A 72,089-nucleotide genomic window follows, 5' to 3' on the forward strand; every position below is an offset into this window, starting at 1 on the left:
TCAAGTTTTTTTGGCTGGAATTGGACTAGGAACATTACCCTAAGCAGTTTTTGAACCTATAAACCTGTTTTTGATGTGGTAATGTTCATTCTAATCCAATTCAAAAGATAATTGTTAATAGATTCATGTTTTGTATTACTTTAATGATTAGGCTAATTACATGAAAAAGTGTTTGATTTGAATTATCTTGTTCTTATGAGTTGATTTAGTTTAATAGAAAAGTTATGTGATAATATGTTTTCAATCCAAATTAATCTAAAAGTTGTTCATAATATGTGATTTTGTAACTTTTCCTCAAGTTATATGAAAAGTCACATTTATGATTATTAAAACTCATAAGATTTCCATAAGTTATGAAAAATGGAGAGTCTCATTTTTAAATGTTTTAAAGTCTTCCATAATTTGTCATCAAGTTATGGAACTTGAAGAGTTTTTTCATTAAAACTACTTTAAACACATAAGTTATGCAATTGAAAAGTTTTGAATAATTCAAAACTTGCCCTCAAGTTTTGGAATTTGTAAAGTTTCCCTCATGAATACTTTAATTCCAAGTTAAGCCCTTAGAATTTTAAAAGTTAAAATTCAACCCTTATACTTTATAGTATTATAAGTTAATAATATATATATATATATATATATATATATATATATATATATATATAAGAGCAAGTCAGTCTTACCGTTACTAGGCCTCATTCACGAAGCCGGTCTATAAGGGGGGGGGGTATAAGGTTACTGCCTATAAAATGGCAGTTTAATGGGTGTCCACTCTCACCCACCGCTTCCTTGACTGGTGGAGGGTCGTTAGCCGAACGGGTAGGACAAGGACTAGAATTCTCCCTTCATTAAAAGTATTAATGATAAATATAAAGTAACTAAACCTTTTATAAATTCCCAATCTTAGTTACTTTAGGAAAATGTGAATTTGGTGCTAACCCATGAAATTACACTTTGCACTTTGCTTAAGTCGGTTAGTGGAGAGCGTGTGGTTAACCGGCACACTAGCTTGATTTAACAAGGTAGGCAAAGGGTGACTTAATGTTTATCATAGTATCGATGGAACGCGTGTGGTTAATCGGCACATCGATTGAGGGGTAAATATTAAGGGTACCAAGTATATTTGCATGGTTGTTCACACCTTGTTTTGTGATCCTCGGCATCCCACTCACAAAACCTGAGAGGGCACAATCAAGATTGAAACATGCCATTGAAAAGTTCAATGAATCTCAAAAGATCTAGGAGTTTCAAATCCAATTAAAACCTAATAAATTATTTCATTTTTCATGGTGGAAATTGGTGAATCGTCATTCGCCTACCTTCAAATATTATGTAGCTTGAATTACGACATCCCTCTTCCAAGTTATAAAATATTGTGTTGGGTCCTAGCCTTAATATTTCATATTGGGTGTTATATTAAAGACTTTAAATCAACTATCTTGAATATCCCCCAAAAGATGTCTGGTTCAGACATCTATGATCTTCCTAAAAACTGTTGGAACAAGCTTTCCTAATGAAGATGATGTCCCAGAAATCATTCTTCACTCCCTCCGCCTCCTCCAATTATTCTCCCTAACCCACAAGTTTAAGGTCACTCAAGCCCTGTTGGCAAGCAAAGTCTATGTGTGCTCACATCTTGGAGATAAAGTCACATATTGACAAGCCGGGAGAGTTTGGTGTCAAAGTCTTGAGAAAGTTGGTTGTTGAATCACTTTCTAAGTCTCATAGTGAGTGTCATTTGGGACTACTATGTAAAAGACTATGACATACCCTTAATGATCTTATCTATTTGCTTTGTGCTGCTGAATCACCAATGATTTGGAGCACTGGTAAAGCAAATTTGATTAGTAGATCAACTTCCCAAATTACCATGGACATTGACAATGGTAACATTGAATATCCAGAAGAGCTTTCTCTTCCCAACGGAAAGGGATCGGCCATAGTCAACTCGGTTGACCAAATGGTAAAGAGAATGGCTAAGTCTGAGATAGTCCCATGTACCATTCCCAAAGGGTCCATATGTGTCTATTGCCAAAGGAAGGGGCATTGGTTGCAAAGCTACCCTAACTACCTGAAAGATTTGAGAGAAGGTCTAGTCAAAAGTTTGACTCTGCTTCAGGTAAGTCCACTATCTAACTCTCTTAAGTTCCTATTTGAAGATTCTTAATACATTTTGATGTATGGTAGGATTAAGCAAAGGGAAGGGAACTTAAAGAAAGAGTATGATGAATCTGATCGCGGAGATGGATTTCAATCGCATGGTTCGAAGATCGGATTCTTGAGCTACTACTTAGAGAGTTATGATAGATTGCTAGGAAATATGTAATAGCATAGTTTCCATTTAAAGTTGCATTGTAAGGAAAGTTTTTTCCGCATTTGATAAATAAATAAAAATTCATTTTATTTTATATGTCCTTGCAATGGCACTTATGGAAAATTGATGTTTGTATATTTCTAGCAATAACAGAAATATGAATTTGATTCTTTTATTTGTGGTAGTGTCTAAATTTACCAAATAAGGAAAGATTCTCATCACCCAAGGTTTCAGTTGGATAGAAACTTGGAAATTATGCAAGTTGTATAGTATGATGAATGAGAATTTTCATCTTTGAAAATTTAAGATTAATTCCTTATTTACATGTATATGTGAGTCAAGTGAAGGACTAAGGGATCGAGTACACATTCTGGTGCACTGATCAAGTCTACCACAAAAGATCGATAAGACTATTCGTCATAATTTACTAAAGCGTAGTAAATATGGTTATACTTACAAGTTTAAGTATAATTCTGAAACATTGGAAAAGTTTCGATGTATGGTAGAACGAATGAGAAGAATCAAATTAGGCAGAAGGATAAAAGTTTCTCAAATCTGAAAGATGGGAGAGTACTTTAGTATCATGTTTTGTGATCATCTTAATGATTTAGAAATCATGTCACAATTAGTCCTCTAAGGACATCTTAGTGCATTCTTATGACTAAGAAGAGGAATCTTGAATTGTTGGAATGGTTAAATCAAGAAGATGAGTCATACTTCGTTCCAAAAAAAGTCTTAGAGTCATACCCCAAGACTGTAAGTTGAGTGACATATCTTAAAGAAAAGTTTATAATACTTGTCAAATGTAAGAGTAAAAGTGTCCTACTCTTGTACATTTGAAATTGGTAAGTTGTGATGTTTTAGATAAAACAAAGACCAACTAAGGCCAATTGTGTGAAGTGTTTGTCTTGATAAAGAATCTGCACTATCTCTTGAATATTTGGCAAGAGAGTCTTATATGTCAAGAGGACAGTGGGAGTCTTAAAGATCCTGAAAGAATTTCAAGATCTAATCAAGAATAAAACCTGTAGTTTATCACTAGTACACGACTTGAGGTTTATAACCTATTGTGTTTGTTAGAACTAAGTTCTCTTAGGATCGTATGATTCTATGCAAGCTAATGATTAAGAATGTAATAAAGAACACAAGAATGGCACTGAATATGTCGTATTATTAACACTTCAACACCTCAGAAGAGCTCGATGAAGAACTTCGACTGTAGAGGTGTTTAGGGTTACAATAATAAACGTAATGATCGACTATTTAGTACGCATACATGCATGCATATTTATAGTAAAACCCTATTAACTAATCTAGATAATCACGGATGGACAGGCCCAATCCGGATACAAAACTTAAGATCCAAGACGCAACACAAATGGACTCAACAATCTCCCCCTTTGCGTCTTTGGAACCGAGACCTCAATCCTGTTTAATAACAGAAGCCTTCTTCACAGTTCTAAACACCTTCGGTATAACGGCTAAAAGATGGTAACGAAACGTAATATACCACCGAAGCATGTCTGTAAAATTCTTCTTATCAACCTCTGAATTCTGCTTGCATCTATGAATGATGTTGATGATATGCTCCAAGCAGTCTGTTGAAAATAGATGTTTATCAACCAGAGCAAACAAAAACCTGTGAGCTTCACCTTTCGTGAACATGACAGTAAGATTTGTTGAATCTATCTGTCCCATTTTCATCTTGTTCACATCCCCTGGTTTCGGTGTAGGCTTGACAGTCGGCTTCTTGTTCATAACTCTTGCTATCTCCTGATCCATAGTAGCAACTTCATGGATGTAGGAGGCCAACATTCTCTTCAAATGTTCTAAAATAGGCTCATATTCCTTAGGATTAGTGAGCAGAATGTTGAACAGCAAAATCCAGTCATGGGGATTGAGATTAGGAAGATCTGCTAGAGATATAGTTGACACCGTGTTCGCTGAACCACGAGTGATCTTGAAATTAACGTTAACAAATCTCCCAGCAGGTGAGGGTTTGAGTACCTTGACTGTAATGATCTTCTGTGCGCTCCAAGTCAGGTACTGTGCTTGCCCATACTTCAAGTAGAAGTCTATCAACTCTCGGTCAACCTTAGGATGGGGAAAAGGAACCTCAGCAGTTGCATCAAAGCAATGAAACGTGAAAGCTTTTCTGGTAATCGGCATGTCGAACTGCGAGTCCTTGGAGTTATCACAATCAAACGAAGCAACCGGTTCCAACCAATAGACAGAAGGAAACTCAATCGCCTGATTGATAAGTGTCTCTTTTGTCCACAAGGGAAACAAAGCCTTCTTGCAGTTCAAGGCATCTTCTTCTTCTTTGTTTCTCCTTTCCCTCTCCTCTGCTTCTTTAGCAATTTTCAGAGTTTCATCCAGCTCTCTGTCTCTTTTCTTTCGTTGGAGAGTTTCAGCAATGGTTTCTTCTATATCACTATCACTTTTATCAATGGTCTCCTTTGGCTTTGCTCGTGAACCAGAACCTGAAGCTACATTATCCTTCAGTTCGGTTGTTACTTTCGGTTGAGCACCTTCTGTTTTCACAATGACTCTCGGTTGAACAACACGAGCACTACTTTCTCCCCCTTGTTTTGGAGGTACGAATCCCTCCGAAACACCCTTCATTTCATGTAGTATTCCAAGGGCAGGAAGGAGTTTGAATGTGAGATGATTGCGAATTGTAAGAGTAAGAATAGGATCATGAGCACCAAGCAAATTTGTCAACATGTCCTTCACCTCACCTGCACAACTCTTATACACAGCCCGTTGTGTCTTCAATACAGAGATTTCTTTCTCAGCATGGGCTAGCTGCACCTTCTGGACTTCAATGGTGGCTTTGTGTTTGGCCAGATCCTCCTTCAAGGCACTTTCGGTTGCCAGATTAGCATGAAGAGCATCAAAACGAGAATCCACTGATTGTAAAAAAGAAGTGGTCTCGGATTGGAGCGAGGAGCGTACAGCTTCAAACTTAGTGCTTTTTTCTTGAAGGGGCTTAGCATAAGAGTCCACAGAGGATTGTACCTTTGCTGCATTGGTGTCAGCATGAGCTTTCAAAGAGTCAAGAAAGATCTGAGTTGTATAAACAACCTCAGTAACCTCTGTTGTTGCCTTTTTACAGGAAGAGGTGAACGCATCAACTGCCTTAGTAGATTTCTCAATGGCATTTGTGTATTGGTCGATGGCAGTTTCTAAAAAGGCTTTAAGAACCACACCACCATAAGCTTTGCTATCTTCAAGCAATCGGTCCAGCTTGTCATGAATGCTCTATAAATCTTGACTTGTGACTGGAGCATCATTATCATCATCAGTCGGAAGCCTGTAAGGACTGAAGTAGGTAGAGTCAAATTCCTCATTCTCTCCTCCAAGAGTAGCACCAGAATCAGTTGAGTGTGTTGGTGAAAGAGGTTTAGTGATGATAGGAGTTTCTGTTGCAGTAGTAGCCCCCGTATCAGATACGTTGACGCCTAATGTGGGGTTAGGAATGGTAGTGGTTGTGGATTCTGTAATGATTGGAGATGATAAAGGAAGGGTGGAAATAGGAACATATTTAATGGGAGGTGGTGGTGGTAAAGTCGTTTCGTGAGATGTGACTGGTGGAGTAACAATAGGAACAAAGAGAGAAATGGTCTGTTTTGGTGATTGAGGTAGTGCGGGAATTCTGTTGTGATTAGGAGATTCTGTTGGAGTAGGGGAACGGGGAGGAGTGTTCCCTCTCGGTGAGTCATGGTGAATCTCTTCTTCCTCATTTTCCTCATCGGTATGATCTGTGCTTGGAGGAGTAGGACTCTTAGACCTTCGAGCCATCTTCTTTATCTTCTTCTTCTTTTGTTGAGAAGAATCCCCTTCAGTAGACTTTCGTTTTGAAGACTTGGAGGACTTAGACTTTCTTTCCTCAGTGGGTTCTTTCTTTGAGATCCTCTTCCCTCGGTTGGTAGGTTTGTCCAAGGCATCCAGGACAGCCTGCTGTTCTGGAGAAAGTACCCTCGGTCCAGAGGGAGGGAGTTTCCGATAGTCAGCCATAACATTGCTCTTTTCTACAACACTTCGATACATAGATTCAGGAATAGATCCATTATGAGGAAACTTGATTGGATCCGAGATGATGATCTTCTTTGTGTGGAAAGTAGCGATAGATGCAAGTAGAGCATCCTTCATCACCGGAATCTCCAAAGAATTAATCGCTTTCCTCGTAATCAGAGTCCAAAATCTTCCACAAGAGATTTCAGAATGCCTCGTTGACGTGTTGAGGCTCTGCACCACCTGAGACCAGATTATTGACCCATAATCAAGATTGATCCCGTTGTAAAGGCCATAAAGAAGGGTAAGGAAACCCTTGCTGGTACCGTCTGAACCACCACATCGTTCTGCTAATCCCTTAATCAGTAGAGTGAGCAGACCATTCCATTGAGACGGTAAACATGACTTCTTCACTTTGGTAATCGTGGTGAGCACATCAGTATACCCCATCTCATAGAGCATTGAAAATAACTGTGTCGTCGTTATAAAGTCTGACGAGATGACAGAAGAATCGACAGCAAGATTCAAAATCGAACAAAACTTCACCTTCGAAATAGATGCCTTCTTATCGTGGATGTCAAAGTAAATACGTTCTTTGTTTTTGTCATAAGACGCTGTAGAATAGACCTGCGATAATAACGACATTGGAACAGCTTCAACCTGGGTTAGGGCTAAAACCAGGGGTGAATACTTCAAACATTCCACCATGTGCAGCATATATGCATCATACAAGAACGGGTTAAGTTCGATGATCATATTTTGGTTTGGCTTAATGGTGAGTAAAGATGATGATGCCGTCTGATCATGAATTGATGAAGAAGTCGCCATTGTTAATCGAAGAAGGAAGAAGATGAACAGTTTGCGCTGCGTTGGTTTTTCAGAGAAAAAATGTTGCCAGTAAAAGACAAATAAAATTGGAAACCCTTTATATACCATTGCCAGGAGAGAGAAAAATCATGATGATAATGACGTGATCACTAAAACGTCACCTGAAAAAACGCGAAGTGACAGTGTGGTTACTCCCAGGTATACGTCAGCACGCATGGGTAAAGAGACCGTTCAAATTCACGCGCCTAAATCTTATCTTCAATCGTCGTTTGAAATTCCATGATAACCCCCTGTTTGGCTCCAATAGATAGAACAAAATTCAAACCAATCAGTAACCAGAATGTGGGAAAACTGAAAATTTTCGTGCATTAGTGTGACAAAGATAAAGAAATAAAGCAAATGTGTATGGGATGTGAGTGATGTCTCATTACTAGACAGAAAGCAGAGGATTCCGGGCAAGAATCGCTTCCTTCAAAGTCAAGAGAGACTTGAAGTGCTTGTGTGGTTTCCCGAATGATACGATCAACTGTTTGTTAATAAACATTGAAAGGCTTCTTTTATAGATTAGGCTTAGGGTAGCTTATCTTCAACCGAACTTCGAGTCTTAACATAAAACCGAACGTTGGAAGAAGTACCTGTGAGACCGATGTGGTCTGTTGAACAGGTAGGTTGGATATATTATATGGTGACTAAAGAAGTAGCAGAAATCTCAAAAAATAAACTGGATCTCTTTGGGAAGAAACGTCTTGGTAGTAGACAATTTCATAAAAGACCACGCAAAAATAAAAAGAGATTTCATTAGGTAACCAGTAAGTTCTTGAATAATTAATTCACCGTCAATTCATTATTGGTGTGGGATATTGGGTTTCACTCAGTACGTGAAATACGTATCTAAGATCACAAACACAGATGTTGTGTAACCATAAACCTCAGTGGTAAGGACCGAGAGTCTCAAGGGTTACAATGGTGAATTGAAAGGAGATGGAGAATATAAGGGAGGTGGCTAAAGAACCGAAAGTACCTTCTGCTATATAGACGTGACAAAGCAGAGAAACTCTTAACTCATATAAGAAGAGTAAGGTAGCTCTAGACTGAGTTGCAGTTAATGGCCTAATTGGGAAGAAACGATAGGTATAGATCGAATTATTAAGGCCTGCTCAAAGTCGTAGAGGCTTTGGTCAACATGCAGCAGCATGCTTCTAGGGACCCTTAACTAGTTCGTACTGAAATTAAATATACCTGCCTTAGATTCACATTCTGTTGTACTGGTACTCTTGTCACCTAATAAAAATAAGAAACACACCACACATACCAACCAAACAGACAAACGAAACAAACAAAGAAAATATTTTTGAATTTTTTTTTTAGAATTTTCTGAAAAGGCATAAAAACAGAAAGATAAAATATTTTTGGATTTTTGAAATTTTCTGAAAAAGAATAAAGACAGAAAGATAAAATATTTTTGGATTTTTGAAATTTTCTGAAAAAGAATAAAAACAGAAAGATAAAATACGAGAGAAAAGAGTGTACAAGATATACAACCGAAACCTTATCTTAAATGAGTGAAGCGAAATAGACCGAACGATTGGTTCATTTCGGTTCCTTAAAATTCTAGAGCCGAAATAGACCGAGCGATTGGTTCATTTCGGTTCCCGAAAATTACGGAGCCGAGATAGACCGAGCGGTCGGTTCATTTCAGTTCCCTAAAATTCCAGAGCCGAAATAGACCGAGCGGTCGGTTCATTTCGGTTCCTGAAAATTATGGAGCCGAAATAGACCGAGCGGTCGGTTCATTTCGGTTCCTGAAAATTATGGAGCCGAAATAGACCGAGCGTTCGCTCCATTTCGCTTGTCTAATTTTTAGTGAGAGATTTGAGGATTCGGTACTGACTCTCCTTCCATCATGCCCAAGCCTTGTAAAATTTTGTTAAAGGTAGCTTCAGGTACGGCTTTAGTGAAGATTTCAGCCAGTTGATCAGTAGATCGAACAAAGTGTACTTCCACGTTCCCATCTTCTACATGATCCTTGATGAAATGATATCTAAGAGCAATGTGCTTAGTTTTTGAGTGTTGCACTGGATTGTGACAAATCCTTATTGCACTTTCTGAGTCACAATAGAGAGGTATCTTCTTCATACTTAGCCCATAGTCTCTCAGTTGACTTTGAATCCATACCACTTGAGAAGTGCAAGATGCTGCAGCAATATACTCAGTTTCGGCTGTGGATAGTGAAACACAAGTTTGCTTTTTGGACTGCCAGCTAACAAGTTTCCCGTCAAGAAATTGGCATCCACCAGTAGTGCTCTTTCTGTCCAGTCCACATCCTCCTAGATCAGCATCAGAAAAGGCTTGAATGAAGAATCCAGATCTAGCAGGATACCAGAGACCGAGAGATGAGGTTCGCCTCAGATAACGAAAAATGTTCTTAACTGCCACCATGTGAGGTTCTCTTGGATTGGCTTGAAACCTGGCACAATAACAAACAGAAAACATAATATACGGTCTACTAGCTGTTAGATACATAAGGGACCCTATCATTTGACGATTTAATGTTATGTCCACAGCAGGTTTTTCCAGAGATGGAGTTAACTTAGTGCCAAATGCCATAGGAACCTTCACTTTTGAATCACCCTGCATTCCGAATTTCGTCAGTAAGTTCTTTGTATAGGCCTCCTGGTTGATAAATATGCCTTCTGGTCCCTGTCTAATATTCAAACCAAGAAAAAAATTAATTGGACCCATTGCGCTCATTTCAAATTTAGTCTCCATCAACTTCCTGAATTCAGCTGTTAAGCTAGGATTCGTGGAGCCGAAGATGATATCATCAACATAAATCTGAACAATCATTAGATGTTCGCCTTCCATCTTACGAAAGAAGGTTGGGTCAACCGAACCTTGTTTAAATTTTGACATTTTCAAGAAGCGAGTTAGTGTTTCATACCAGGCCCTCGGTGCTTGCTTTAATCCATAGACAGCTTTATCCAGCACATAGCAATGATCAGGGTATTTTTCGTTCACAAAACCCGGCGGTTGCTCAACATAGACTGTTTCTTCTAATTCTCCATTCAAGAAAGCGCATTTGACGTCCATTTGGAAAACTTCGAAGTTTTTATGAGCAGCATATGCTAAAAAGATTCTAACTGATTCCAACCTAGCTACTGGAGCGAAGGTTTCCTCATAATCTATCCCTTCCTCTTGACAATAGCCTTTCACCACCAACCGAGCCTTGTTGCGAATGACATTCCCCTCTTTATCTAACTTGTTTCTGAAGACCCATTTCAAGCCAACCACAGAAGCATCCTTTGGGGTGGGAATCAGCCTCCAAACTCGGTTACGTTCGAACTCATGAAGCTCATCCTGCATTGCCTGGACCCAATCGGAATGATCAAGTGCAGTATTTACGGTTTTCGGTTCAACCTTTGAAATGAACGAATTAAACATGCAAAATTCAACTTTTGAGAATAATGCAGTTTGTTTCGCTTTCAGTTGAGAACGAGTAAGAACTTTCTCAGAAGTTTCACCAATGATCCGTGCTTTGGGATGGTCTTTGGTCTATTTTGCTAACGATGGATAGTTTGGATCATATGCTGGATTCAGTTCAGCCTCCACTTCTACTTCAAATTCTGATTGATCATCATCACCTTCGACATGTGTATCTTCTTTCTCCCCCTCGACTGGCGAAGTGTAACCTGAGGCAGCATCAGAGTTTGTATTTCCTGTGGAAGTTGGTTTCTCCCCCTCAATTGAACTACTACTTGTTGATTTTGGATCCGTACTTTCCCCTTCACCCGAACCTTTATGTGTTGGGGAGGGAATTGGATTCTCCCCCTCAACCGAGACTTGGGTTGTCTTTGGTGCTGTCGAGCTCTCCCCCTTGAACATTGAATTATTGTTTGGAGAGTCAGTCGATGACGTAGCACCCTTAGGGTCACTTTCCATCTCTTTAGCAGCTTCGTCTATGACCCTTTTGAGATTATCAATTTTGTTATTTGCTGCTTTCGCCTCAGAGTGAATTGCTTTCTCCGGTTCATCAAATAGCCGAATGTATTCCTCGAACAAGTTGGATATTGGAACCGAGACTTGGCCAGATTCTGGGAATATGTCACCTAGGTCACTTTCAGTCCTCTGAACCTTCTTCATATAATTATCATCAAAGGTGACATAATAAGTCTCTTCAATCCTTTTGCAGCGTTTATTCAGCACTCTGTATGCTTTTGATGACAAAGAATAACCCAGAAATATTCCTTCATCGGCTTTGACATCGAACTTGTTTCGGTTCTCCTTTGAATTGAAAATAAAGCATCTTGAACCGAAAATGTGGAAAAATTTAACATTCGGTTTCCTATTGTTTAAGATCTCATATGGAGTTAATGAGAATCTCTTATTGAGCAAGGACCGATTCTGAGTGTAACAGGCAGTGGCAATTGCATCGGCCCAGAAGTATAATGGTAGGGAAGCGAAACTGAGCAAGGTTCTGGCTGCCTCGCATAACGAACGGTTTCGTCTTTCAACAATCCCGTTCTGCTGTGGTGTATAAGGGGCCGAAAAATTGTGAGTTATCCCCTTATCAGCCAGAAAGTCCTCAAAATCCTTGTTCTTGAATTCCAGACCATTGTCACTTCTGATGTTCCTCACCGTCTTCCTCAGCTGTACTTCCACTTGCTTGATGAATGTCTTCAACTTGGGAGTTGCATCTGATTTCTGCTTAAGAAAAAAAACCCAAGTGAAGCGTGAAAAATCATCTACAATAACTAGAATGTACTTACTACCACCAATGCTCTCAATAGCCGAAGGTCCACACAAGTCAATGTGCAATAGTTCAAGAGCTTCAACTATCTTCGTATTTATGCGTGTGGGGTGGCTCTTTCTACTCTGTTTGCCCATTTCACATGCAACACATAAATGCTCTTTATCGAATTTAAGAAGGGGAAGGCCTCGAACGTGATCACCAAGCACCAATTTGTTGATGTCTTTGAAGTTTAGATGCGAGAGGCGTCGATGCCATAACCAACTTTCATCGGTATTTGCCTTCGACAGCAGACAAATAGCTGGTGTACCTCGAATGGGGTTTAGAGTCAGAGGGTACATTTCTCCTTTGCGTTCAGATTTCAGCAGAACCTTCTTGGATTGTTTTTCAATTATCTCAGACCCCTCATCATCAAATGATACCTTCAAACCTGTGCCCAGAACTAATTGTGACACGCTGATGAGGTTGTGCTGCAATCCTTCTACATACGCTACTTTCCTAATTGAGAATTCGCCATTGGTTATCATGCCATACCCTTTGATTGTTCCATAGGAATTGTTTCCATACTTTACACACCCACCATCTTTCAGGGACCGAAACTCCCTCAGCTCTTCCTTTCTCCCTGTCATGTGACGCGAGCAGCCACTATCTATGTACCATTCATCATCGAACTACTCGTCACTGATTACCTGCAGATTCAAGCGGATTTAGGAACCCAAAGTTTCTTGGGTCCTGGTGAGTCTTTCACAGAAAAAGGAATTACAGCAGAAATATCAACCAAATATGTTCTTTTTACTAAAGTGGTTTGATCTTTTCTTTTAATTGTATACACCTTGATTTTAGTTTTATCTTCTTTAATGTTCGGTGCATTGGATGGTGTGTTGTTAGATGGTTTATGATTTTTCTTTTGACTTCTAGGGTTAGCTGATGATTTCTTATTACCCAACTCAGAGTTTGGTACTAGCTTTCCCTTTCCTTTCATGTCCGTCAATGAATTTGTTTTGCTTTGGGACTTGGAGGGACCGAAACTAGGTTTATGACCGAAACTTGGTTTAGGACCGAAACTGGGTTTAGGACCGAAACAAGACTTAGAATAGTAGGAGTTTGGACTGAAATTTTCCTTTAATTTCTCCTTTCCTTTTTCCATTGATCCTTTCTTGGGAGGCTCATAGTTGGAGTTTTGAGAATTCCAGTGCCTTTTTCGTTCATTTAGATTCTTAGCATATCTTTGATTTCTCAAGCGTTTCTGCTCAGCATGCTCCCTCTGAGATTTGTGGATATTGAAGTTGGCCTTTGGCTTCTCCTTTTGAGTTTCGGTTGTCTTGTCAGACATTTTTGATTCTTCACCTTTCTTGGTTAGAACTTTCGGTTCTTCAACCCTCTTGGGTAGAACTTTTGGTTCTTCCATTGTTTTGATTGGAGCTTTCGGTTCTTCCATTGGTTCCTCGGGGATTTCTTTGGTTCCACTTGTGCTTGGTTTGTCGAAATTTGAGGGTGTCTTGATGGGTTCAGCAATGTATCTTCCTCTAACCCTCCATGTAGTCTTCTCAGATAGACCCACGGTTTCGTCTGCGTTGTCAATGGGGGCAGACCAGAAGTAGTCTTCGCACCCTTCAGCATTATCTTTATCGACCAAGATCCTTAACTCTGCAGTTTGCTTTGGAGTGACACCTGTAACTGCGTATACCTGATTTGGCACAGTCTGAACCTTTTGATAGACCAGGGCCTTTTCCTTGAGTTTCTGTTTCTGATCTTTTGACAGACGAGCGAATTCAACCGAGTTTTCTGATATTAATGGTTTTTCATTCTCGGTTTCATTCCTCATAAACTCAGAGCAGTCAACTTCGTCCTCTACTGAGATTACACTCATCTCGCTTTCCTCATCAAATTCAGACGTATTACCTAAGTCTATTTTATTTTCATCGACAAGTTTGGCGTTTGAACGATCAAATGTTTGAATAGTTTCAGATTTAATTTTTAGCCTATCATTTTCATCTAAGATATCTTTTAGCATACTTTTGTGTTCCTTAGAATCAATGAAGGATTCTATTTTGTCCAGACCAAGCCTATAAGACATGGATGTCTCTTCGGAGGACACTTCTGATTCACATTCTGCTATGATCTCATCTTCCTTAAATTCAAGAAAGGGAAATATCATCTTATGAATTTTCTTTCCAATTTCACAACTTAAATGTAATTGAGCAATATTAGTATATAAACGCTTAGCTATTAAACAAAAAATATTTCTTTGTTTTAAAAACTTTAAATTGTCTCTTTGCAAATAAATACTTTCATCCCTAGCTCTAACTAACTCTGCTTCCTTCAGCTCAATCCATATTCTTCTTTCCTCACTTTTTGAAGACACCCTGCTGAGTTGGTCAGTTAGGTTAGAATTCGCTAAGCGAGTTTGCATGAGGCTGCTACTTAGGTTAGAAAATTTAAAGTTTAATTCATTTAATTCTTCTACATAATCTGTTTTTGGAATTTTAAGAGATTCAAGAATAAATTGTACCTTTTTGATCAGCCAATCGCAGTCGTTGATCTTCTCACTCACTGGTTTGGCTGCAAAACACTTGTTCTCGGTCAGGTTCGGTTCCTTATCTGCACTTTCGGTTGATGGCCCAGTAGTGACAATTAAACACCTTCCAGCTGAACCTTCTTCTTTTGCCACAAAAGCCTTTCCATGAGTGGGCCTTCTAACCTCTTCATCTTCAGAGTTGGTTGACCACACTTCTACGCCACCGAACTCATCTTCCCCAGCATTCTCCTGTACAATCAAGGCATTCATTGAGCTGTTAGTCGCCTTCTTCTTCTTGACTTCTTCTAACTTGCGCATATAGTACGCCTCATCATCTTCACCCTCTCTCTTCTCAGCCATTTTTCTTAACATGCAATCTTTGGCAAAATGGTTCTTGCCGTGACAGTAATTGCAGTCGTATCCAGAGTTTCCTGCAAGCTTACTCTCCTTCTTTTCATCATCCTTTTGAGAGGAGTTCTTTGCTTCATCTTTCACCTTCTCAGAGCTGTAACTTCCCTGCCAGTTTCGGTTCTTGTTGACAGGGAATTTTCTTCTTGCAAACTTCTTCGGATTGGATATCATCAAAGCATATTCCTCACTAGTCAGATCACACTCAGACATATCAGTTTCTTCTTCATCTTCTGGGATACTTTTGCCTTTTGAGACAAGAGCCAGAGATCCCATGCCAGAAACAACTTTCGCTTCTTTGGTTACCACACTTTCATGGGACTTGAGTATTCCCACCAGTTTCGCCAGAGAGTAGGATTTGAACTGTTCATGAGCTTTCACAGTTGATACAACAGCCATCCATTCTGGTCTCAGCCCGTTCATAAAAGTTACTTTCTGCTCAATTAACTTCCTCTCTATACCATGCTTGATCATCTTACTCAGAAGATGATTGAACCGATCAAAAGTCTGTATGAGCTTCTCTTCAGGTTTCTGTTCAAAGACTCCAAATTCTGACAGCAGCAGAGTTTGAATGGAGTGTTCCAAATCTTCATCAGTCGAATAGAGTTCTTTCAACCTATCCCAGATTTCTTTGGCCGTTGTGCATGAACCAACCAACCGAAAGGTGTCAGATTGCAAGGCGAATCTGATCATCCTCATAGCCTTCACATTACATAGCAGCTTATCTTTCTCATCTTGTGGCATCTTCTCTACATCCGTCACCAGCTTGTTATTGTCCTTTTGGGACTTGACAGTTATGTTTTTGCTGAATGAACAAATGGCCCAAGTGTGATTGCTTCCCAGATAAGATAGCCATTATCTTCAGATCCAACCACGTAGTCTTCAAAGTGATGAGCCCATACTTCGTAGTCTTGAGTGTAAAGAATGGGTATTCTAGTCGTGGATCCAATGCTGTTTGAGATGTTGATTGGGTTCGTTTGTGAATCTTCGTGAGACATGGTGGGCTGCTAGAATCAAACCTGTAAACTAGAGATTAGGGTTTTATCTAAAACAGAGAGCGCCCTCGATATGAAGAAGACGACTTCTATTTGTACGATAAAAGCGGAAACCCTAAAGTATTCTGAATACAGAAGGAATGTGTATTGATCACACAGTCTCCTGCTCTGATACCAATTGTTAGAACTAAGTTCTCTTAGGATCGTATGATTCTATGCAAGCTAATGATTAAGAATGTAATAAAGAACACAAGAATGACACTGAATATGTCGTATGATTAACACTTCAACACCTCAGAAGAGCTCGATGAAGAACTTCGACTGTAGAGGTGTTTAGGGTTACAATAATAAACGTAATGATCGACTATTTAGTACGCATACATGCATGCATATTTATAGTAAAACCCTATTAACTAATCTAGATAATCACGGATGGACAGGCCCAATCCGGATACAAAACTTAAGATCCAAGACGCAACACAAATGGACTCAACAGTGTTGACATATTCCTATTTCTGTGCCTATTCCAGTTAAAGTTGGCTTTGCATATGAGTTCTAAGAGTTCTAAATTGGTTGCATAACAACTTGGAAGCAATGACAGGCCCTTGTGCTGCCAGGTGGCAAGATGTTAAGGCTGCACAAGTTCAATCCATATGAGTTTGGATTTGTCACTAACCTTGTCTTATGATTATGGTTTTGACAAATTCACATGGATAGGAACACATACACCATAAAATCTAAGTGTCATAAGGTTTCTCTCCGATTCATGAAAATGATGGTGAGGAAACGCTTTCACTAAGTAGATTTTAGGTAGACAGCAAGTGTGATATTTGCATTCTCAAAGTCGTTAGTGGAGTGTGTGTGGTTAACCGGCACACTAACATGGACTTGTGAGGAATGGCAAAGGTCTAAACAATTGAGACTATGATTACGACATCCCTTTTCATAGTTCTGAAATTGTTTAGACACACATGTGTACTATCTAAGGAAAGTGTATGATTTTGATAAAGTTTTATCAAAGCATTTCGTATCAGAAGTCTGAACTTTGGTAAGAAAGTCAATAAAGTATTGATTTCTAGAAGTCCAGCTGATTTCTGAGTACATGTCAAAGCTAGTGGGAGCATAAGTGTTATGCTAATAATCATCATGTTAGTAGGAGCATGATAATTATGATAAGTGTTGCAAGTTAGCAATGTTAATTATAGAAAACAAAAGTTTCAATTGGGAAAAAGTTGTTTTGCTATAATTAAGGGAGAGGAAATTATACTTCATTTCAATTCTAAAAGCTTAGATTCAGGTTTTAATCATCTTTAGTCAAGGATATATATATGAATTTCATGTTGGAATGGCTCAACATAAGGAAATTCTATATATATGGGTCCATTATTTGCGTTCTAAAATACAATTATGATTACGGCATCCCTTTTCATAATCTGAATTTTGAGAACATGGCAAATAGAAATAGAAATATTATAGTAAAAGACTGGTTTAGTCTTTATGTGAGACATCATGAATCGTGTTCCATATGCTTCGGATATAGGATCGATTGCATGTGCTTTAATATTCATCCTTTCTAAATTTTCCAAATGCTTAGGGCATTAAGAGGGGAAAAATCTAGAATTGGATATGACTAAAATGATTAAGCAATTGTCGAGGACAATCTAAGGTTTACCAAAGATTGGTTGCTTAGGGACAGTTGGAAGTATAGTGTTAATTGTGGAAGGACCATATTGACATATTCTGAAAAGAGGCAACTCTTGTTCAGAAGTGATAGTCAAAATGAGAATATGGAAATATTCCCATAAGTGGAAGTTATTCATCAAATCTGTGTAAGATTAGGAAACTTAATGCAAGAAGGATGTTCAAAGGAATGTACTTTGAATTTGAGACTTCGTTCCATGGAGTTGATCTCCATTGGAATACTCTGTAATGTCTGCTGACAAGTCTTTGTGACTTTGTGCATAATCATTACAAGAGGACCAATGCATATAAGTTTAGAATCTAACAGATTTAGGTAAATGGCAGGAATTTGGAATTCTTGCATTTGCGGTAAGGATTTGGGATTGTGAAATGAGAATCATTGGAATTATGTTCAATCGATCTATTTCACAAAGTAAAGATCATAGACAAACTTAGTGTGCATACTTGGTGTATGGCATAACTAATGTTTGGAAAAACATAGTGTGCATACTTGGGTATGTCATGACTAGTGTTTAGAAAACATAGTGTACATGCTCGGAGCATGGGACAGCTATTGTTTTAATTCAAGTATAAAGTTGATAGTTTGAAACAGTATGCAATGAATGATGGGTAATCAATATGGTGATAAATAAAAGGTGTTTTATTTATATTCATAAGTTCTGAGACCATATTGGATTCGATTATTCTTGCGTTTCACTTTGCATGTTTTGACTTCCAGAATAACTAGGTCGTTCTTCCTGAATGACTAAGTTATTCAAACCATCCACAGTCGGTCATATGTTGGAAGTAGATATGAATCAAGACTGTCATGAAGCTGGTTTGTAGATGTCTAAGGTAGTGGACATAGCAAGAGTTGCTGCAACATTCATGAGTGCTCATAAGTTATGAGTATTGGATTCAACCCACGCTCATTTGACTCACTTCATGGATTTTATCACGAGTGATCATGAGACGATAATATCTTATATTCTTCAAACCTAGAGATATGACTTGTTGCCTATGAGTTGGTTATGCATTGATTGTACGAAAATGCATTGGTAACTCGATGTTATAAAACGTGTCTTTGTGTATGATTTAATAAGTAGTAGAACAAGCATATGAGTCGAAATTTATCCATTCCTTTTACCCTAAAGGGATAAAAGCAATATCTGTGGGGCCCTTGATGATTTAGTGATGACACCCCGAAGTGCTTGGCCAAGCCAGGACTGATTTGATTTGTTCAATTAGTCGGTCGTCATAAATCAAAAATCGGGAAACAACAAATGGATAGAGAGAATGATTGTAATCCATGTCTCAGTCCATATGATATCTAGAATGGAGGAATATATGATCCCTTATCTAATGGACAAGTCATTGACTAAGGTCAGAGTTCGACAGCGCCTTTAAGAGCTATAATTGCTAGTCAGGTTTTGAAGTCATACGCAATAATAGTTTTAGACTTATCCAAGTGGGAGACTATTGGATTAGTGTCTAAGCCCATAACTATAATTGGTATGTACTTGACCCGATTTGGCATGGTCCATTTGGGTTGCACTTCACCGGAACAATTTATATGGATAGTCTTTTGAGAATAGTATGTTTATGATTTATATTAATATATTATAAGTTCTAATATATTAATATGGAATCATATTATTTAATTAGTAGTGATCAAGAATTAATTTAGTGATCAAAAGGAACTAATCAAATATGGACTCTTATATATATAGTATGGGCCAAGTTCATTTAGGTTGGGCTAAGCTTGCATGGATAGTCCATGGAGTTTTTAACCCATGGATCCTATGGAAATGGAAGGGCATGGGTATTAGGGTTTACATGGATGAAACCCTAATCCTCCATACTATATAAAGAGGTCTTTGGCACAAGAAGTGGCACTAGTCTGTGAGGATACAAGAGTAGGTCATTTCTAGTGTGCTTACTTTTCTCTCAAGGTTCCAAGGTGTTTTTTGGTGATTTGTGATTCCACTTGAGGCTTCCACACTATTGGGGCTAAGCTCTTAAAGTTCAAGACTTCAAGCTTCATTAAAAGGTATGTCTTCTATCTTGTTTATATTACCCAAGTATCAAAGATTGTATGCTAGTTAGGGTAATACCTTGGAAAGTTCAAGTTTGCATGTATAATAGAGAAAACATAGATCCAAGGTATTTAGGGTTGCATGTACACCATAGGAGTGTTAGAATGCTCAAAACCCTACAGTGGTATCAGAGACAAGGCTTGTTTTCTTTTATACTTGATGCAACTTGCTGAAATAGCTGAAAAAAATCGATTTTCTGGCTGTCTGGGCACTGGACTCGCCGAGTCCATGAAGAAAATCATCCTACTCGTCGAGTAGGTTCATACACTCGACGAGTAGGAGCCCCAGACAGCATATTTTCGAGTTTTTTTTGGCTGGAATTGGACTAGGAACATTACCCCAAGCTGTTTTTGAACCTATAAACCTGTTTTTGATGTGGTAATGTTCATTCTAATCCAATTAAAAAGATAATTGTCAATAGATTCATGTTTTGTATTAGTTTAATGATTAGGCTAATTACATGAAAAAGTGTTTGATTTGAATTATCTTGTTCTTATGAGTTCATATATGGCAAACATATAGCATTTATCACATAAAAGCATTTTAGGCATCTTTCCTAAAATATACTAGTGCTCGTGTCCAAAATATAGTAGACACTCATCTCACAATCATCACTTAGCATCCTAAGTTTAAGTCTAGAAATCCTACAAATTCCCAGTTCGCTTAAACTAATGCTCTGATACCAACTGTGACATCCCAAATTTCACGGCCCGAAAAGAACGATTTGTTTATGCTTTATTTTAAAAATCAGAGTATCTTTTTAAAGAAAAGTGTTGTGGAATTTGTTCCCAGAAAAACATGATAAATATATTATCAAAGCATTTCCGAAGAAATGTATTTTGTTCATATTAAAACTTTGAGATGTCATCGTCAATACTGAAACATAAGCATAAAAAGACCTTACATTTATTTACACTAGTGATCTGCATTTCCTTTAAATCTCTCAGTGTAAAGTAGCTTCGTATCGACACCTGTGATACAAATAGACTGAGTGGGTCAGGTTGGGAAACCTGGTGAGTACATAGGGTTTTCAACCCACAATAATATAATTATTATATTTAATCATCAAACAATCAATCCAATTACCCATCCTCATTATCTTCTTTATTCTTAAGGATCTACCCTAAGAATCATCTATCCTTCATTCCTAAGGATTGACCTAAGGAATAGGCACGAAGTCCATCGTTGTCCGAGGTTTATACAACAAGCACTAAATCCATAGCTGCCAAGGTACTAAGTCTGTAGCTACCAATGTTCATGTATACGGTACTAAATCCATAGCTACCAACGTACATATATAAGGCACTGAGTCCATAGCTGCCAGGGTTCTTAAATTACAACTGGTGAACACATAGTTCAAAACATCTGGTAAACACGTAGTTCAAATATACCTAGTAAACACATAGTTCAAAACATCTAGTGAACACACAGTTCAAAATTACTTAATGAACACCTAGTTCAAAAACACCTAGTGAACACTTAGTTCAAAAATACCTAATCCATACTTCCGGATCTAAAACTAACCTCTTTACCTGATCCATACTCCCGGATCTGGTATGTCTGATCCATACTCCCGGATCAATAACTGTGCCCATTCCATACTCTCGGACTAGGGACAATTAACTATGTCTTAATCCATACTCCCGGATTAATAACAAATAACTATGTCTATACTCTGCTAGATGACTAGATCATTTTAAACATCGAGACCTCTCATCAATTTTTATTTCATCACACATCATCTAATTCATCTACCCATGTTTTACCCAACATAATTGTAGATATAAAATACATATACAGTTTAAATCAATTAGAACATGTATAAAATTGTTTATCCATCATAGATAGCAAGTATACAGATAATATGCACACATAACACGTAATTTATATAAAATACTTCATATCTATGTGTAAGATGAAAATAATATGCACTACCTTAGTAGCGTGAGTTGATAGAATCTAACTAGAAACGGCCAGCGGTTCGTGATTGCCGGGCTCGGGACGCGGAACGCCTTCAGCAAACGAGGGAGAGAGAAAAGAAATGGTGTAAGGAATGAAATGGCTGAACTTGCTATTTATAGGGTGTTATGACCCATTCACGTCGTGAACATGATAGGTTCACGTCGTGAACTTCCATGAGTCATCCCGTAGCTTTAACACATGTTTTCTAGCCCCGATTAGTGTCCCTGACACGTTTCACGTCGTGAACTTCATGTTCACGTCGTGACTTAAGGCGGCTAGGGTTTCTGCCACGTGTCATACCCTCAGACAACTACATCTTCGGAAGACCATAACTTTTGCATACGAACTCCGTTTTCGACGTTCTTTATATCCATGCGTAGGTGGAGACCTACAACTTTATTTTAGGTCACTAAGGCTAAAAAGTACTCTATCATAAACTCACTTTTTATGATTCCCGGTGTCGTGCCGGTTTTGTCGCGAAACTTCGACAGGTCATAACTTCTTCGTTATAATTCGGATTTCAGCGTTCTTTATATGTATAGAAATCTTGTGACATATACTAAAACTTAGTTAAGATTATTTATTCTAAATAATCCTCTACCAAAAAGTCATTTTTGATGCTTATCGTCTCTAAATTGATCAGCCCGAATCTGCGGGCGTTACACATATGACCACGTCGTGATGAGTCTTTAAATCTTGAGATCCTTGAAAATATTGCCACGGCGTGGTGAGGCTCCACCACGCCGTGGCCACCCAAAATGAAAACTTAAGAAATACAATGAATTAGTTTATACCTGAAACGGGTGTTCCAGTATCACATGAAATCAAGCCAAAGTAAATTAAGATTGACGAATACTATTTAATAATGGTTATTAGATCGTTTAATGTTCATATGGTTCTTGTTTCAATTTCTCAAATAAATGAAATGATAAAGTATGGTTCCTTTTAATTTGCTAGTTATGGGTTGAATTTAAATATAATTTCAATTATTTAAAACTAATGAGAGAAGAAGAGATTAAAGAGAGACTCAAACATATATAACGACACATAAAAGATTGTATCACAATGATATAAGATACTCCTCTCCGCACCCCATCATCAAATAATTTCATTCTATTAGTAAGAATATGTCTCTATTTAAAATGATAATAATTAAAAATTCTATTAGTAACAATCTATCCGTACCCCCTCACATTTCCCATGCCCATGACTCGTATGTTGCTTTCCATGGAAGTGATAGAACTATGGGTGTACATAGACAAGAAAAATGTGAAATTGATTGCCTCATGATTTCATGTGCACCACTCTTTCAAGTCACATGATAAATGTGAATTCTACCCACCATCACAGCACATTGTTAGATCTCCACGATTTGGGGGTTTAACACTTTTTGAGCATGAAATGAAATACGTATGACTCCTAATTTGTGATTGCTATATAAACGTGAAATATGATTTGGAGAGTATTAATCGCCTCGAAAATGTTATTTGAAATCATAAAGTGAAGTTATATAATAACCTCTTTCAAGTCACATGATATAAGTGATAAGTGAGTCTTCTATCACATAAATGAGGAAAACGTATTTTAAGAATAAATTTGACTTGTAAAACAAGTTTACCTAAATAAATTGAAGTATAATACAACTTTTACAATATAACATATACGTCACTAAACATCATTCTTGTATTTAGGAATTTCATATCTCAAAAAAGGTTTGCTTTTGCTTTTAATATGTTTATATTTTAACATTTGAATGTAAGAAACTTATAATTATCCAAAAACATTTGGATGTAAGACACATAATTATCAAACCATAGTTAAAAATGTAATTTAAAAATAAGATTTAAAGGATGAATGTTTTAGTCGTTATAGAAAAAACGAAAAAATAACTATAGTATATTCATGTTTTAGGATTCTTGCAAAAAGTATATTTAAAAAAAGCTATTTAAAGGGCATGGTTTTTATTTACGTGAAGGGAGATGCAAAATATACTTTAAAAAATTTGATCATATCTATACAGCCTTTAGGGGTTTTATAAGTCAAACTCGTCGACGAGTTTTTCAAGATTCCAAAATAAAAATAATTATACATCATAATCATCTTCGAAACCGATTTGTAGGTCCTTGGCCAATTTTTATCATGTGCATATAATACAACAAACAAGTTACAATTAAAGATGTATCTATCTATCATCAATATATACAAGAATAACAAGATATTACATTGTTACAATAAGAACATATCTTATCGATATTTTATATCATATTTTGGACAATATAGCTTGTCTCATAGTCAACTAAACATTTTAATATCAAATATTTTATTTTAATTATTAAATAGCATGTAATTGTTTTACTATTAAAGTATTAACCAATATATTATATATGATACTACAAGATTATACATGTGTTGATGAAATTTTGTAAAATAATTATTTTAGACGATCATATAATAACAAGTAAAATATTGCCATCAACAAAGGACTATAATTATAAATATAAGATCAGGAGATCCAACGGATTAATGTAATCTTATATTCTTATTATGATTATTAATTCGATAATCAAATCTAAGTATAGTCAAAATATTGTTATTTAAATCACTAATAGTAAAACGAATGTAATATAAATTAAGATTCAGTTACTTATATTGTGACGATGATACCCCTGAACTAATATAGATTTTAATTTATAGGATTTTACTTTAAATATAAGAGATTTCTATTATGTTGTATTAGTCAAGCATGTGCAATTACTATTGCAATAATATCTGTTATTTAAGAGTAAATTACAAAATTCGTCCTTTTCTATTAGTTAAAATTCAAGGTTACCACAATAATTTTCTTTTACACTTTTAGTCCGGAATAATTCTTATACCGTTATTAATTTAGGCCTAACAGTGGTGGTTAGTGGCTTAGTGCTAAGAGTAAAGAGGAGCATGTGCATAACACCGACTAGCATGATTTATCAAACTCTAGTTTAGAAAAATAGTGTACTTGTAAGATTTAAATTTTACAATCTTTAATTAATCTTTGTAAAATAATATTAGTCATATTGTAAAAACAAAAACCCTAGAAAACAATGTTCCTTAAATGAAATTTATACATAAAAACATACCCTAAATCAGTTATAGAATTAATGGAATTCATGCATTTTTTAAATATTACAAATACAGTCTATGTACATGTTTAAAAAATATTCCTAACATAATATTTTTTTAACCTAAACTTGTGGAGATGTCGCGCTTCGCTGCAATTAGGGAGCAAAACCATATGAAAATGAACAATGTGTAGAAATTATTTGTGGATAATTTGTGAATAAATGAAAAAAATGCAGGGGATATTTATGTAATTTGAAATAATACCTTGATTAAAAAACATATTAAAGGAAAGAGGGGGACTCGTAATTGGTAAATAATTTTTTTATTATTATCATTTTATAATAATGTTTATTGAGTCGTATTCTATAAGAATGAAAATGAGTAAAAAACGATGCTTGAAAACAAAAATTAATAAAAATTAGTAAGAATGTGTGATAATGACAATAATTATGGAATATTGAACGAATTCATATCATAAAAATGAATTATCGAAATGTTTTTTGGAAATTTTTTTTATGAATTATTTTATTTTTAATTCATCTAGTGATTCATTTGTTTTTTTCACCAAAAAAATATGCTAAAAAAAACTTTTTACCTTCTTAACAAAAAAAAAAATCAAACCAATCTATATCCTTTAAATATTTCTATGTAAACACATACCAAATATTTTTATGATCACTATACAACTTACATTACATTGCATCTTGTACAAACATATGACAAAATCTAACTATTTTTCTACTGATTTTTTTATTTTATGTTATTGTAAAAGACGAATTAATGAAATTAAACATTACTGCTTATATTTTCACCTTCCACATGATTATATTTGCAACACTAGCTATGGCTATTTTAATCTGAGATTAAAAAAATGAATAATCTAAGGATTAAACTTGCAAATTGATTATAGAAGACGTTTTTGTGGTATCCTCGAAATGGTGAATTTAGATTTAAGTACGAGGTATTTAATGCAAAAAAAAGGAAAAAAAATAAAAAAGAAACAAGGACCCAAATTTACAGTCTCTACCCTCATCGGTGAGGTACACGCATGCATATAAAATCTCATTGCCGTGAAACGTGGAAATCCCAAGTTACTACACTTTTCTCCTTCATTCTCTCTCTAAAACTCTCGCTTTCTCTCTCTAGAAATCCTGTGTGTATATTTATAGTCAGAAACAATACACGGAGCTAAATTCGCGTAATCTGACTCTCGCGGAAATACCGATTCCAATCGCCGGTGATTTGTTCTTCCCCGAGCTTTACTTCAGCTGCTAAGATTTTCAATTTCACTTTACTGATTTATCTGCAAATCTCGGAGGTCGGTGTTTCTTATGTTGTTTTTAAGTATTCAAGTCTCTGATTGGATTCCGTCAAAATATATGTAGCCAGAGATCTATCGATTCGTGTGAAAGGACAATATCTAGTGTGAATAGTAATTTTCGATTGAGATTTGTCATCCGAATTCCGGAATCGTTGATTAAATCACCTTCCTGAATGTGTGTATTTCGTTTTTGTTTGCTTAAATTGATTTCTAAGAGTTGATACCAGAAAAGATATCGAGAAAATACAGAGTTCGATTTGAACGAGATTTTCTTTGGCGTCTAGTTAAAGCTAGATATCTTATGCTGTTTTTCTTCCTTTTTATTTCAAATTCTTGATAGGTCGAGTGTTCTGTTTATAAATAATAAGTGTACAATTGTTTTTATGTGCGTGTGTCCCTCTCCTTCTCTCCCCCCTCTCTCTCTCTATCTAGGAGTCACATGCAGACAATTTGCATCTCGAAATTTTCACATATTGAGTAAGGTTTACGGCGTGCACGCAAATTGATCCAATTGTTGAAAAGCCTATTAAATTGATTCATCAATCTTCTCTCTTTCTCTCTCTAAATTCAAGAATTACTAGCTGCTATTGTTGTATTATTTGCCGTGAATAACTAAGTCTGACATTTGATGGTCAAATTCACGGTTTTCTATATCAAAAGAAACAGAAGAAGTTATTACATGGTTTATTTAATACACACAAATTGGTCGTATGTTCTTTATTGGTTTAGAATTTTCATAAAAACGTATCAAGTTTACCTAATACTGCATTATCAGGGTTGATTACTTTTCAAGAAGTTTCAAACTGTTAATATGTTGACTTGAAAGTGATGTGCAACAGCAAACATATGATGTTTTATTGTCTTTTGCTTAATTGGCACATCCAGTAAGAGCTTATTGGGGCTCTGTCATAAATCCTGCCAAAGCTCAATATCTGACTTCCTTGAGAAACGTATACCATTATAAATGCATAACTGCTTTAACAGTCTAGCTGAAGATTCTGAATCACTGATAATTATCTGTGTGCTCATTTATTACAAAGGTGTCAAGTTTTATAATTTATTGATGTTTTCTTCAATTTAATGGCTGCAGTTTGGCATGAGAACATATAAGAACAGTATCTGTCTATGAGAGAATCTAAACCATGGAGGAATCTATTGAAGAAGAGACACATCCTTTTTGATTGGGTAAGCTTATTTAATTGAATTCAGTTTTATTCTGAGGCAAACTCTGTAAATCTACATTGTTGACATTGCAAAAGGGATTCTAAATTCTCATCATACAGAGGTCTTAAATATGCAGGAACTTAGCAGATTCAAGATGAAATCATTCATGGGAGTTGTCTGTACAATAATGTTATACATTGTATATAGAACAACCAATTATCAGTATTTAGAGACAGAGGTAACATACTTCCAATTACTATGCTTTTAATTGGACTAAAACTAATTAACTAATAATTTTTTATTTGTCTGTGTCATCAGCTGGACTCAAAATTATATCGGTTCTACACATCAAAGGTGCAGCTCACCAGAATCTGTTTAAAAATATGAGTTTATTTGTTCTCTGATTTGTGTTAATGTGGTTTTTGGTGTGTGTGTTTTAGGAAACTGTGTCAGCTTCCACAAGCTTGAAGGGTTTACCTCGTGGTATTATTGAAGCTAAATCAGACTTGGAATTAAAACCTTTATGGTCAACAAGTAGTTCAAAGTCAGAGGTTAGACAATTTTAATTATTTCTGTAAACTAAGTATATTTCTATTTTGGGTAAAAAAAAAATATGAGTACATTGTGGTTAGGTGTAAAATAAAGTAAAATTTATGGTTGCAGGCTAATATTTCCACTACACATAACTTGCTGGCAATTCCAGTGGGTTTGAAACAGAAGCGTAATGTGAATACAATTGTTCAAAAGGTACAATGATGAATAAAAATTTAATTTGTGAATAATATCAGAGCCTGACATTGATAATTTCAGTTTCTTCAAGAAAATTTTACAATTGTGTTGTTCCATTATGATGGAATGTTGGATGGTTGGCAAGATCTTGAGTGGAGCAATAATGCCATACATGTTGTAGCTCAAAACCAAACAAAGTGGTAATGAGTTTGCATTTGACTCTGTTTCAAATTATGCACTTTCTGGGTGTTCTTTTGGTATAAATATTATATATTAAATAGCAAAGTTATTTCAGGTGGTTTGCAAAACGATTTCTGCATCCAGCTGCAGTGTCTATTTATGATTATATATTTCTTTGGGATGAAGATCTTGGTGTGCAGCATTTTAATCCCAGAAGGTATATTTGTTGTATCTAAGCCATCAGTTTTATCCAACTTTTATTTTTATTTAATAGTCCTTCATGTGGTGAAATAATGCTTTTTATTGACAAAAATGGTGGTAAATTATTGTATGACATATATTTGCAGATACTTGGATATTGTTAGAACAGAAGGATTCGAGATATCACAGCCAGCCTTAGATCCAAATTCAACCGGTATACATCATAGGATCACAGTACGAAAAAGAACAAGTAAATTTCATAGGTGAATATTTAATTATTTCCACTTTATACTTATAAAACTATTACGTGTTTAATTATTCTTAATACGCCCATAACTTGTTTAAATAAACAGAAGAGTGTATGACAGCAGAGGCAGTGTGAAATGTTCAGATACCAGTAATGGCCCACCATGTTCCGGGTAAGTTCCATAAAATAGCAACTTACTTTTACTTTTTTTTTTTTTTTTTTTTTTTTTTTTAATAATAAAAAGACATGTGATATTTAAATTGCAGATTTGTGGAAGGAATGGCTCCGGTTTTCTCCAGGGCTGCATGGCATTGTGCTTGGCATCTTATTCAGAATGACCTTGTTCATGGATGGGGAATGGATATAAAACTCGGGTATTGTGCTCAGGTAAGTTTCAACTTTCAACCAATAAAACATGTTTTTTGTATTTGTTTATAATTTCATCATACTATAGATTTTGATGAATTCACTTACTATTCATTCAGGGGGACAGATCCAAGAAAGTGGGAATTGTTGACAGAGAATATGTTGTTCATCAGGGAATACAATCATTAGGCGGACCCTCTGCCAAAAAGGTTTCCTCTTAACTAATTCCATTTAATATTTCCCCTAATCATTTCACTTATTGATTAATTTAATTACATTGTGATTTTTTTTTTCTTGTAGACTCCATATGATTCAGATTTAACAAAGGTACAAATCCCTAGTGGTTTCAATTTATTGCCTGTCTCAACTCCACTTCAGTTATATTTATGTTTTCATTTTTTTTTTCTTTTTCTTCAGAGACACACTGTTGATATGCGAGCTGAGGTAAGGCGATTTATCTTTTTGAAAATGCTTGGAAACTTTTATTAATATTTTTTACGAAATAAACTTTAGCGTAAATGTTTGTAGTATGAATTTAAGCACAGTTAACATATTACATATGGGATGCAGATTAGGAGGCAATCAACAATGGAGCTAAAAACGTTCAAACAGCGGTGGGAAAAAGCAGCAAAGGATGACACAAACTGGGTGGATCCATTCTTTAGAAGAAAACGAAGACGCAAACAAAGAACAATTGGAAGTACTGACTCGTGAGTTTTGACCATGAAATTTATTTAGTTTAGTTGAAAAATATAGTGACTGTTCATAAAGCTCTGTGTTTTTAATGTAATTTTAGTTTCTCTTCAGGCCCATTTGACCTTATGTTTATATCAAATTTGTTTTTGTATTGCATTCGTCTCTTTACCTTTTTCTTTTTGTTATATTTCCACGGTTGTTTATTGTTTTACATGATAAATGTGAATGTGATATGATAATGATATAAATTATCACTTTTCCCCAACTCAAAATCCAAATGTAATATGCTTTAACTTAGATAACATTTTGCGTATAATAGAACAATATTGTTAAATTTTTTGCAAATAATAATGCCATCGACATTAATGATGAAATATTAACTTTTACACTAAGTTAGATTTATAAAATTGTAATTATTTTGAGTCATTTTATAAGATAAACGTTTATTATAATCACTAGAATACAATTTAGGGAGACCCACTCGTGGCTTCTGTTCCGAGTAAAAATCAAATAAGGTTCTCGTGCTAATTTAGTGAGAGCCACCACCGCCTCTGCCCTACTTGCGCCACCTCCGCCACCACCCCTGCCACCACCACCAAGAATCTAGAAGAAACAGCAATAATGGAACAATGACACACACAATGAAGTTCAACTTTTGATAATCCGGGGTAAGAGATAAGAACATCAAGTATCAGTATGCTGTTCAAGCACGATACCATCACCTATTAAAAATATACTCCGTAATAATTATGATATAAAAAATGTAATAATTGTGATGTATCTTATAGTATGTGTGTCATATAGTTGTGTAATGTGTGTCCAGTGTTCTAAGTCTATAAACGTGTTTGATATGGCTAGTAAAAATTAATATATATGTGTAATTGACTAGCAATAGTTTGTCGTGTTGTCTTTTGATGGTATCAATAATAGATGCATATATGTAACATGCTACATAAGGATTGTCAATCCTTAGAAATAAACAGATCGTAAATATATAAAAAAGATTTTATTCTCAAACATGTCTGTTGAAGTTTTAAACTTCTGAATAGCAGATAGTCTATCAAAAATATCATTCCACAAAAACAGTTGCAAAAAAAAAAAAAAAAAGATAATCAGGTGCTCTCTTTTTTATCAATCCTGAAAATTTATATATTATGACTGATGCTAAAATTCAGATTCAAAACAATATATATTATCATGTTTTAATATCGGCTACTACTTAGAAAGATAATATACAATTATCATTTTACGCCATCTCATATTATCTTATTTGTTAAAAGAATTTATATTATACTATTATTTTCTTTTAGCATACATTAAATTTTTTTTTGAGAAAGTTTTACCATCACCATTATTTTTTGTAGACTTTAAAAAACAAATAATTTTTTTTATTAAGACTAAAGACATGGGAAAAAAGTGTCCATATCTAATCCGTAAACATGAAAAAAGACCGAATACATTTACTTCTTCCAAAACAAACATCATCAAAATTTTGTCCTAGACACTTAACCGGAAGTAAACACAACTTTCTCACTACCTACTTATTAAGTTAACTAAAAGTAAAACCTAATATATTTTAATAGATCTGCTATTATATGAAAAATGCTACTTCACTATATATAACTCTTGATGTTTATTATTAGAAGCTGTAATTTTGATCACTAACTTTTTTACTTCATTGTTTTGGGTTATGCTTGATCTTTTGAAACAAAAAAAGTTGGCCAACAAGAAAAATAAGTTGAAGCCTTGAAGGATGTTCTAAAATAAAAGTTTAATGCATACAACCTTCGAAACTGTGTTATTTAAAAATCTAGATTATTATTATAATAATCTAGCTTTTGTATTTGTATATGATGCATTATTTATTTATTACTATAAAAAAACCGTGCAATGCAAAAATAAAGGCCCATTGAAAAATTGGTTTGACTAAAAAGCGCGCATCTTATATGATTTTGGACCACCCATCTGATTTTAGTGACAAGTAACTGGTCCAAGACAAAAAAAGTCTCGTAGATCCGTATGTTCACCTCTATTACAAATTACACCCCACAATTCGTATAGAATACAATACCCAATTTAGTTACATAAACACCTTTCCAAGATATTACAATATTCACACGAATGAAAAACACAAATATTGGTTTTTGACATTTTACAAGAAGCTAGAGATTCACATATCATTCTGTCCAAGTAATATCCAAATCTCCCCAGTTACTTTCGGATACCCCTAAGGCTTTCCAAACTGCTTTGGAAGCATCAACGATATTATTAGGGCAAGGTGGTTGATAGTCATGTATGGCATCACACCCCATAGTAGAATCACACTCATCCACAACCATCGCCTTCACACTCCTCCCGTTTCCATTAATGGTAATGTACTTGTGGCACCTGTCCCCTCCTTTATACCATTCGGTTGACAATGCCACAACGGGTGTGTCATCAGAGTGGTACTTTTTGTCACACTCTGATGGACCACCGCCATCACCTCCTTTTTGGAAACTGTTTAGTGTAAGTGTTGCTTTTGTCTCACTTGTCCCCAGAGCCGAGCATGTGTATGTGGTGTAAAACTTACCTTCAACACAACAATCCGAGTCATTCTCACGGTTGCATTTTCCATGAGGTGGTTTTTTCCCCTTATACCACCGCTTGGTTTGCAAGTACTCTCAGCCTTCGATATCTCTAATGAAGTTGCTGCTGCCAGGAGAACCAATACTAAAAGAAAACAGAAGCTCTTCATTCTCTTCTTCAGTTTGTGAGTAACTTCTTACAATGGTACTGAATACTGCGGGATGAATAGCAAAGCACATGGATTGTGTTTGATATAGAATTTGGCTCAACAACAAGCCTACGTAGTAGTCAAAGTTTTTTGCTTTTTTTTCTGAATTGACAAGATGTTCTTCTACGTTTTTCAAAAGCATATATCTTAGACATTCAATTTCCCTTTAATTTTCATAAAATAAAATAATTGCAGATGCCGTTTCAACTGATTTGACCAATATAATACAAAAACAAAATTGTCCACTATATATGGTGTTGTGCATAATTTTGTCCCTGTAGGGACGTTTATCTGCGAAGTTCAACATTGCGTGCAGTGTAGGTTGGACTATTAATTAGGACAAACCTGGTTTTCCAATCCAAGGCAGGCATGTGCAAAGGCTTTATATTTTTACCAATCTTTGCGATGTATTTTTATTGTATAACTCACAAACGTAGTGCAATCTTGTTATAACAATTACCATTTTAGTTAGTTAATAATTAGTCATTCTTCCAAGTAATCATATTATAATTTCACTAGAAGCTAGATAGAATAAGGTTAGTTTTTGTTTAACCGTACTCTCTCTATATATAACTTATAATATCCTCCATACACAATCAAACCCATTGCCTCAACACTGAACAAGAAAAGATATATTCCAAGACAACCATAAACTGAACGAAAGTACGTAATATTGTTATCGTATGTTCAACATACATCAAATCCACTAAATTAACTACATTCTTAATACGATAAAAAACTGCATCAAGTTAATTACTTCTCTCCCACAATCGCTATCCATTTAGAGGTCGTCCATTCTTAATTTCTGTAATGAATAATTCCCCAATGAATATTTCGATGTATTATTGACTATATTTATACAAAATACATGATATATACAACTAGCTAAATAATAGGAAACCCTAAATATATATATATATATATATATATATATATATATATATATATATATATATATATAGGTAAATGTTCAAATGAGAACTCTTAAATATTAAGAACATTGACAACCTACTTAAAATAAATGAAACGGTGGCATTATTGTAAATAAAATGAAATTACTAGCCAATTTCCATAAGTCATTCCCTGATCCTACGTCTTTTCTTCTTCTCCAGCATTTCAGAAAATCCCCAAACCTTCCTTCCCCTTTGCTGCCTCTACCACCGATCAAAACCACTTACAGATCTGGAAAAATCGATGCCACCTACCGCCGATGTCGATCTTCTACACCTCCAAATCTATGATGTGTGCTTCATCTCCGATTGTTGACCTCGCTAGAACACCAAAAAAACGTTGCCTTCCTCCTTCCTCTTTGATCTCCGATGCTCTAACACCAACAACCACCTTTCTTCAGATCTACAGCTCCGGTGAGTGCCAAACCGTTGATGCCTTTCCTTCGCTACATCGATGAACATCTGTTGTCGACAACATCAAACCATCTCCAAATCTGTAACAACGGATGCCAGTTACCGCCGATGTTGGCTTTCTACACCTCTAAATCTGTAATGTGTGCTTCGTCTCTGACCACTAACCTCGCTAGAGCACCATAAAACGTTGCCTTCTTCCATGATCTTTGATCTACTACTTCGATGCTCTAACTCAAATCAGGTAAGATGACTTCAAATTTGATTTTATGCTTTAAGTTTTTATGATCTAATACAAATTTAATATAAAACATTTCGATTAGTTATCATTTTATTTATATATGTAGATGTTATTTATTTGATGTTTGGAAAAGAAGCATTATGTATAAATATGATTTTCTATCATTTTGAATAAAGTATTTTTGGTGCAGACAAAGTGTTTGATGAAATGTCTCAACAAAATTCGCAAAGTTATTAAGCTGTGAATATGTGTTTTTATGTATTAATTTGTGAATATGTCTGTTATTAAGTTGTGAATTAATGTCTGAAATATTAAATTAAGCGGTGGAAACAATGCACACACAAGGTGTTTGATGAAATGCCTCAACGAGATCTGAAAGCTTTTAAGTTATGTATAAGTGTTTAAAGTTTTGTATTAAGTTGTGAACTAGTGTTTGAAATGCATATTATTCTATGAATTCTGATTTTTTATGCATTATTTTGTGAATTAGTGTTTTGAATATTCAATTAAACTTTGAATTAGTGTCTAAAATGTTGTATTAAATTGTGAATTCTGACTTTTTTTATCCAGATCTGAATTTTATACATGTAAATAAGTTGTGAATATAGTGTATTAAAATGTGAATATGTGTTTTTATGTATTAATTTGTGAATATGTAAGTTATTAAGCTGTAAATGTGTATTTTTTGATGCACTAAGTTGTAAATTAGTGTCTGAAATGTTGAATTAAGTTGTGAATTAGTGTCTAAAATGATGAATTAAATTGTGAATTCTAATTTTTTTTTATATCAAATCTGATTTTTTAGGGAAAGATGTTGGTGGTTTTGGCATAGATGGTTGGTGGTCGTGGTGGTTGATGGCAATATATGGTAGTTGGTGGTGTTGATGCTAATGGTGGTGGTAGAGTAAAGATATGTTATATTTCTCACTCATCTTCATCTATTTCGTTGATTTAAGATAAGTTATCCTCTTTTATGAGTCATGTATATGTTTTTATTTTGATGTTTGCCTCTGAAATAAGTGATAATTTATCTATGTGTTAAACTGTGAACGAGCTATTTATACACTGAAATATGAGATTATACTTGCCAATGAGTTGTAAAGGTATTGTATTAAATTGTGAATTTTGTGTATTAAGTTGTAAATTTTATTCACAACTTAATATAATAAATTTACAATTTAATACACAAACATTCCTCCAAATATGAACGTATAAATGTGAGTTTTAAGTTGAGAATATGGTTGTGAATATATAATTTTTATGTATTAAACTGTGAATTTATTGTATTAAGCTGTGAATTTTGTGTATTAAACTGTGAATTGACTGTATTAAGCTTTTGAATTGATTGTATTAAATTGTGATTTTTTTTATGAATTAGTTTTGTGTTTGCTTATGAAATATGTGAAGAAAGAAACATTATACACATATATGATTTTCTCTAATTTTAAATAAAATATATAAAATTTAAATTGTGAATATTATGTAAATTAAACTTTGAACGAAACACTAGCCACCACATCTAAATGTATAAATGTTCAAGTTAAGAATATGACATATATGTCTATTAAATTGTTAATTTAGTATATTATGATGTACATTTTATGTATTAAACGCTAATTGACTGTGTTAAACTGTGAATTGACTACATTTTACTGTGATTTTTTTAAATAAATTTTGTGTTAAAATATGAATGGTTTATGTATGAATTTTTGTATAAATGTTGTTGTGAATATTTTTATTTTTTGTGTTGTATACTTATATAAGAATGCATTAGTTTTTTATAATTGTTTTGTATTAAATTCAAAATGAGTAAATTAGCAGGTTTATTAAACTATGAATGTAGTATTTAACTTCTCATTGCATTACTTTATACACAAATCTAATTTGTAAGGAATGATGGTTGCAATGTTGGCGCATGTGGTTGGTGGCGGCGTGTGGTGGTGTTAGTGGTGGTAGAGTTTGATAATTCTTAGAATTCTTAGAATTAGTATAAAATTGATTGTATTAAGTTGTGAATTTTACGTATTAAATTATAAATGGACTGTATAAATTTGTATTTTATATAAATTGTGTTAGAATATGAATGAATGTAAGAATGAATGAAAATATTAGACAAAAAAATTATGATTTTGCCATTTTCTTTCTAAAAAGAAAAAAATCGGGATTTTAACATATGTAGTAATATTCACAATACATATTTATTTATGAAATGGAGGTTCTTAGGGTTCTTAATCTTTTGTGGTTCTCATTTGAACCACTCCATATATATATATATATATATATATATATATATATATATATATATATATATATATATATATATATATATAGGTTCAGGTTCATTTGAGACCATGCTAATTTTGTAAGACCGTGAGACCAAATCTAAAAATAATTTTAAAATACAAAATAAAAGGAAAAATCCAAAATTTTTTTTTTTAATTCTTATTTTCGGAACTTTATTTAACTAAAAAAATAAAAATAAATAAAAAAAATAAAAAAAAATTTACCGTTTTTTTGAAAAATACGTGAAATATTCTAATAGAATATTACATTGTACATTTCTAATATGATTTTTAGAATGTTTAGAATATTCTACTAGATTTGCCAGATATGTAGAATATTCTAAATATTCTACTAAAATATGTAAAAAATGTACTTTTTTTGTATTTTTTTTTTATTTTTTTTTGTATTTTTTTTTGGAAAATATATATTCCGAAAAAAATATTGGAAAAAAAAATTTCGAAAATTTTCAATTATTTTGCGTTTTAAAAATGTTTTTGTTTTATCTACTAAATGAGTGGCTAGGATTGCGTCTCACGGTCTCACAAAATTAAGCCGTCTCACATGAACCTAACCCTATATATATATATATATATATATATATATATATATATATATATATATATATATATATATATATATATATATAGGTAGGTTCCGTTGAGATTAAAAATAAAATAGAGATCTCGAGATTCAACCTCAGCCACGTATTTCACATCTGCCGCAATAACCTTCCGGCGTACCGGCGCGGCGGGTCTGGAATAATCATAAACGATTACACAGCGCCGCCCATTCCTTTATCCTCCGCCACCATCCCCACCACCATAACCGCCACCGCCACCACCTCTGACACCAGCCGACTCCACCACTGTCACCTCTGTTACTTATACCACCGCTATCTTTGTCACCACCACCGTTTCTGCCATCAACTGTCGTAATCATATATGATTACTCAGTCTGTGAACAGACATATATGTATAATCATTTATGATTAAACATATTTGTATAAACATGCATAATCATATATGATTATACCTCTCTGCCATATAATCATTTATGATTAGGCATAGTCCGCTGCTGCCGGTACGCTGGATCGTTAGAGCGGCAAGTAAGAAATACGTGGCTGAGGTTCAATCTCAAGATCTCTAATTTTTTTTTAATCTCAAGGGAACCGTCCCCTATATATATATATATATATATATATATATATATATATATATATATATATATATATATATATATATATATATATATATATATATATGGGATATGGAATATGCATTACAGCCCCACCTGAGCTTAGGTACTAAACCTCTAAAATATGTCGTTTTAACTTGGTAAATATACCCGGTTTGGTTTCACTTGGTAAATATATCATCATCGATAACATTTCTTTCTTTCATTATCGTTTTACCATCTCTGTTTTCTTTCCTCCATTATCGTTTACTACTTCATCCAAGTGAACATTACACTTTTCCACTATCACGAAGGGCAAAGATAATTAATATTCTTGCTCCCTTATCTAAACCCTAAACCCTAAACCCTAAATCTTAAACCCTAAACCTAAACCCTAAACCCTAAACCCTAAACCTAAACCCTAAACCCTATTGTGTCGATCTTGAATTTACATCTTCAAGTATTAATCGTGAATCCATTAACCGTAATCTTTATATAGTAAAACAATGTATTTTCAAGAGGTTTAGTACGTAAGCTTAGGTGGGGCTGTAATGTATATTCCCTTTTCCCATATATATATATATATATATATATATATATATATATATATATATATATATATATATATATTACACGTTAATATCCCCCGACAAGCTGATCGGTGGTGGACCAACACGAAGCTTGTTACGAAATTGCTCAAAGAGAGGCCTAGGAAGACTTTTGGTAAAGATGTCAGCTTGTAACACCCCGTTTATTATGTAAAAAAATAGATAAAGATTAATAAATGAATCCTGGCCTTAAAATCTATAATATTTAGTAGAGCGTTGGTTTTGGGAGCCAAAATTTATTATTGGCTTATTCATGGGTTAAATGCGTAAGTTTCGGGTTGATTTTATAAATAATTGTGAAGGAAGGGACTATTCGGTAAATTATTGGACTTAAATTGAAAAGAATTTGGAATGCCGAGGGCTAAAGAGTAATTTAGGACCATATATAAAAAGGATTTGTTGAGGAGGGGTTGTTTTGTCAAATTTGTAAAGGTTTTAGAGGGCAGGGTTTAAATGGTAAAATTGGGGCTGAATTTTAAAGAAAAGATGAAAGGAGGGACTGATTCTGTCGTTATGAGAAAATTTGGCATGGGACGGGGGTATATAACCCCACCAACCGTTAAAACCTAACCCTAAATGCTAACATGTTCAGCCGCCATCTCCACCTTATGCCTCCCTCGCCGGCGCCGCAACCGCTCCACCTTCCGATCAGCCAGCGTCCATCAAGCAACACCCGACTTCCTTTAGTTCCGACCGATCGAAGCTCCCTTCAACTGTGGTCGTTAGCCGACGGTCGTGCCGCCGCAACGTTGTTACTGTTCCATCGTCGATGACGATGACGACCACCAACAAGCGTCTATTCCGCTGTCGCTGCGGCTGTCGTTCACGACCACCTCACTCCTTTGCCGTCTTCTTCTGATGCATCACCTCGTGAAGACGAAGTCGTCGCTGCCGTCACATGATTCCGACTGTGGGTGCGTTGGTGCGTGTTTCCGTGGGTTTCATGTCGGAGTGTTCGTCCCAGTTGCATTTCGGAGCTATGCGTATGCTCCTTGTTGGCCGGAAGACGTGGGAACCACCATGTCAGCCCACCATGGTGGCCATTATCTTGTTGCCGTCGTTCCTTCTACTTCCAACGTCGATGCCGCCGTGAAACAACTCCTACCGCCGCCGTGAGCCACCAGGTGGGTGGCTGGATCCTTTTGAGCAAATTGGAAATTATGGGTGTATAATTGTAGTTGGTGTGTTCGTCCGGAAATCGCTAGAAACCCACCACCACCACCACCGTGAGGTGGTGGCTGCCACCATCTACCACCACCGGCCACCATAGGGTGGTTGTGTGTGTTTATTTTGTTTAGTGTGTGTGTTTATTTTGAGATTTAGCATAGTAAAGTGTAAATTACAAATTGGAATAATGAAAGGAAAAATCAAACCACCACCGTGAGGTGGTGGCTGCCGCCTCTTGCCGCCACCGGCGGCCGTGCGGGTGGCGGTGTGCCTTGTTGGATCGTGACTCGTTTGGATGTTTGGACAAAGGGACTAATAAACCCTAATGGGCCCAATGAGGCCTAATGGGTCTAATAAACCCTAATGGGCCCAATGAAGCTTAATGGACGTAAAAGCCCAAGCATGTGACTAATGGGCTTACTGAAACCCTAATGGGTCCAGTGAACCCTAATTGATCAAAAGACCTAGCTATTGGGCCTATTGGGCTAAGATGGGATTGGAAACCATAATTAGGGTTTAGAAAACCCTAATATTGGATTTATGGGCTTGGACCTATCGGGACCCACATTTGGGCCATTGGAATGGAATTGTGTGTTAAGCCCAATCACACCATATTATCTATTTAGAAGAGTGATGGACTTAATGGATTAAGTCCTTAATGGGTTAAGCGAGAAACACTTAACCCTAATCATCATTTTATGTGAAACCCTAATTTTACTTGGGTGATGTTTTGATGTTGACAGTTCGGGAACCTGTAACCCAGCACTGGAGTTTTATCTGCGGGACTTCAACAGTGCCAGGTGAGTCTTCTCACCATACCTATGGGTCTAAGGCACCAAGGCCGGCCCATTATGTGATTATGGTATATGTGTTAGTTTTTTGGTGATTTGATATGATATGTGATTGTGTGTTTCACATGGAAGACCCCGGGGGGAGCCCATGGCATTGGATGTAAGACCATGTGGGGTAGCCCATGGCAGTCCTAGGTAAAGACCATGTGGGGTAGCCCGTGACATTGGATGTAAGACCATGTGGGGTAGCCTATGACAGTCCTAGGTAAAGACCATGTGGGGTAGCCCATGACATTGGATGTAAGACCATGTGGGGTAGCCCATGGCAGTCCTAAGTAAAGACCATGTGGGGTAGCCCATGGCATTCTTACAGGTTTATGTATGCATGGATTTTGTGGTATATGTAGCTTTATAGCTACCATGATATGTGTTATGTGGATTGTGTGTGGGGTATGCTCTGGGGAACTCACTAAGCTTCGTGCTTACGGTTTTCAGTTTTGGTTTCAGGTACTTCATTTTCAAAGGAAAGGAGCCGGCTCGATCGCAGTTCATCACACTATGTTTTTCGTACAGGAGGTTTTTGGGATTATACTCTGATATTACTTTATGATGACATGCCTGATTATTGACACACTGGTTTTGACATGAGATATTATTATGAATGTTTTATACTGATGGTTTTATGTAATAACTTAATTAAAACGAAATTTTTGGTTCGGAATTATGTGACGTTACAAGTTGGTATCATAGCCTTGGTTTGAGGGATTCGGGCACATTCTCGGGTGTGTCTGGACTCAGACTGAGGACTTGGTATGAAATTTTCCAAAAGAAAATCATTTTTACAAAAAGGAATTTGAAAAAGAAACTAAAAAGGGAAAATAACTTTGAAAAGAACGATGTGTGTGATGCGTGCAATCAGCCGAGCTCAAGTAAGTTTCCCCATAATACCCACATATGTTGTCTGTTATGACTTGGTTTATGAATCTGTGACTCGCATGCTAGTTAGGGCTAGGGGAGATGCATGTATATGCTGTATGAGTTGGTAGACTTGCATGCTAGTTCTGAGTAGTCAACAATAGGTTGGCCTGGTATGTGATGCTTGTAGCCTTGGAATATTGGATGCCATGCTGGAATGAGAATGATAATTGATATTTGTAACTGCTATGTGTATGCTTTTAAAATTGTATACGGTTAGGATCTTATAGCCTTATAATAATAAATTTGGCCTTATTTCCTGTTCCTTGTTTGGTTGTGGTCCTAGGGTAGAGTCTATTATTCGACAGTCTATTGGATCCTGTTCTGTGTATAATTTGCATGCATAAGGCAGCTGACAGTGAGGATTGATGGATGTGGATAGCGCGAGCTGCGATATGTGGACTGAATGTTTTATGGCAGTTCTTTGGGTTGGAGTGCAACTGCACGAATGCTGCTTGCTTTGTGCTTTGTGGAACTCTTAAGTGATGGGAGTCATCTACTAAGTGGATGTGACGATATCCAGGAGGTAGATGACTGGCATCGTGGGGAGTTCTTCAGCAGCTGATGGCAGGGCGAGGTTGAGAACCTAGGAAAGCCTAGGAGGTGCTTCGGTAGATATTGTGTTGCTGTTTAGCAGATATTGGTGTATCAGTGGGATAGATGACTTAGAGGATTCGGGAGGATTGTTTAGGAAAGTATGGATAGGTGTGGAAGGTAGTGTGGGCCCGTACTACTGAAAGCACAAGATCCATACTCGAATCAGTGAGAATCTTGGAGAATCTAAGAAGTTGATGGGAAGGGGAAATTCTTGGCTATGTTCTGATAGTGGGGATAGCTGTTGTGCAGATGAGGATGAGCACGCATAAGGGAGGACCAGGGTATGGTCCCGGCTTTGGTAGTGAGCCGGTTAGTGGAAGGACTGCCAGGGTTTTGAGTTCGTCGTGGATCTCTTGTATCGGACAGCAGGGATCGATTATGCGATTTATTGCACTTTCGGGATTGGAGACTATGTCTTAAGGATAGTTAGTAGCCCGATGTAGTGCAGAGGTCGCTCCAACTATGGCAGTTCAGCCATTGACGATTGGACTGGCAAGTGAGTTAGGGTGCGAGTCCCTGAATGATATGATTTCTAGAGCTCGAGAGCAGGGAATTGGTTGGAGCACGTTGGGAAGGGGGAAACAGATCGGGTGCCTATATTGAGGGTCCAGGAAAGAGACCCAAGAGTTCGGGTCAGCTTTTGAGAGGCCATCAGGGCAGGATTCAGTGCAGTTCTTGTGGGAAACTGCACGAGGGTTTTCGCTTCAAGGGTTTTAGGAAGTGTATATCGGGGTTTGTTTTCCCGCTTGTGTTTGGGGTTATACCTTCAAACATTGTCTTATGCTATTTGCATACCGTGAGTTACGGGGTGGTTAGTGAAAAGTGGTTTACCTCTTTGCTGGTTTGGAGCGTTCAATGTTATCTGGGTCTAGGGTCGGGATCGGTTCATAGATATGATGCGGAAGGTTTACGGACAAGATTGGTGACTCAGACATTGTGCTCGAGTCAATTTTTGGAGGCACTAAGGGAAGTGGTTTACTGTTGAGGCTTGGCCTGGACATCGGTTATTTGGACTTCAAGATATAAGCGGGGCATCATTTCAAGGCGTCTGAGATTATTAGTTTCGCTAGGATTCGGGAAGTGTTTATCTGATCTTTAGGAGTGGCGTGGTCCTTGGGGGATTTGGGCCAGTAAAAGAACACGCGCACGGACAGGAAACAGGTTGTCAGAAGTTGGTTATTAAAGAGTAAGAAGGATCGGGAATCCTTCAAATCTCCTGTATTGTGAAGACTTAGTCGAATCTAAGTGGGGGAGAATCACACAGGTATTCAGGACAGGGACAGGTAGGAAACCGGGATATATTTCTCGTCCTCATCGAGGGAAAATGGCGGCCCAAGTGGCTATTTGGTTTGAGGGTTGTGCGAGTTTGGAGTCTAGTAAGACTCCCCTTCGTGTGAATCACGTCTTCTTGGGGGCTTGATAACAGAAATTGGGGAAACAGGTTGGGGCTCCAGTCATGAATCGAGTTCATTTCGGGTGATCGGTCAAGTATGTGATTGATTCCTCATGCGTATGAATCGATAGATCAGGGGTAAGGTATTGGGTTGCGGTTGTGAAAGTGTTGTAAGACTACGGGGTGCCGTAGCATTCACTAGTAGTCAGGTAGTGTGGAAAGTGTTGTAAGACTACGGGGGAGCCGTAGCATTCACTAGTAGTCAGGTAATGTGGAAAGTGTTGTAATACTACGGGGGAGCCGTAACATTCACTAGTAGTCAGGTAGTGTGGAAAGCGTTGTTAGACTACGGGGGAGCCGTAGCATTCACTAGTAGTCAGGTAGTGTGGAAAGTGTTGTAAGACTATGGGGGAGCCGTAGCATTTACTAGTAGTCATGTAGTGTGGAAAGTGTTGTAAGACTACGGGGGAGCCGTAACATTCACAAAGTTGGCAGATGGTGCTAGAGTGTTGTAAGACTATGGGTGTAGCCGTAGTATTCACTAGGTTGGTAGATAGCATGAGAGCGTTATTAGACCACTAAAGGGACAGTAGTACCCACCAGTTCGGGTGTAGCAGTGAGGATATGGAAATCCACAGATTGGATTTCGAAATTACCGGGATGGATTAGATCTGGTTGAGCCAGTGATAAGACTGTAGGAACACCACTACAGTTATGAGATCGAGTAAGCAATGGATTGCTTAAGGTTGCTTATTATATAAGTCTACCATTGGTTAGGTAGCAATCGCTTTTAGTCGTGGGTTTAGAGACGTCAGGATTCGATGCATGAGCCTGATCGGTTGAATCAGGAGGTTGTTAGGGCCATAGTGGTAAGGTAACTAACGGCAACTATTGGCAGGCAAGGATTTTGGTTCAGAAGTCGCGTGGAGCGACTGCGTGTGGGTCCTTTGGCTCCACAGCCGTGCCGGAACCCGATAATTCAGATGGTTGGCGAACGAATTGAGACCAGGCAAGTCTCGATAGATTTTCCGAAGCAACTATGTAGCAGCATACTGCTTCAGGCAGTTCAGTGTTCAATCAGTTTCAGCGTTTGGGCAGTGTTAGCATTTGTGCTTTAGGTTGTGAGTACGGACGAAATAGCTAGATGATTTGGGGAGTGACAAGTCACTCACAGCAGAAGTATCTGAGCCTTGGCCAGGTACAAATGATCTGCAGAGATAATTAGGTCTGTGATCCTGTTTTATAGTGGGAACCTCGAGTTATTAGAATTTAAGTAGTCAGTTTAGGGATAAACAGACTAGATTCAACAATAATGATTCAGTATGAGTGGTCTGTCAAAGAATCAGACCATCTCAAGACAACAGATTTCAGACGGAGTAGGTGTGAACTTGTTGCGAGGAAATTCGTTCACCTGCGGATTTTAGGGCCTTGCGAAGATTGGACACAACTACCCTGGGAAGCCTAGGGTGTACCCAGGATGGTGACCATATTACTCGAGTGGTATGGGGCATAAGGGATGGCAAGGAATGATTTCGAGGACTAAATCTAATTTAAGTGGGGGAGAGTTGTAACACCCCGTTTATTATGTAAATAAATAGATAAAGATTAATAAATGAATCCTGGCCTTAAAATCCATAATATTTAGTAGGGCGTTGGTTTTGGGAGCCAAAATTTATTATTGGCTTATTCATGGGTTAAAAGTGTAAGTTTCGGGTTGATTTTATAAAGAATTGTGAAGGAAGGGACTATTCGGTAAATTATTGGACTTAAATTGAAAAGAATTTGGAATGCTGAGGGCTAAAGAGTAATTTAGGACCAAATATAAAAAGGATTTGTTGAGGAGGGGTTGTTTTGTCAAATTTGGACTTAATTTGTAAAGGTTTTAGAGGGCAGGGTTTAATTGGTAAAATTGGGACTGAATTTTAAAGAAAAGATGAAAGGAGGGACTGATTCTGTCGTTATGGGAAAATTTGGAATGGGACGGGGGTATATAACCCCACCAACCGTCAAACCCTAACCCTAAATGCTAACATGTTCAGCCGCCACCTCCACCTTATGCCTCCCTCGCCGGCGCCGCAACCGCTCCACCTTCCGATCAGCCAGTGTCCATCAAGCAACACCCGACTTCTTTCAGTTCCGACCGATCGAAGCTCCCTTCAACTATGGTCGTTAGCCGACGGTCGTTCCGCTGCAACGTTGTTACTGTTCCATCACCGATGACGATGACGACCACCAGCAAGCGTCTATTCTGCTGTCGCTGCGGCTGTATTTCACGACCACCTCACTCCTTTGCCGTCTTCTTCTGATGCATCACCTCGTGAAGAAGAAGTCGTCGCTGCCGCCACATGATTCCGACTGTGGCTGTGTTGGTGCGTGTTTCCGTGGGTTTCATGTCGGATTGTTCGTCCTAGTTGCATTTCGGAGCTATGTGTATGCTCCTTGTTGGCCGGAAGACGTGGGAACCACCATGGCAGCCCACCATGGTGGCCATTATCTTGTTGCCGCCGTTCCTTCTACTTCCGACGTCGCTGGCGCCGTGAAACAGCTCCTACCGCCGCCGTGAGCCACCAGGTGGGTGGCTGGATCCTTTTGAGCAAATTGGAAATTGTGGGTGTATAATTGTAGTTGGTGTGTTCGTCCGGAAATCGCTAGAAAGCCACCACCACCACCACCGTAAGGTGGTGGCTGCCACCATCTACCACCACCGGCCACCATAGGGTGGCTGTATGTGTGTGTTTATTTTGAGATTTAGCATTGTAAAGTGTAAATTACAAATTGGAATAATAAAAGGAAAAATCAAACCACCACCGTGAGGTGGTGGCTGCCGCCTCCTGCCGCCACCGGCCACCGTGTCGGGTGGCGGTGTGCCTTGTTGGATCGTGACTCGTTTGGATGTTTGGACAAAGGGACTAATAAACCCTAGTGGGCCTAATAAACCCTAATGGGCCCAATAAAGCTTAATGGACCTAAAAGCCCAAGCATGTGACTAATGGGCTTAGTGAAACCCTAATGGGTCCATTGAACCCTAATTGATCAAAATACCTAGCTATTGGGCTAAGATGGGATTGGAAACCCTAATTAGGGTTTATAAAACCCTAATATTGGATTTATGGGCTTGGACCAATCGGGACCCACATTTGGGCCATTGGAATGGAATTGTGTGTTATGCCCAATCACACCATATTATCTATTTAGAAGAGTGATGGACTTAATGGATTAAGTCCTTAATGGGTTAAGCGAGAAACACTTAACCCTAATCATTATTTTATGTGAAACCCTAATTTTACTTGGGCCTTGTGTTGGGCCTTTCCATTGGGCTTTGGTAATTGGATTAATAATGGGTCATCCAAGAATGATCATATGCACTAGAATATGTTGTTGGGATTTAGGGTAAGGCCCATGTGAAGGTCTGGGCCTAATTTGGAAAATTAGGCCATAGATGGGCCATAGTTTGGGCCTTAAGGATTATATGATATTGGGCCATTAGAGTGTCAAATGCTGGACCGGAATAAATGGTTGGGCCTTTGAATAAGACCATGTAAAGGCTTGGGCCCAATTTGGAAAATTGGGCCATATGTTGGGCTTTGATTCCTAGTTTGACTTTTGAGTCTATGGATTGGACCTTAGGCTGGAATAAAGCCAAGCTTGGGGTAATGTAATAATTATACAAAGTATGTATTTATGGTTATGTAGTGGAACCCAATTATTAATTGCGTGATGTTTTGATGTTGGCAGTTCGGGAACCTGTCAACCAGCACTGGAGTTTTATCTGCAGGACTTCAGCAGTGCCAGGTGAGTCTTCTCACCATACCTATGGGTCTAAGGCACCAAGGCCGGCCCATTATGTGATTATGGTATATGTGTTAGTTTTTTGGTGATTTGATATGATATGTGATTGTGTGTTTCATATGGAAGACCCCGGGGGGAGCCCATGGCATTGGATGTAAGACCATGTGGGGTAGCCCATGACATTCCTAGGTAAAGACCATGTGGGGTAGCCCATGGCATTGGATGTAAGACCATGTGGGGTAGCCCATGACATTGGATGTAAGACCATGTGGGGTAGCCTATGACAGTCCTAGGTAAAGACCATGTGGGGTAGCCCATGGCATTGGATGTAAGACCATGTGGGGGTAGCCCATGACAGTCCTAGGTAAAGACCATGTGGGGTAGCCCATGACATTCTTACAGGTTTATGTATGCATGGCTTATGTGGTATATGTAGCTTTATAGCTACCATGATATGTGTTATGTGGATTGTGTGTGGGGTAAGCTCTGGGAAACTCACTAAGCTTCGTGCTTACGGTTTTCAGTTTTGGTTTCAGGTACTTCATTTTCAAAGGAAAGGAGCCGGCTCGATCGCAGCGCATCACACTATGTTTTCCGTACATGAGGTTTTTGGGATTGTATTCTGATATTATTTTATGATGACATGCCTGATTATTGACACACTGGTTTTGACATGAGATATTATTATGAATGTTTTATACTGATGGTTTTATGTAATAACTTAATTAAAACGAAATTTTTTGTCTGGAATTTTGGGATGTTACACAACTAGTTATAGGTGAGTGGGAATGTACTTGGTTTGTTGTTTACCAGAAGAAACCAATTCTCGAATGAAGTGATAATCAATATCAATATGTTTAGCCCGTTTGTGAGAGATTGGATTTTGGCTAAGAAATAATGCACTCTTGTTGTCACAGAAAAGAGTGGATATGGATGATGGCAATGCATGTAGTTCATGTAATAGATGAGTGACCCAAATAAGTTCAGATGCTGTGTCACACCCCCGAACCAGTCGACGGAAACGTCCGAGGGCTCGTGTGACTTAAATTGAAATATCATCACAATGAATATACATGAAACATAACATAAACATCACCATGCATTAATACATTACAACTGGCATTGTTCACATCAAGTACATTGTTTACATTACATAATCCATAACATAAAGTGTTTGATGATTGACATTTCACAAAAGAAATTTCGGAAACAAACTTGTTGATTCTTCATTCTAACGGTTACCACCTGAGAATACAAGTTATTTTGAAAAACGGTCAACATATATAATGTTGGTGAGTTCATAAGCATGTTTGATAAAAATAGTTTGTATTGTTTGTAAAACCCAGAAAATCCGATATGTTCTGTAACAAAAACTGTTTACGAAAAAGATGTGATGATCCTATAAGTGTATATGTATGTAATTTCAAAACATGTAAAAGTGAATGACCTTCATAATTGTTCCTTGTATTGTAGTTGTTGTATGTAGAAGTGAATAATGTCGTTCCCCGGAAAACCCGATGTTTTCCGATTTAAATAGTATGATAGTTTTGTATTATCGTATAAATCATTTTGTATGGCCACCATGTATGAATTTGCTTTCCCAAAAATGATGATACGGTAACGGATCTCTATGTGAGTCGTTATAACCATGCACGATAATGACTATTTCGCCTATCTTGGCATGTGTTCTAAATGCTGGATTTGATCAAGATTTTGTCACCCTAGACTGGCCGAGTCTAACTGTAGCGAACAGCTCAGGTGTGGGGGAGTCACCCCCGTATAGATCTATACACAAACTCTCGCTCTCCCTCCAGGAGACTCTGATTATAACTACAGACTACGATTGTACACTCAGGGGTGCCAACCGACAAGTCTCACTAAATTCTCAACCCTTTGTACTATGTTTAATGTTTACGTGTGTGTTGTATGTTTTCGTATTCAAATAGTACATATATATAAGTATACGAAGTTTAATGATTACGCAAAGGTATAGTTACGATCCATTTGCATGTGAATTCTATTCCAAGCCCAATTAGCATGTAAATGGACCACAAGGCCCAATAACATGTAAGAGGGTAATTTAGGCCCAGTAGGCATGTAAATGGACCACAAAAGCCTAATAACATGTAATCCATACCCTAGGCCCAAATTAACATGTAAGTGGGTCATAAGACCCAATAAACACGTCATGGAAAACATTGGGCTCAATATGCACTTAATTGGGCCCTTAGGGTCCAATGGCCAAGTAACGTGTATATTAGGCCCAATAAATAGTTATTGCTGTATTTCGTTCGTTTTGTTTTATTCCGTTGTTTGTTTTAGTTCGAAGTTCAATAGATTGATGATAAAAATCCTCTTTTTGTAAAAATGACGTTTTTGGCCTATAATCCTCAAAATTTTAAATTAGGCCCCAAGTTTTGTAAAAATGACACTTTAGTCCATAATTTATAAAAGTTTGCAATTTTGTCCCAAATGTCTATAAATTTACGGTTTTAACCCAAAATGTTATATTTTCACAATTAGAACCCTGTTTTGCAGAAAAATACATTTTCAGTTCCCTTGTTTGTAAAAGTTTACACTTTCGGCCCAATTTTTGGAAAACTTTACATTTTTGGTCCAATTTGAAAATAATGATATTTTCACCTCTAAATTTGGTTTATTTACATTTATTACTCAAACTTTTGGTCAAATAACATTTTTAACCCCAAAACTTCATTTTGTTTTTCGCAAATTGGGCCCAAAACCGTGAGGCCCAAAAGTTTTGGCCCATTAAGCTAAAATTTGCATTTTTGGCCTTTTTAAAAGTATGTTTAGCATAAAAATACCTTTTTATACATGTAGGGCCTGTTTGGCCCCCTTTAAAAACAAAATTTTTACTTTTTACCCTTATCTTTTGTTTTCTTTACAATTTTGACCTTTAACAAGGTTTTTGTTGAATTCTTTTGCATCTTAAACATGTATTCACTTTTGGCTTGATAATGTAATCTATATCATGTCATAGTTCATAGATCTTTGTTAACTATTACTTAAAATTTCGAGACTTGCTAAGATCTAACCCATTATTACCAAATAAACTAAGAATTCACACAAAACATGCATATAACACATAGATCTACACATTTTACTTGTATTCTCCCCCAAAAATCATATGAAAACCGAAAAAATGGGGTATGAACTCACCTTTGCTTTGATGTTTCGGTTTTGAAGAAGAAATGAAGAAGATTTTGGTCCTAGCAAGCTTTCTTGAGTGGATTTCGAACTTAAGAAGTTCTAGGAAGCAAAATCACCAAAAGCTTTGCTTAAAAGAGTGATCTAACATGAGAATGGAGTTATAAACTTGGATGTGTAAAGACTTACCAAGAAGTGATGATTATCTTGTGAAAACCTTCTTGAAACACAAGCAAATTTCGAGATTTTTGATGGAAAGAATAGGATGATCCTTGAGAGTGTTTGTGTGACATCCCTAAAATCACGGCCAGAAAAGACCGATTTTATTTATGCTTTTAAAATAAACTCAGAGTAATCCTTTGATTAAAACAGTTGCGGAATTTGTTCCCAAAACAAAATATGATAAAATAAAATTTATCAAAGCATTTCATCAAGAAATATATTTTCATTATATAACAAAATTCGGGATGTCATGTTCCGATAAATAGACCAAAGCATAAACATTACAAAATAGACCATACAACAGTTACATATAACTACTGGTCTAATATCAAAACATCTTGATAAGTCATCCAACTTATGCTCTCGCGCCACTACCTGTAATATAAACAAAACTGAGTGGGTCACGCTTGGGATCCTGGTGAGCATATAGGGTTTTCAACCCACAATAAATAATTATATTTAATTTCACCAACCAACAATAACCCGATTAGCATGTAAATGGACCACAAGGCCCAATAACATGTAAGAGGGTAATTTAGGCCCAGTAGGCATGTAAATGGGCCACAAAAGCCTAATAACATGTAATCCATACCCTAGGCCCAAATTAACATGTAAGTGGGTCATAAGACCCAATAAACACGTCATGGAAAACATTGGGGTCAATATGCACTTAATTGGGCCCTTAGGGTCCAATGGCCAAGTAACGTGTATATTAGGCCCAATAAATAGTTATTGCTGTATTTCATTCGTTTTGTTTTATTCCGTTGTTTGTTTTAGTTCGAAGTTCAATAGATTGATGATAAAAATCCTCTTTTTGTAAAAATGACGTTTTTGGCCTATAATCCTCAAAATTTTAAATTAGGCCCCAAGTTTTGTAAAAATGACACTTTAGTCCATAATTTATAAAAGTTTGCAATTTTGTCCCAAATGTCTATAAATTTACGGTTTTAACCCAAAATGTTATATTTTCACAATTAGAACCCTGTTTTGCAGAAAAATACATTTTCAGTTCCCTTGTTTGTAAAAGTTTACACTTTCGGCCCAATTTTTGGAAAACTTTACATTTTTGGTCCAATTTGAAAATAATGATATTTTCACCTCTAAATTTGGTTTATTTACATTTATTACTCAAACTTTTGGTCAAATAACATTTTTAACCCCAAAACTTCATTTTGTTTTTCGCAAATTGGGCCCAAAACCGTGAGGCCCAAAAGTTTTGGCCCATTAAGCTAAAATTTGCATTTTTGGCCTTTTTAAAAGTATGTTTAGCATAAAAATACCTTTTTATACATGTAGGGCCTGTTTGGCCCCCTTTAAAAACAAAATTTTTACTTTTTACCCTTATCTTTTGTTTTCTTTACAATTTTGACCTTTAACAAGGTTTTTGTTGAATTCTTTTGCATCTTAAACATGTATTCACTTTTGGCTTGATAATGTAATCTATATCATGTCATAGTTCATAGATCTTTGTTAACTATTACTTAAAATTTCGAGACTTGCTAAGATCTAACCCATTATTACCAAATAAACTAAGAATTCACACAAAACATGCATATAACACATAGATCTACACATTTTACTTGTATTCTCCCCCAAAAATCATATGAAAACCGAAAAAAGGGGGTATGAACTCACCTTTGCTTTGATGTTTCGGTTTTGAAGAAGAAATGAAGAAGATTTTGGTCCTAGCAAGCTTTCTTGAGTGGATTTCGAACTTAAGAAGTTCTAGGAAGCAAAATCACCAAAAGCTTTGCTTAAAAGAGTGATCTAACATGAGAATGGAGTTATAAACTTGGATGTGTAAAGACTTACCAAGAAGTGATGATTATCTTGTGAAAACCTTCTTGAAACACAAGCAAATTTCGAGATTTTTGATGGAAAGAATAGGATGATCCTTGAGAGTGTTTGTGTGACATCCCTAAAATCACGGCCAGAAAAGACCGATTTTATTTATGCTTTTAAAATAAACTCAGAGTAATCCTTTGATTAAAACAGTTGCAGAATTTGTTCCCAAAACAAAATATGATAAAATAAAATTTATCAAAGCATTTCATCAAAAAATATATTTTCATTATATAACAAAATTCGGGATGTCATGTTCCGATAAATAGACCAAAGCATAATCATTACAAAATAGACCATACAACAGTTACATATAACTACTGGTCTAATATCAAAACATCTTGATAAGTCATCCAACTTATGCTCTCGCGCCACTACCTGTAATATAAACAAAACTGAGTGGGTCAGGCTTGGGATCCTGGTGAGCATATAGGGTTTTCAACCCACAATAAATAATTATATTTAATTTCACCAACCAACAATAACCCGATTAGCATGTAAATGGACCACAAGGCCCAATAACATGTAAGAGGGTAATTTAGGCCCAGTAGGCATGTAAATGGGCCACAAAAGCCTAATAACATGTAATCCATACCCTAGGCCCAAATTAACATGTAAGTGGGTCATAAGACCCAATAAACACGTCATGGAAAACATTGGGCTCAATATGCACTTAATTGGGCCCTTAGGGTCCAATGGCCAAGTAACGTGTATATTAGGCCCAATAAATAGTTATTGCTGTATTTCGTTCGTTTTGTTTTATTCCGTTGTTTGTTTTAGTTCGAAGTTCAATAGATTGATGATAAAAATCCTCTTTTTGTAAAAATGACGTTTTTGGCCTATAATCCTCAAAATTTTAAATTAGGCCCCAAGTTTTGTAAAAATGACACTTTAGTCCATAATTTATAAAAGTTTGCAATTTTGTCCCAAATGTCTATAAATTTACGGTTTTAACCCAAAATGTTATATTTTCACAATTAGAACCCTGTTTTGCAGAAAAATACATTTTCAGTTCCCTTGTTTGTAAAAGTTTACACTTTCGGCCCAATTTTTGGAAAACTTTACATTTTTGGTCCAATTTGAAAATAATGATATTTTCACCTCTAAATTTGGTTTATTTACATTTATTACTCAAACTTTTGGTCAAATAACATTTTTAACCCCAAAACTTCATTTTGTTTTTCGCAAATTGGGCCCAAAACCGTGAGGCCCAAAAGTTTTGGCCCATTAAGCTAAAATTTGCATTTTTGGCCTTTTTAAAAGTATGTTTAGCATAAAAATACCTTTTTATACATGTAGGGCCTGTTTGGCCCCCTTTAAAAACAAAATTTTTACTTTTTACCCTTATCTTTTGTTTTCTTTACAATTTTGACCTTTAACAAGGTTTTTGTTGAATTCTTTTGCATCTTAAACATGTATTCACTTTTGGCTTGATAATGTAATCTATATCATGTCATAGTTCATAGATCTTTGTTAACTATTACTTAAAATTTCGAGACTTGCTAAGATCTAACCCATTATTACCAAATAAACTAAGAATTCACACAAAACATGCATATAACACATAGATCTACACATTTTACTTGTATTCTCCCCCAAAAATCATATGAAAACCGAAAAAAGGGGGTATGAACTCACCTTTGCTTTGATGTTTCGGTTTTGAAGAAGAAATGAAGAAGATTTTGGTCCTAGCAAGCTTTCTTGAGTGGATTTTGAACTTAAGAAGTTCTAGGAAGCAAAATCACCAAAAGCTTTGCTTAAAAGAGTGATCTAACATGAGAATGGAGTTATAAACTTGGATGTGTAAAGACTTACCAAGAAGTGATGATTATCTTGTGAAAACCTTCTTGAAACACAAGCAAATTTCGAGATTTTTGATGGAAAGAATAGGATGATCCTTGAGAGTGTTTGTGTGACATCCCTAAAATCACGGCCAGAAAAGACCGATTTTATTTATGCTTTTAAAATAAACTCAGAGTAATCCTTTGATTAAAACAGTTGCGGAATTTGTTCCCAAAACAAAATATGATAAAATAAAATTTATCAAAGCATTTCATCAAGAAATATATTTTCATTATATAACAAAATTCGGGATGTCATGTTCCGATAAATAGACCAAAGCATAAACATTACAAAATAGACCATACAACAGTTACATATAACTACTGGTCTAATATCAAAACATCTTGATAAGTCATCCAACTTATGCTCTCGCGCCACTACCTGTAATATAAACAAAACTGAGTGGGTCAGGCTTGGGATCCTGGTGAGCATATAGGGTTTTCAACCCACAATAAATAATTATATTTAATTTCACCAACCAACAATAACCCGATTACCCATTCCCGTTATCCTCACTTTACGTCCCTAAAACAACATGTAGTACCAGGGACCTAATATAGGAATTTCATCGGGATGGGCTTTACTGCAAGGGGTTTCCTCATAAATAAAAGTCCTAAGGCAACCATGAGGGGGATAGAGTACACCGGTGAACACATCGTTCACAAACACCTACAGGTTATGAGCCTGCTAGCGTTCCACAAGACTGTCTAGAAAGAGTCCGTGGTCGTCATCCATACTCCGCTGGATAACTAGATCAACAAAAACAACATCGAGGCCTCTCATCATTTTATCACACATCAACTATCTACCCATGTTCTACCCAACATATTAGTAGATAAAATATACATTTTTATACATAGTTTAAAACCGGTATAACATGTTCATTCAATACACATTCCAAATAACAGATGAGACACATACACATAACACATATTTCATAGAGAATAAATCATATCTATGAGTTCGAAGAAAGTGAATATACATTCACACATATAAACAACAATATATACACATAACACATATTTCATATCAAATACTTCATAATTATACGTTAGAAGAAAGTAATTACACACTCACCTGATAAGACGATGGTCGGACAGCGCCTCGTCTCTTAAAATAATCTTTTGCGACGAAACCGGGACGTTTTCTCCAAAACCGGGCTTCACGCGGACAAAGCTTCTCCAAGGTTACGCGGGGCGTAATGCTTCGTCGACATGTATGATGGGCGTACATCTAGGTACGCGGGGCGTACCGGGTGGATAGGACCGGGTGAGTCACGGGTTTGGGTATTATCCGATTTAATAATTAAATATATATATTTTAATTATTTAAAAACTTCAGAAATTCATATCTTCCTCATACGAATTCCATTTTCGACGTTCATTATATCCACACGTAGGTGAGACTATGCTCTACAACTTTCGTTTAGACTCCGTCGGCTAATTTGACTTTTTGTTTTTATTATATTCTTTTTAGTAGGCTGGGACAGGAAAACTCCGTTATAAATTCATAACTTCTTCATCCGACGTCCGTTTTCGTCTGTCTTTTCACCGTTGGACTACTAATAATGAGATCTTCGATTCTCGTTTAGATTGTTTCGGCTAGAAATCACTCGATCTCAAAATGGAACTTCGGGCTGCATACTGCTAAGCTGAAACTTAGAAAAATCCTAAGTCCCTCATACGAAGTCAGATTTGGGCATTCTTTTTATGCACACTCTCGGTTTAACGAACTCTACGACTTTCGTTTAGATCACTAAGGCTAAATATCGCTCAATCGTAAATTCACTTTTTACGTCATTCAGCGTCGTGTCGGTTCTGTCGCGAAACTTCGACAGATCATAACTTCTTCGTTATAGCTCGGATTTCGACATTCTTTATATATTCGGAAACCTCGTTTCAATCACTACAACATTATCCTTAGATATCGACATTATCTAATATTCATTTTTATGCTTATTTTTATCCTTAACTCAATTAAGACACACAATTAAGCACAAAACACATAATACTCAAATAATACAATTCTATTATTTCAAAATGAGTTACAAAGGTTAACCTAGACTATTACATCAACATTAATGCCTATCCTGGAAACGCGGATGTTACAATTCTCTCCACCTTAGGATGATTCCGTCCCCGAAATCACACATCAATAAACAATTGCGGATAGCGACCCATCATGTCACTCTCCGTCTCCCAGGTGAGATTTGACCATTCGCATGTTTCCAACGGACAAGCACTAATTCGACCATCTTGCGTCGTAATTTCTTAGTCTTTCGGTCAACGATTGCCTCAGGTTCTTCAATCAACCTCTTGTTCTCATCCAATCTTAACTCAGAAATTGGAATTATGTCGGGAACTTCTCCCGTGAACTTACTCAAATAACACACATGAAAAGTGTTATGAATACCATTCAGTTCTTCTGGTAGTTCGAGCTTGTAAGCTTGGTTCCCAATCCTCTGAAGAACTTTAAACGGTCCAATGAACCTTGGACTCAATTTTCCTCTTTTACCAAATCTTATGAGTCCCTTCCACGGCGAGACTTTAAGCAAAACCGAATCTCCAACTTCAAAAGTCATCGATCTTCGCTTTTTGTCAGCATAGCTCTTTTGACGATCCTGAGCTGCTAACATTATTTCTCTAATTATTTTCAACTTTTCAGCGGTTTGATGGACCATTTCGGGTCCCATAAACTGCTTTTCCGCAGCCTCAAGACAATAAGACGACGTACGACACTTCTGTCCATACAAAGCTTGATAATGTGCCATCTTTACGCTCGAGTGGAAACTATTATTGTAGGAAAATTCTACCAAAGGTAAATGTTCATCCCAATTACCTAGGAATTCCAGAGTACATGCTCTCAGGATATCTTCAAGTGTTTGTATCGTTCTTTCGCTCTGACCATCAGTCTGTTGATGGTAAGCTGTACTTAAACACAACTTGGTACCCATTTCCTCTTATAGACTTTTCCAAAACCTTGAGGTAAAACGGCTATCACGATCCGATACAATCGTTAACGGAACACCGTGAAGCCTCACAATTTCCTTCAAGTAAGAATTCACAAGCTTATCTATAGACCATTTCTCATTGGCTACTATGAAATGCGCACTCTTAGTGAATCGATCAACGACCACCCAAATCATGTCGTGACCGTTCTTTGTTCTGGGCAGTTTAGTGAAAAAATCCATAGCAATGTCTTCCCACTTACCCATAGGCACATGCAAAGGTTCTAAACTCCCGTACGGTTTCTGATGTTGTGTCTTGACTCTCGCACAAGTCACACACTCAGCCACATACTTTGCAACATCAAGCTTCATCGCCGGCCACCAGTAGTAGGGTTTCAGGTCCCTATACATTTTAGTGCTACCGGGATGAATCGAGTACATGGTATTGTGAGCTTCTTCCATCAGAAGATCTGTGACTCCTCCTGTCTTAGGTATCCAAATCCGATCTTGGAACACCTTCAGTCCGTGACTGTTTACACCAAACACTAACGTTTTGCCCAAACGTTCTTCCTTTCGGTCGTTCTTCTCAGAAGCTTCCTCTTGAGCTTTCTTTATACTTTCCACAATTGTCGAGACAACTTCAATCCTCAACGCTCTTGGCCTTTTCCTTTCAAAGTTGACTTTCCGACTGAGAGCATCGGCAACAACATTTGCTTTACCGGGGTGGTAAAGTATCTCACAGTCGTAGTCCTTAAGTAACTCTAGCCAACGTCGTTGCCTCATATTCAATTCCTTCTGATTAAAGAGATATTGGAGACTCTTATGATCAATGAAAAGTTTGCACTTCGTACCATAGAGGTAATGCCTCCATATCTTCAGAGCGAAAACTACCGCTGCCAACTCCAAATCATGAGTGAGGTAGTTCTTTTTGTGCTCCTTCAGTTGTCGAGACGCATATGCTATCACCTTTTCTCTTTGGGTCAAAACACAACCCAACCCAACACCAGAAGCATCGCTATAAATAGCGAAGTCTTCAACTCCATCGGGTAGATAGAGAATCGGTGCCTCACATAGCTTCTTCTTTAGCTTCTCGAATGCTTCTTTATGCTTATCACTCCATGCATAAGTAGCTCCTTTGTGGGTCAAAGCTGTCAATGGAGTAGCGATCGAAGAAATGATGGGTTTTGAGCATTCTAACACTTCCTAAGTGTACATGCAACCCTAATAACCTTGGATCTATGTTTGTCTAATAATCATGCAAAGTTGAATTCCAAGGTTATATTCCTATCTAGCATACATGGGGAACATTTTTAACTTGAATGAAAGATAGAATAACTTACCTTGTTGTTGATTATGATCCTTGAAACCTTATGAGCCTAGCACCCCAAGTGTGATGCCTCAAATGCTTCACACAACACCAAATGCAAAGGAGTAAACTTTGAGAGAATCTTACACTTGCAAAATCGGCTCTAGCCCTCTTGTTTCTTATGTGTAGCCGATTTTGGTGGAGAACATGTTGCTTATATAGTGTGTCACATCTAGGGTTACACCATGTAAACCCTAATGTGGCATGACTCTTCATTTCCATGACCCATGGGTTTGTAACTCCCATGGATCCTCCATGGAGCATTCAATGGGTTTAACCCAACTTGATTATCCATGGAGCCTTTTAGCCCACTATACAAGATATGGAAGATTTACATAATCTACCCATATATTTAATTAGTTATCTTTTGATCACTTAATTAATTCTAAATTAATTCTTGATCAAACTAATTAAATAATATTATTAATATATTAGAACTTATAATATATTAATAAACCATAAGTGTTATTTCTCTCATTTTAGTTTATCCAATTGCATGGTGCCATGCAACCCAAATGGACCATGCCGGGTCAGGTCAAGTACATACCAGAAATAGTTATGGACTTAGACACCTTATCCAACAGTCTCCCACTTGGATAAGTCTAATAACTATAACTGCAATACTTCAGGAACCGATCGGCAATCGTAGCTCTTTCAAGGTCTCTCGGAACTGAGAAGATGATGATACGCCATTTAAGATAAGTGATCATATAATCCTCTGTTCTAGATATCAGCCGGACAAATACATGGAACAATGTCTTACTTATTGTCCAGCAGTTTGTTTCCCGATTTCCGATTTGTTTGACAAAGAACTTAATTGAACACATCAACTTAGTTCTGACCGGGCCCGGTACATAGGTCAAAACAAAATCATCGAGGGGCCCAGATATCAGCTTTTAATCCAAGAAGGAACAAATAAACTTCGACTCATATGTTTGTTCTACTACTCATTGAATTATACACAAGAGCACGTTTTATAACATCGAGTTACCAATGCGTTTTCGTACAATCAATGCATAACCAACTCATAAGTAACAAATCATATATCTAGGTTTGAAGACTTATATGATATTACCGTCTCACGATCACTCGAGATAAATTCCATGAAGTGATTCCAGTGAGCGTGGGTTGAGTCCAATGCTCAGAACTTATGAGCACTCATGAGTGTTGTAGCCATGTCCAACAACTTAGACCTCTGCAACCAATCATGACAGTCTTGATTCACACCTACTTCCGACATATGACCGACTGTGGAGGTTCGAATAATATGATATACCAAACATAATTATTCTGGAAGTCAAAACATGCAAAAGAAATATAGTAAACGATCGACAAGAGATAGCAACACTTTACTCATAAATAAAACACCTTTTATTCATCATCTAATGTCAATTACACTTTACAAATTTCAAGGTTATCTAACTACTAAATCTAATATCATCCTTCAGCCCTATGCTCCGAGCATGCTGGAGATGCTTAACCCGAGTCAGTCCTTCGTGAGGGGATCTGCTGGATTCTCATCCGATGATACCCTCTTTGCCACGAGGAGTCCTTCTTCTATTCGATGTCTGATGAAATGGTATTTTCTGTCGATATGTCTGGATCTCCCGTGATCCCTTGGTTCCTTAGCTAAGGCAACTACACTTTCACTATCACAGAAAATTTCCATTGGCTCTTTAATAGCTGGTACAACTCCAAGGTCTCCAATGAAGTTCTTCAGCCATATCGCCTCCTTTGCTGCCTCGCTAGCTGCTATATACTCTGATTCGCAAGTTGAATCAGCCACTGTCTCTTGCTTGGAACTCTTCCAAGAAATTGCTCCTCCATTTAAGGTAAAGACCCAGCCTGACTGAGAGCGGAAATTATCCCTATCATTCTGAAAGCTAGCATCACTATACCCTACAACTCTCAAGTCTTCACTCCCACCGAGGGTAAGGACCCAGTCCTTAGTCCTCCGTAGGTACTTGAGGATATTCTTTACCGCAATCCAGTGTGCCTTGCCAGGGTTCCCCTGATACCTGCTAACCATGCTCAAAGAAAAGGCTACATCAGGTCGAGTACACGTCATAGCATACATGATCGATCCTACAGCCGAAGCATAAGGTATTCGACTCATTTCTGCTATCTCAGCCTCAATACTAGGGCTTTGTGTCTTACTCAATCTGGCGTTACTCTGGATGGGTAACTCTCCTTTCTTGGAGTCCTGCATGCCGAATCTCTTCAACACCTTATCCAAGTAAGTACTCTGACTAAGTCCAATTAGTCTTTTACTCCGGTCTCTCAAGATCCTTATCCCTAGAATATAGGCAGCTTCTCCTAGGTCCTTCATAGAGAAACACTTCCCAAGCCAGGACTTAACTTCCTGCAGAGTTGGGATGTCATTTCCTATGAGTAGTATGTCATCCACATACAATACCAAAAAGCTAACTATACTCCCACTAACCTTGACATATACACAAGATTCATCTTCACTCCTAGAAAAGCCAAATTCTTTGACTTTCTCATCAAAGCAAAGATTCCATCTGCGAGGTGCTTGCTTTAACCCATAAATGGATTTCTCAAGCTTACACACTTTATTAGGGTACTCTGTATTGACAAAACCCTCTGGCTGACTCATGTAAACATCCTCAGCCAACTTTCCATTAAGGAAAGCGGTTTTGACATCCATTTGCCATATTTCATAATCATGAAATGCAGCTACGGCTAACAGAACCCTAATAGACTTAATCTTGGCCACTGGAGAAAAGGTCTCATCATAATCAACTCCCGGAGTTTGTGAGAAACCCTTTGCAACCAGTCGTGCCTTATAAGTGTGTACATTACCATCCATGTCGGTCTTCTTCTTGAAGATCCATTTGCACCCTATAGTCTTACGACCTGGTACATTCTCAACCAAGTTCCAAACTTGATTGTCATACATGGACTGTATCTCGCTGTCCATTGCCTCTTTCCACTTGGCTGACTCAGGGCCTGCCATGGCTTCCGCGTAACTGTTAGGTTCATCCAGACCTATCAGCGTCTCATCACTGATAAGTGTATCACCTTCCGCAGTAATATGGAATCCATAGTAATGCTCAGGTGCATTCCTAACCCTTGTGGAACGCCTCAGAGGTACAGACTTGTCAATTGGCTCAACAGAAGTTTCCTCCTCAAGTTGAGTGCTAGGGTTTGAAGTTCCTTCACCACTTGACTCTTGAATTTCTTCAAGGTCAACTTGCCTCCCACTGTCTCCTTGGCTTATGAACTCTCTCTCTCTCGAAAGAACGCCCTCCTAGCTACAAAGACCATATTCTCACTAGGTCTGTAGAAGAGGTAACCAAAGGATTTATGTGGGTAGCCGATGAAAATACACCTCTCACTTCGAGGTTCGAGCTTATCATGAGTCTCGCGTCTCACGAAAGCCTCGCAACCCCAAATCTTAATGTGGTCTAGTTTGGGTACTTTACCAGTCCACATATCATGAGGAGTTTTGGCAACTTTCTTTGTGGGAACTAGATTAAGGATATGGGCGGCAATCTCTAAGGCATACCCCCAAAATGAGATTGGTAGCGAAGCTCGACTCATCATGGAACGAACCATATCCAACAAGGTTCGATTACGCCTCTCAGCTACACCATTCAACTGCGGTGTCCTGGGAGGTGTCAATTGTGAGACAATCCCACATTCCCTAAGATAGTCGAGGAACTCTGAACTAAGATACTCACCACCTCGATCGGATCGAAGCATCTTAATGTTCCTGCCCAATTGATTCTCGACTTCCTGTTTAAACTCTTTAAACCTCTAAAAAGTCTCTGAATTATGCTTGATTAAGTAGACATATCCATATCTACTGTAATCATCAGTAAAAGTCAAATAATAACGATTAGCATCCCTTGTGGCATGTTTGAAGGGCCCACACACATCCGTGTGTATAAGATCCAACAAACCTTCACCCCTCTCACAAGAACCTGTGAAGGGTGACTTTGTCATTTTCCCAAGTAAGCATGATTCGCAACTATCATCTGACTTTAGGTCAAATGACTCCAATACTCCATCCTTTTGGAGTTGGCCTATGCGTTTCTTGCTTATATGTCCAAGACGACAATGCCATAATGATGCTTTATCCAAGTTATTATCATTAACAGAATCAATACACAATACATTATTTCCTAAGTTATCAACCACAGATACAGTTTCATACACACCATCACAAGGTAATGCTTTAAAATAAAGAACATTATTAAAGAAAGCATTAATCGAACCAACTTCATTATCAAATGAAAAGGTGAAACCTTGTTTATACAATGCATGAAAGGAAATAATATTTCTTGCCATTTCTGGCGAATAACAACATTTATTCAAATCTAAACTAAACCCACTACTTAGCGATAAAGTATAAACTCCAATCTTGGTGACAGGTAAAGCTTTCCTATTCCCCATGATTAAGTTTATTCTTTCATGCTCCACATTCTCACTTCTTCTTAGTCCCTGCAAATCAGAACAAATATGAATACCACAACCGGTATCAAGGACCCAAGAGTTAGAATGGGGTGAGTTATTAGATAAGATAGTGTAAATACCTGCATGGTTGGGTTTAACTTTCCCATCCTTCACATCTTGCTGGTACTTTGGGCAGTTCCGCTTCCAATGTGACTTTTCATGGCAATAGAAGCATTCAGCCTCTTTAGGGTCAGAAGAAGGAGTGACAAAACCTTTCTTGGTTCCACTTGAAGAAGAGCCATCAAGGGTCCTAGCCTTGGTACCCTTCGAAGAGCTCTTCCTCTTCTTCCCTCTACCTTTCCCGATTGCCAAAATCGGGGCGGAGTTTGGAGTAGGAGTGTTAACAATCGACTTACCCTTAAGACCTGTTTCTGCGGTCTTGAGGAGTCCCTGAAGTTTGCTGAGTGTGACCTCTTCCTTATTCATGTGATATGTCATGCGGAATTGATCATAACACGATGGTAAGGAGTGCAAAATGATATCTATTGCAAGCTCCTCAGGGAAGTTCACATTAAGCTTCAGCAACCGATCCACATACCTTTGCATTTTCTGCATGTGGCTCGTGACGGATTCCCCGTCCTTCATCATGGTTGTTATGATAGAGCATGTGATTTCATACCTCTCTTGTCGTGCACTTTGATGGTATCTTTCCATCAGATCTTGGTGCATTTCAAAAGGGTAGAAGTCCTCATAGGACTTTTGGAGTTCCGCTGTCATGGTGGCCAACATGATGCATGCCACTTTTGTAGCATCCCTTTCATGTGCCCGGAAGTCAGCGATCTCCTGGGGGGTTGCAGTGGTCTCATCAATCTCCTTAAGCTCTTTGTCAAGGACATATTCTTTGTCCTCGTAGCGGGTAATCATCCTGATGTTTCTGATCCATTCATTGAAGTTGGATCCATCAAAAGTGACTTTCCCACACAAGTTCATAAGGGTAAAGGAGCCATTAAGATTAGAGCCAGAAGCAGCATTGTTTGAAGACATCTGAAAGAAGAGAACAGGATTAGTTTAGATATTAAGAGAGTCCTTAATAAAACACCCAAATGTAATATTAAGGCTAGAATCCAATCACAATATATTATAACTTAGAAGAGGTATGCCGTAATCCAAGCTATAACATATTTGAAAGGTAGGTGAATGACGATTCACCAATTTCCACCATGAAAAACGAAATATAGATATTAGGTTTTTAATTGGTTTTTAGAAATTTCTAGATTCTTTTGAGATTCAATGAACTTTTCAAAGGCATGTTTCAATCTCGAGTGTGCCCTCCAAGTTTTGTGACTGGGATACCGAGGATCACAAAACGAGGTGTGAAGTAACCATGCAAATCACTTGGTACCCTCAAGGTTTATCACTCAATCGATGTGCCGGTAAACCACACACGCTCCACCGATGCTATGGTAAACCTTAAGTCACCCTTTACCTACCTTGTTAAGTCCAAGTTAGTGTGCCGGTTAACCACACACGCTCCACCAACGACTTAAACAAAGTGTAAAGTGTAATTTCATGGATTAGCACCTTATTCACATTTTCCTAAAGTAACTAAGATTGGGAATTTAATAAAAGCATTTAGTTACTTTATAATATTCATCATACTTTTAATGAGAATTTATAAGTCCTTGTCTTACCCGTTCGGCTAACGACCCTCCACCGATCAAGGAAGCGGTGAGTGAGAGTGGACACCCATTAAGTTGCCATTTTATAGGCAACAATCTTATACCCCCCTTATAGACCGGCTTCGTGAATGAGGCGTACTAGTGGTAAGACGACTTGACGTTATACATATATATATTAGTAACTTATAATATTATAAAGTATAAGGGTTGAATTTTAACTTTTAAAATTCTAAGGGTTGGAACTAAAGTTTTAATCAAGACTTTACATGTTCCAAAACTTGAGGGCAAGTTTTGTAAACTTCCAAAACTTTTCATTTCTTATAACTTATGAATTAATTGAGTAATAAAAATGAAGACTCTTCATTTTTATAACTCTTGTGTTCTTTTAATGGCTTTAATAAAAGTGAGACTTTTGGTTTTCCATAACTTGAGGACAAGTTATGGACTCCATTAAAACACATTATGATCATGAATTAAACTACCATGAAGGTTACAAACAATTCCTATGATCATCTAATCTTCATAAGTTCAAGAACATGAATATGAACACTTTCAAGAATCAAAAATTACACTTAAAAAAAAACTTGTAATTTTAATAATTGCCATTGTAAATGGATTAGCATAAACATTACACCATCTAAAACAAGCTTTAAAACATCAAAACAGTTTAGGGTAATGTTTCTAGTCCATTTCCAGCAACAAATGTGCAAACTTTCATACGAGCAGAAAACAGAAAAACGATTTTTTTTTCAAGCTGTTTGCACACAAAAAACAACAAACAAACCTAGGCTCTGATACCACTGATGGGTTTTGAGCATTCTAACACTTCCTAAGTGTACATGCAACCCTAATAACCTTGGATCTATGTTTGTCTAATAATCATGCAAAGTTGAATTCCAAGGTTATATTCCTATCTAGCATACATGGGGAACATTTTTAACTTGAATGAAAGATAGAATAACTTACCTTGTTGTTGATTATGATCCTTGAAACCTTGTGAGCCTAGCACCCCAAGTGTGATGCCTCAAATACTTCACACAACACCAAATGCAAAGGAGTAAACTTTGAGAGAATCTTACACTTGCAAAATCGGCTCTAGCCCTCTTGTTTCTTATATGTAGCCGATTTTGGTGGAGAACATGTTGCTTATATAGTGTGTCACATCTAGGGTTACACCATGTAAACCCTAATGTGGCATGACTCTTCATTTCCATGACCCATGGGTTTGTAACTCCAATGGAGCCTCCATGGAGCATTCAATGGGTTTAACCCAACTTGATTATCCATGGAGCCTTTTAGCCCACTATACAAGATATGGAAGATTTACATAATCTACCCATATATTTAATTAGTTATCTTTTGATCACTTAATTAATTCTAAATTAATTCTTGATCAAACTAATTAAATAATATTATTAATATATTAGAACTTATAATATATTAATAAACCATAAGTGTTATTTCTCTCATTTTAGTTTATCCAATTGCATGGTGCCATGCAACCCAAATGGACCATGCCGGGTCGGGTCAAGTACATACCAGAAATAGTTATGGACTTAGACACCTTATCCAACAAGAAAAGCCTTGGATAAACCTTCGGTAATATCCAGCTAATCCCAAAAAGCTTCGGACCTCCGTGGTACTTTTCGGTTGTTCCCACTTTATCACAACTTCGATCTTTGTTGGATCAACCATTATCCCTTCTTGGTTGACCACGTGACCCAAGAATTGGACTTCTCGAATCCAAAAATCACATTTGGAGAACTTTGCATACAGCTTCTCCGTCTTCAACACTTCCAACACTTCTCGCAAGTGTCTGCCATGCTTCTCTTGGCTTTTCGAGTAAATCAGAATGTCATCAATGAACACTATCACAAATTTATCTAAGAACGGTTTACAAACTCTGTTCATTAAATCCATGAATGCTGCTGGAGCATTGGTTAGTCCAAACGACATAACCAAAAACTCGTAGGGTCCATATCGCGTTCTGAATGCAGTTTTCTCGATATCCTGCTCTCTTACTTTTAGCTGATGATATCCTGACCTTAGGTCGATCTTTGTAAAATAACTTGAGCCTTGAAGCTGATCGAACAGGTCATCAATCCTTGGCAATGGATATCTATTCTTTATCGTTGTTTTATTTAGATCTCTGTAATCAATGCATATTCTCATACTCCCGTCCTTCTTCTTTACAAATAACACCGGAGCTCCCCAGGGTGATGAACTAGGTCTAATGAAACCTTTGTCCAATAACTCCTGAAGTTGCATCATCAGCTCCTTCATCTCCTTCGGTGCTAATCGATATGGTGCTTTCGCTATTGGCGTCGTTCCGGGTAACAAGTCTATTCTGAACTCCACTTGTCGATCAGGCGGTAATCCAGGAAGATCTTCGGGAAATACTTCCGGATAATCACACACCACCGGAATACTCTGCACCTCCTTCTTTTCCTTCTTAGCATCGATCACAAATGCTAGGTATGATGTACATCCTTTGGCCAAACACTTTTTGGCTTTCATTAGGGAAGTGATTCCAGAGTTCACTTTGCGTTTGTCCCCATACACCATAAATGACTCTTTCCCTGGCGGGTTTACTTTCACTATCTTCTTTTTGCATAAGATTTCGGAATCATTGGCGCTTAGCCAATCCATTCCCAACACGATGTCGAAACCATTTAATTCGATAGGCAATAACTCCTCGTGGAACTTATTCCCATTCAAGTCAATCAAGATGTTTTCCATACGATAGCTAACAGGTACAAACTTGCCACTAGGGACTTCGACTAATAAAGCATTATCTAGTCTATCAACAGGCAAAGCTAGTTTTCTACCAAATTCATGTGAAATAAAGGAGTAGTTAGCTCCAGAATCAAACAAAATTTGGGCAGGCAATTCGTTTACAAGAAAGGTACCTGAAGCGACATCAGCTTCATCTTTGGAAGCTTCCAGTGTCATCTGGAAGGCTCTCGCTTTCGGCTTTGGTGGAATATTTGGTTTTGCTGCCTCCTTCTTTTTCGGGCAGTCCCTCGACATGTGACCCTCCTCACCACACCCATAGCAAACTTTCTTGGTGAGGGTGCATTCATTGGCATAGTGCCCTGGTTTTCCACATTTAAAACATGTGGCCACTACGTCACATTTTCCATGATGCTTCTTCTTACATTTGTCGCACCATTTCGCTTCGCCTCCTCCTCCTCTCGAACCAGATTTCGAGAATTTACTTTTCTTGTTGGACCCCGAAGGTCCATCGAACTTCCTTTTCTCACCAACATCAGACCTCTCCAGACCATTCTCCCTGATCTGGGTCTCAACATTCTTAGCAACCCAGATGGCGGCTTTCAAAGTAGTTGCTTGCTTAACCATTGGACCAAAATCCGCTGGTAATCCGAGAGCAAACTTATTGACCTTTGAGAGTTCAGTTGGAACCAAATATGGAATAAGCTTCATCTTCTCTGTGAAACTAGCAGCGTATTCAGTAACGCTCATCTTTCCCTTCTTCACATTCTAAAACTCATTATTGATTTCCAGAAGGTCCTGCTCTGAGCAGTATTGCAATTTCAGTTGCTCCACAAAGTCTTCCCAAGACATCTTGCTTGCTTCTCCCTTGGGCATTGAATCAGCTAGTAACTTCCACCAGCTTAATACCCCAGACTTTAACAGAGGGATCGCAAGAGCGGTCTTCTGTTTGTTGCTGCATTCACAACTTTCAAACATTGTCTCCATTTCGGAGATCCAGTTTATCACTTCCACTGGCGTCGGGCTTCCGGATAGACATGGTGGTTTGGATGCCATGAAATCCTTGTACTTGCATCCTCTTCCATCATTTCCTCCATCCAGGTTGTTTCGACGAACTATCGGTGGGTTGGCTTGACCAACGGTCCCACTGTAGTTTCCTCCTTCCGAGTGCCCTCCATTCACCTCGGGCTCTTCCACTTGAAGTGACAGTTCCTCACGATTCTGCCGAAGCAGACGCCTCGTCTCCTCCATCTGACGATCCAACATCGTCTAAATGATCATTTGCACTCCAACCATCTTCATTGGCTCGGGTGCACATTACTGCAAGGGGTTTCCTCTGCAAGGGACCTAATCTAGGATTTTCATCTATTACAAGGGACCTAATCTAGGATTTTCATCGGGATGGACATTACTGCAAGGGGTTTCCTCAGCAATAAATGTCCTAAAGGCAACCATGAGGGGGATAGAGTACACCGGTGAACACATCGTTCACAAACACCTACAGGTTATGAGCCTGCTAGCGTTCCACAGGACTGTCTAGAAAGAGTATGTGGTCGCCATCCATACTCCGCTGGATAACTAGATCAACAACAACAACATCGAGGCCTCTCATCGTTTTATCACACATCAACTATCTACCCATGTTCTACCCAACATATTAGTAGATAAAATATACATTTTTATACATAGTTTAAAACCGGTATAACATGTTCATTCAATACACATTCCAAATAACAGATGAGACACATACACATAACACGTATTTCATAGAGAATAAATCATATCTATGAGTTAGAAGAAAGTGAATATACATTCACACATATAAACAACAATATATACACATAACACGTATTTCATATCAAATACTTCATAATTATGTGTTAGAAGAAAGTAACTACACACTCACCTGATAAGACGATGCTCGGACAGCGCCTCGTCTCTTCAAATAATATTTTGCGACGAAACCGGGATGTTTTCTCCAAAACTGGGCTTCACGCGGACAGAGCTTCGGCTCGGGAATTTTACTTCTCGGGATCTTCGGGGCTTCGGGACTCGCTTCGGGGCTCTGGAATGATACCGGGGCTTCGGGGTCTTACTTGCATGCAAAACGATGCAAAAATGAGAGAGAAATGAAGAAAGTAGCAAAGAAACTCGGCAACCCACGACTCTTATTTATAGGTGCTGAGCACCGGATTACGCTGGGCGTACTCCAAGGTTACGCGGGGCGTAATGCTTCGTCGACATGTACGCTGGGCGTACATCTAGGTACGCGGGGCGTACCGGGTGGATAGGACCGGGTGAGTCACGGGTCTGGGTATTATCCGATTTAATAATTAAATATATGTATTTTAATTATTTAAAAACTTCAGAAATTCATATCTTCCTCATACGAACTCCGTTTTCGATGTTCTTTATATCCACGCATAGGTGAGACTATGCTCTACAACTTTCGTTTAGACTCCGTCGGCTAATTTGACTCTTGTTTTTATTATATTATTTTTAGTAGGCAGGGACAGGAAAACTCCGTTATAAATTCATAACTTCTTCATCCGACGTCCGTTTTCGTCTGTCTTTTCACCGTTGGACTACTAATAACGAGATCTTCGATTCTCGTTTAGATTGTTTCGGCTAGAAATCACTCGATCTCAAAATCGAACTTCGGGCTGCATACTGCTAAGCTGAAACTTAGAAAAATCCTAACTCCCTCATACGAAGTCAGATTTGGGCATTCTTTTTATGCACGCTCTTAGTTTAACGAAATCTACGACTTTTGTTTAGATCACTAAGGCTAAATATCGCTCCATCGTAAATTCACTTTTTACGTCATTCAGCGTCGTGCCGGTTCTGTCGCGAAACTTCGACAGATCATAACTTCTTCGTTATAGCTCGGATTTCGACATTCTTTATATATTTGGAAACCTCGTTTCAATCACTACAACATTATCCTTAGATATCGACATTATCTAATATTCATTTTGATGCTTATTTTTATCCTTAACTCAATTAAGACACACAATTAAGCACAAAACACATAATACTCAAATAATACAATTCTGTTATTTCAAAATGAGTTACAAAGGTTAACCTAGAGTATTACATCAACATTAATGCCTAGCCTGGAAACGCGGGCGTTACAGTTTGAGAGAATTTGGTGTAATGTGTGTGTGTTTGTTTGTCTTTGACCGAGAGTAGAAGAGGAGAGGGGAGAGAGAGAGGTGAGGTGACTAGTATGGATACATGGGAGATTTTAAGATTGATACATGTTGGGCAATATAAAGGTGGCATCTCCAAGTCAACCCCCCCCCCTTAATTCTCTTCTTTTCTTTTTTCTTTTTTTTGTGTTTTATACATGGGCCGAGATTTTGGGCCAAGAAGAAAGGGTGGAGTAGTTTGGGCCCATTAACTTTAGTTAGGATATTTGGGTCCTAAACATAAACTTTTTCGGCCCATTGGGCTCTTGGAAGCATTCACGGCCCAAATAGAATAAAAAATGGGCTTATGGCTCACTAAGGTTAAATGGATTAATTATGGTCCAATAAGGCCCATTAGGGTTAGAATGAATCATTCTAGACCCAAATGGTCCAAAATGTTTTAGATTTTTCATTTGGATTCTTAAATGGAGGTTTGTTGTCATTGAACACTCACAAATCATGTTTTCAAGTCATGGTTACAATTGTTGCCATTGTTAATGTTTACATAAGGATAGAATTTCCTAGCCAAATTTGCTAGTTGTGACATGCTGCATTTGCCACGGCCCAATATTCAGATTCACTACTAGAACGAGACATGGTGGGCTGCTTTTTCGCACTCCATGACACTAAGTTGCCTCCAAGGAAAATTGAGTAGCCATACATAGAGCGTCGTGTTTCAATGCAACGGGCCCAATTAGCATCCGAGTAACCCAAGACAGATGAAGTGTGAGGTCAATGAAATTGTAAACCGTAGGAGATCGTCCCTTTAACATATCTTAGTATTCGTTTGACAGCTTGAAAATGATGGACAGTTGGGGATTAAAGAAACTGACTAACTTGATTAATAGCATAAGATAGATCATGTCTATTGATTGAGAGATACTAAAGAGCACCAACCAATGAGTGATAGAGAGTAGGATCCGAATAAGGAACTCCAGCTGTAAGAAGTTGATCAGTGGTGACAATGGTGTAGCAATAGGTTTAGAGTCAAGAAGGCCAACCCAAGTGAGAATATCAGTGACATACTTTGCTTGGGTGAGAAAAATGTCATCATCTATATATGTGACTTCAAAACCAAGAAAGTATTTGAGTTTGCCAAGGTATTTATTGGCAAATCCATTATTGATATGAGTGATAAAGATATAGATGAGACTAGAGTCATTCCCTGTGAGAATAATATCATCTACATAAACGAGCAGATAGAGAAGAGTTGATCCTTTCTTGAAAATAAATAGAGAAGTATCTGCCCGACTACATTGAAAACCAAGAGAAATAAGAAAGGAGCTCAGTCTTTGAAACCAAGCACGCGGTGCCTGTTTAAGACCATAAATGGCTTTCTTTAAACGACAAACATGTAAAGGAAATCTTGCATCTATGAACCTGGTAGGTTGTTCCATATACCCTGTATCAGTAAGTTTACCATTGAGAATGGCGTTTTTGACATCTAATTGGTGTAGTGGCCAATTTTGCATAACCGCAAGAGACAAGACAATTAGAACTGTAGAGGCTTTCACAACTGGACTAAACGTATGTGAGTAGTCAAGTCTAGGAACCTGAGTGAAACCTTGAGCCACTAAGCGAGCTTTGTGGCGTTCAATGGTGCCATCGGAAGTAAATTTTGTACGAAAAATCCATTTGGATCCAACGACATTAGAGTTAGATGGCCTTGGAACTAAATCCCATGTTTGGTTTTCCTGTAAGGATCGCATTTCTTCATTCATGGCCATGAGCCAATGAGGGTGTTTGGAGGCAGATTTATACCCCTTAGGAAAAGTGGTGCTTAGAAGTGCTTGATGAAGATTGTCGTTCTAAGAGAGGCGAGATTAGCAGGATGCTTAGGTTTGAAATTCCTAGCTTTTTCACGTGTGAGCATGGGATGCGAAGGCTGCGTTGGGGAGTGTGGAGATGGTGTTTGTGGTAATGGTGGAGGGCTGTCATGAGCAGGGGATGGTTGGTTGTTG

General features: G+C 37.3%; 1 protein-coding gene, 1 long non-coding RNA gene and 1 pseudogene across 2 annotated transcripts; 2 read left to right on the plus strand and 1 right to left on the minus strand.

Annotated features, from left to right (window-relative positions):
- The first annotated feature begins 25,761 nt into the window (after positions 1-25,761).
- Positions 25,762-29,721, plus strand: LOC145107078 (uncharacterized). Its single transcript, XM_079043952.1, has 15 exons — positions 25,762-25,979; positions 27,073-27,167; positions 27,283-27,384; positions 27,465-27,500; positions 27,587-27,697; positions 27,810-27,893; positions 27,957-28,075; positions 28,171-28,272; positions 28,403-28,519; positions 28,610-28,675; positions 28,770-28,890; positions 28,989-29,078; positions 29,170-29,196; positions 29,287-29,313; positions 29,440-29,721. Exons 2-15 carry the CDS (start codon positions 27,108-27,110, stop codon positions 29,581-29,583), a joined length of 1,206 nt encoding a protein of 401 aa, XP_078900078.1. The 5' UTR covers positions 25,762-25,979; positions 27,073-27,107; the 3' UTR covers positions 29,584-29,721.
- Positions 29,722-31,742: 2,021 nt separating this feature from the next.
- On the minus strand, positions 31,743-32,302 carry LOC145168408 (kiwellin-1-like; annotated as a pseudogene).
- A 1,100-nt stretch (positions 32,303-33,402) lies between these two features.
- On the plus strand, positions 33,403-35,026 carry LOC145107079 (uncharacterized). Its single transcript, XR_013707727.1, has 2 exons — positions 33,403-33,946; positions 34,749-35,026. It is a non-coding gene; the product is annotated as an uncharacterized LOC145107079 (long non-coding RNA).
- The last annotated feature ends 37,063 nt before the right edge of the window (positions 35,027-72,089 follow it).

This window comes from Lactuca virosa, chromosome 4, assembly GCF_052849685.1.
Source record: "Lactuca virosa cultivar CGN04683 chromosome 4, Lactuca_virosa_CGN04683_v6, whole genome shotgun sequence".
Taxonomy (NCBI): domain Eukaryota; kingdom Viridiplantae; phylum Streptophyta; class Magnoliopsida; order Asterales; family Asteraceae; genus Lactuca; species Lactuca virosa.

Bases quoted from the DNA above. Each gene is read 5' to 3' on its own strand.
- LOC145107078 (XM_079043952.1), top strand. From the start codon at position 27,108: ATGAGAGAATCTAAACCATGGAGGAATCTATTGAAGAAGAGACACATC. The intron at 28,520-28,609 runs GTGAATATTTAA...TTAAATAAACAG, and splicing joins AGAACAAGTAAATTTCATAG to AAGAGTGTATGACAGCAGAG. The intron at 28,891-28,988 runs GTAAGTTTCAAC...CTATTCATTCAG, and splicing joins AACTCGGGTATTGTGCTCAG to GGGGACAGATCCAAGAAAGT.